This window comes from Pipistrellus kuhlii, unplaced genomic scaffold, assembly GCF_014108245.1.
Source record: "Pipistrellus kuhlii isolate mPipKuh1 unplaced genomic scaffold, mPipKuh1.p scaffold_m20_p_1, whole genome shotgun sequence".
Classification (NCBI taxonomy): domain Eukaryota; kingdom Metazoa; phylum Chordata; class Mammalia; order Chiroptera; family Vespertilionidae; genus Pipistrellus; species Pipistrellus kuhlii.
The window spans coordinates 88,498,466-88,567,865 of NW_023425404.1; the positions used below are offsets into that span (position 1 = coordinate 88,498,466).

General features: G+C 51.4%; 3 protein-coding genes, 1 long non-coding RNA gene and 1 pseudogene across 4 annotated transcripts; all 5 read right to left on the reverse strand.

Moving 5' to 3' along the window:
* Positions 1-6,589: 6,589 nt before the first annotated feature.
* Positions 6,590-11,065, reverse strand: CPLX3 (complexin 3). The gene is made up of 3 exons (XM_036455743.2): positions 10,527-11,065; positions 9,313-9,400; positions 6,590-7,637 (listed from the first exon to the last, which is right to left on the reverse strand). Exons 1-3 carry the CDS (start codon positions 10,688-10,690, stop codon positions 7,416-7,418), a joined length of 474 nt encoding a protein of 157 aa, XP_036311636.1. The 5' UTR covers positions 10,691-11,065; the 3' UTR covers positions 6,590-7,415.
* A 2,445-nt stretch (positions 11,066-13,510) lies between these two features.
* LMAN1L (lectin, mannose binding 1 like) lies at positions 13,511-23,244 on the reverse strand (the record flags this gene model as incomplete). The annotated part of the gene is given in 14 exon segments (XM_045586700.1): positions 13,511-14,148; positions 14,995-15,040; positions 15,042-15,108; positions 15,778-15,847; positions 16,952-16,989; positions 16,992-17,083; positions 17,360-17,566; positions 18,986-19,251; positions 19,308-19,371; positions 20,644-20,786; positions 20,788-20,808; positions 20,893-20,972; positions 20,975-21,041; positions 23,146-23,244. Coding segments are annotated over 14 exon segments (1,434 nt in total), but the record flags the coding sequence as incomplete, so codon positions are not given.
* A 516-nt stretch (positions 23,245-23,760) lies between these two features.
* Positions 23,761-26,180, reverse strand: LOC118728854. The gene is made up of 2 exons (XR_004991026.2): positions 24,056-26,180; positions 23,761-24,024 (listed from the first exon to the last, which is right to left on the reverse strand). It is a non-coding gene; the product is annotated as an uncharacterized LOC118728854 (long non-coding RNA).
* A 1,640-nt stretch (positions 26,181-27,820) lies between these two features.
* CSK (C-terminal Src kinase) lies at positions 27,821-45,878 on the reverse strand. The gene is made up of 13 exons (XM_036455575.2): positions 45,254-45,878; positions 32,947-33,023; positions 32,485-32,598; positions 32,251-32,363; positions 31,711-31,930; positions 30,419-30,512; positions 30,160-30,225; positions 29,979-30,078; positions 29,794-29,884; positions 29,284-29,357; positions 29,005-29,200; positions 28,812-28,898; positions 27,821-28,646 (listed from the first exon to the last, which is right to left on the reverse strand). The coding sequence occupies exons 2-13, from the start codon at positions 32,959-32,961 to the stop codon at positions 28,464-28,466; spliced, it is 1,353 nt and encodes a 450-aa protein (XP_036311468.1). The 5' UTR covers positions 32,962-33,023; positions 45,254-45,878; the 3' UTR covers positions 27,821-28,463.
* Positions 45,879-47,122: 1,244 nt separating this feature from the next.
* On the reverse strand, positions 47,123-50,462 carry LOC123652960 (annotated as a pseudogene).
* Positions 50,463-69,400: the final 18,938 nt, after the last annotated feature.

Here is a 69,400-nt window from a genome sequence, read left to right on the forward strand (position 1 = left end):
TTTGGGGATAGGCTGGTCAAAAAAAAAAAGCCTCAGTAAGTAAAAGGAGGGAATGGAAGGAGGGAATGAATGGAGCTGATTGTGGGGATGAACGGAAAAGATTCACTACCCACCGACAGGACACTGGACACTGGGACTGTCGGGGGGTTAGGCCCTCTCTGGGCAGAGTGTTTCAGTGCCTCCACGCTGGTCCTATGTTTCGGTCACCTGCCAAGGAGGGAACAGCCCCGCCAGAAAGCTAAGGTAGGGAGGAGGGGGACCACTCTCCAGGGCTCCCTTCGAATGGCAGAGACAGGAGGAATAAGCCAATCTGCTTTTTTTAAAAAAGTTTTTCTCTCTAGGGGCAGGAGTTGTTTCTACCTCTCATCTTTAATACTTTGAAAATGCCCAAAGCAGGACAGACATTTCCCCAGCATCAGGGTGCCATGTCCTCCCACCTCCACTCAGTCCCCCAAATCCAAAGCCAGTACTGGACCAAGCTGGGGGACCACCTGGGCCTGGGCCCCACTGTTTCCCATGGGACCAGCCCTGAGTACAGGGCAGCAGGTGGGCCTTGAGCAGATTGAGGGGCCCAGATCCCTGTGCCCAGCCTGGCCCTTTTCTTGGCTAACAGGAGATTCGGAAGGTCCTTGAACCGTGGTTCCTGTAAGTCATCTAAGAGGACTCATCCCCAAAGACCACGGAGGCTGGGCACGCATTCCTCAGAGTAACTCATACCCATACTTACCCACTTGAAATATCGTAGATATACGAACACTAACAGGTCACAGGCCTCAAGCACATACACACACCGAAAGCCACGTCCAAGCTCACAGATCCATGCAGATTCCATATAGACTCTATTCATGCTCACACACATAGGCACGTCCCTGCCGAGCAAGGCTAAGGCAGCCTCAATGCTGCTGCTCCCCCTGCCTCTGCTCTCTTAAAGCCTCACGTAGATTCTGGGAACAGCTATGCCTGGTGGGTACTGAACTAGAGGCAGGTAGCAGGCTTTGTGGCTTTTTTTCAGTCTCCTCACATGTGGTTCTCCACCCCAAGCAGCCTCAGGCGTCAGCTGGACCAATAGGCTTTGCCAGCAGCTCTGGCGTCACACACATTCCCCCAGATGTTCCCAGCTTGCTTGCTGGGAGCTTCCAGGATTTGAGGGGGGGACAATGGCCACTGGGGGAACGGGGGCCTCCCAACTCCAAACTCTCACCATCCTCCCCAAGTCCACCCTGGGGCCAACTGGCCTCTGGACGTCACTTGAGATCTGCACTCCTCTCCCTCTGGGAACCAGGCTGAGCTATCTGGATGGGTGGAAGGAGACCTGAGTGGAGCAGGTACCAGGGCTTGTCACCAATCCCCTGAAATCCCCCATGTCATGGGGCTAGAGAACCTAAGAGTGGGGATGAGGGGAGCAGACTGGCCATCTTTGCAGTCACTCTCTTCCGGAAAGAGTAGCGGTGTGGGGTGGCGGTGGAGGAACTGTCTCATCACCTTCCAACATTTCCTGCGTCTTCAGCTGTCTGCAAAGAAGGACAGTGAGAAGGATGAAAGAAAGAGAGAACATGCCGGGACCGGTTTGGCTCAGTGGATAGAGCGTCAGCCTGCTGAATGAAGGGTCCCAGGTTTGATTCCAGTCAAGGGCATGCACCTTGGCTGCGGGCACATCCCCAGTGTGGGGTGTGCGGGAGGCGGCTGGTCAATGTTTCTCTCTCATTGATGTTTCTGGCTCTCTGTCCCTCTTTCTCCCTTCCTCTCTGTAATAATATATATATGGAGGGAGGGAGGGAGGGAGGGAGGGAGGGAAGGAGGGAGGAGGGAGGGAAGGAGGGAGGCAGAGAGAGAGAGAGAACACGAACAGGAAAGAGAGGAGGAGAGGACCTGGGGAGGTAAATGCTTTGCTCTAAACTATTGGTGGGATTTTAATCACTGTGAAAAGGGAAGTTCTGGTAGCAGGTGGCTTTCTTTGTTGTCCTCATATAATATCAGATGGACTAGTCATGGAGCAAGTAATTATCTAAATAAATGGGAGTAGAAACAGCATGTGAAGAGGGCATCCTCAGTAGGCCCCTAGGGCTTGGAAATGAGGCAGGTGGGTGTAAGATGGGTATGAACCAGGAATGAGCAGAGGACAGGACATAGATGAGAGGGGCAGGGATTGTAGGAGAAGCCAGAGAGCAGGGGAAGGAAGGGAGAGGAGTGGTGGGGGGGGGGGCCAGCAGAGCTTGGGACCCCTCAGTCTGCTTTCCTTGCCCATTTCAGCCTGAGCAATGGAGCTGGTTCCTGCTACCTCAGAGCCTCTTCCCCCCAATTCCAGGAACATGCAGACAGGTCAGGGCTTCTTAAGGTTTCCAGCCTGTGAGGAGAAAACCAGTGTTGGGGTTCAGCCACCTCCCTGACTCCAGATTCCAGCCATTCTGTTGGGTGAGGGTTCAGTGAACACTAACCCTAGCCTCCTCACAACCATGATCCCCTGCCTCTTTCACCCTTGGTCCTGTAAACCAGTGTTTCCCAACCTTCTCTCATGATGAGAATCACCTGGTGGAGTTGTTAAAACACAGATTCCTGAATCCCAACTAAGAAGTGCTAAACTAGAATTTTTGGGAACATATAGGTAAAATTGCATACCTAACTTAGTGCTCTGTATATAAAATCTGTCTTAGAGCACTAGTTAAGTATACAATTTTACCTATATGTTCCCAAAAATTCTAGTTTAGCACTTCTTAGTTGGGATTCAGGAATCTGTGTTTTAACAACTCCACCAGGTGATTCTCATCATGAGAGAAGGTTGGGAAACACTGCTGTAAACCACTGGGGTTAAAGTGGTCTGCCCAACCCCATTGGGCAGAAGGCCCTTGGAAGGTGGAGTACTGACATGGGCCTTGCTGCATTTAAAGAATGAGTTCTCATTTATTGATATAGCCTATCATGTGCCCAGTGCCCATGTCTCCCCACACACACAGCCTGGGGCCCCAGATTGGGTCTCCTCCAGCTTCAGGAAGGTAAGGAGGGGTTTTTTGTTCAGTGATAACTTGGGAACAGCCTTGGGCCATGGTCGGCAAACTGTTGCTTGAGAGCCACATGCAGTTCTTTGGCCCCTTGAGTGTGGCTCTTCTACAAAATACCATGGCCTGTGCGAGTCTATTTTGAAGAAGTGGCATTAGAAGAAGTTTGAGTTTAGAGAGGATCCAAGATGGCTGCTCGGGTAGACATCTAACCGCAGCAGCACACAACAATTTCAATGGAATATAACTAAAATGTAGAGTGGACATCGCCCAGAGCTACAGGTAGTCGACTGACTGAAAATTCTACAAGAAGGAAAGAGAAAACCAGAAGGAAAATTAGAGGAGCTGTAAAAGCCTAAGGTACGGAGACATGCTGCGCGCCCACACGCACACGCGCGCGGAAAGGTCGCAGCCGGAGAGGAGGAGAGGGCTGGGTGCTGCCTGGCGTTCCCTAGCAGGAAGGAAATAAAACCCCCAGCATGGGCTGAACCCCCGAACCGGCAGCGCTGAGCCCCAGTTATGGGCCAGACCCTGGGGACCCAGGCTCCGGCAGGGGGAGACGGGGCTGTGAGGCGGAATCCCAGGGGAGCAGCGAAAAGCAGGGCCCCTGGAATCGTGCGCACATTGCGCGCAGAGGACTGAATGTTGACTCTGATGCTGGATTACACTAGCCGGAAGAAACAAAGCCTCCGGCGGCGCTGAGCCTCAGTCTGGACTGCTCTGAACCCCAGTTCTAGGCCAATCCCTGGGGACCCAAGCTCAAACAGAGGGAGATGGGGCTGTGAGGTGGAGTCCTGGGAGAGCGGCGAAAGGCCGAGCCCCTGGAGTCCTGCACATTGCTTGCAAGGGAAGGAATGTTGACTCTGATGCGGGATTGCCTGGAGGGAAGGAACAGGAGCCCCGGCCGTGTTGAGCCCCAGTTTCAACTGCTCTGAACCCCAGTCCTAGGCCAGACCCTGGGGACCCAGGCTCAGGCAGGGGGAGATGGGGTTGTGAGGCGGAATCCCAGGGGAGCGGCAAAAAGCGGAGCCCCCAGAGTCGCGCACACTGCGTGCAGAGGACAGTCTGTTGACTCTGATCCTAGACTCCCCTAGCGGGAAGGAGAAAAAAAGCTCCAGACTGGAGGAACGCGACGAGGAGCAGGAGCCCCTGCCGGACGCCGGCCAGCCGGGCGCCAGCAAGGAGCCAGGCGACGGGGTCCCCAGGGGGGGGGGTACCCCTGAACCTTTGACCGCTGAGCGCAGGCAACGGAGCCAAGGCCGGGGGCTGCTTCCTGGGCGGCGCCAACCCCAGCAACAGGCTGAAGCAGTGCAGGAGCCCGAGGAGAACAAAGGGGTGCCGCAGGCCAACCTGCTGAGCTTCCAGGACAAGGAGGAAAAAACCAAAGACATTCTCAATGTGAAGAAATCAAGTGAGAGCAAAAGATAGTAAAATTACTTAAGAAAGAATACAAAGAAGATCTTGAAAAATCAAAGACTAAGTCAGAACTCAACTCACCAGCCAACATTGCAACATAAATGCGTTTAAAAAAAAAAAAAAAAAAAAAAAAAAAAAAAAAAGGACAGAATGTTGGAACAGCGGCGGCCAGGCCTAGAGTGGCCAGGCACAAGGCAGTGGCAGCCGGGCCCGAAGCAGCAACGGCCAGGCCCTAGAGCAGCAGCAGCCAGAACCAGAGCATCAACAGCCAGCACTGAAGCAGCCAGACCTGGGGCAGTGGCAGCCAGGCCTGAGGTGGAGGTGACTAAGCCGAGGGTGGCCAGTCCAGGAACACCCAGACCTGGAGTGGCAGGGCCCGGAGAAGCCGGGCCCAGAGCAGCTGGGTTGGGAGCAGCCAGGCCCAGAACAGCAGTAGCCAAGCCCGAAGCATCCAGGCCGGGAGCGGCCAGACTCAGAGCGGCTGGGCCCGGGGCAGCCAGGTCTGATGTGGCCAGGCCCAGAGCAGCGGCTGCCAGGCTGGGAGCGGCCAGGCCTGGAGCAGCGGCTGCCAGGCTGGGAGCGGCCAGGCTCGGAGCAGCGGCTGCCAGGCTGGGAGCGGCCAGGCCCAGAGCGGCCGGGCCCGGAGCAGCCGGATCTGGTGTGGCCGGGCCCGGAGCAGCGGCTGCCAGGCTGGGAGTGGCCGGGCCCGGAGCAGCCGGGTGTGGTGCGGCCAGGCCCGGAGCAGCAGCTGCCAGGCTGGGAGCGGCTGGGCCTGGAGCAGTGGCTGCCAGGCTGGGAGCGGCCAGGCCCGGAGCGGCCGGGCCCGGAGCAACCGGGCCCAGAGCAGCCGGGTCGGGTGCGGCCAGGCCCGGAGCAGTGGCTGCCAGGCTGGGAGCGGCCAGGCTCGAAGCAGCAGCTGCCAGGCTGGGAGCGGCCGGGCCCGGAGCAGCTGGATCTGGTGCGGCCGGGCCCTGAGCAGCCGGGTCTGGTGCGGCCGGGCCCGGAGCAGCGGCCCAGAGCAGCAGTTGCCAGGCTGGGAGTGGCCAGGCCGGGAGCAGCCAGGCCTGGAACAGCTTGCTCCTCGCCTGCCCCTGCCCCACGGCTGTCTCTCAGACATGGCTGGAAAATTTTGTGGGAACTTGAGGGTCTGCTGAATCAAGTGATGAAGGCTTAGATCTGGATGTGTTGAGTTATTGTAGCGCTGGGGTGTTGATCTGTGAGTGCCTTGGGTGGGGCCTGGATGAGGCTGGTTGACCTATTTGGAAATGTCTTTTGTGTGAAGTGTATCATTGGGCATGTGGAAGTATTATTGATATGAGAAAATGCTAAGTAAGTCTTCTCCATGAGCTGGTGCCAGGGGTGGGATGGGGGAGGTGTTGATACCTCGTTCCTGTTCAGGCCCCTGGGATGGCCTGCTTGTGGAGCCTCCTGGTTGCTCCCTGGACACTGTATAGGGGTGCATGATGATATTTGGGCTCTTCAGTTATTTTAAAGAATGAATTATCATTTACTGATATGGCCTATCATGTGCCAAGTGCTTTACAAATGGTCACCCTTTGAAACATGTATTGTTATTTTTTTTTTTATGGGGGCTCTCCATTTCACAGGGGAGAAAACAGGCTCAGAGAGAGAAAGGGACCTATTCAAAGTCACACAGCAGTGCCAGGGCTGGAATGCAGTTGTCCTGCCTTCTTTCTGTCATACTTCCATCTCCAAGGTGAGGAGGGGTTATAGGCACAGATGCCAGAGATAGCTGTGGTTGACTTGTGGCCTCTCCTTTGGTTTCAGGTAACACCCAGAGGCCTTGCCCATCCAGCTGGCTGCCACATTCTCCTCAAAGCCCAGAGTCTGGACCTGGTGCTTGATAATGCAGGGAGACCCCTGTCCTTGCCCAGGGCCCTGAGAGGGTAGGGCTTGAATATTGTATAGGGGCTAGTGCCCCCTATGAGGCCGTGGTGAAGAGATAGAGGACACCACTCCAAGGAAGGATTGGGGGGGGGAGGGCTGTGAACTCAAAGACTCTTGGAGGTCAGTAAAAAGTGGGAAGAAAAGCAGGTCATGTGGAATTTTTATTTTTCACTGAGCTGTGTGAGGATATCCAGCTACGGAATCCAGAGAGAGAGAGAGAGAGAGAGAGAGAGAGAGAGAGAGAGAGAGAGAGAGAGAGAGAGAGAGAGAGAGAGTTCTACAGGAAAAAAAAACAGAAATAGGCCAGGCCCTGGGCTTGGCTCAGAGAAGGCCTGAAACTGCCTGGGCTACTGTTCGGTGCCAGCTTCGTCCTTGGCACTTGGTCCTTCCCATGGCATCACTCAGCTGCCAAAAGCCAGAGCCCACAGTGGCAACTGCTTGATGCTGTAACTGCAGCTGCTGCCCTGCCCAAGGAGAGGTGTAGGTTGCCTTCAAGGGGCCAGGGAGGCCAAGCTAGAAAGAACCTTAAAATCACCAAGTTCATCCTCATTTTATAGATGATGAAATGAGGCCCGGAAAGAACAGTGGATTTCAAGGAAAATGAATATCGAGACTCACACTCAACTGTTGTGTGCTTTATTTGTCTGCCGAAAGCCCTCTCTACGCATATATGAGTGTTGGTGCCTGCAGCACCAGGGGTTGGCTCATGTAGGTGTGTCTGTGTGCTCGTGTAGGATGCAGCTGTGGTGTCTGCTTCTGCACATGTCAAGGTCTCTGTGTCCCTCTTTGTGCACTTATGTGCAGGAATTTGGGGTTATGGCGAGAAAAGTCAGTTGAGCCTATTCCTACAATCTTGGGAGGTTTCCCAGGCTGAGTTGGGAGGGTGAGTCCTGAAGGGTAGGGGGAGAATGAGGACTTTGCTCCCAGAGGAGAGGGAGAGAAGGCAGGCTGGAGCAGGCAAGGGTCCTGGGACTAGCCTGGTGCAGTGGAGACGAAGACAAGGGGAGGGATATTGGTCCGTGGAAGTTGAGGCATGCTCTTAGCACTCAGGTGGGCCCAGTCCTCTGATCACCCCAGTGAGCAACCCAGGGGAAGTAGTCACATGATGTGGCACTTCTCAGCTGATTGCTTGAGGTTCCCCAGTGTGGCTTGGGCTTTGTCCTTGAGGGAGCCAAGGTCTAAGCCAGGAAGGCTGGCCAGCTGCCCGAGGACTGAGGCCCTCTCTTCCTCCTCCGTATCCTCCTCAATCATCTTGGCCAGCTCCCGGGGCAGCTCCACGTCTCCACCTGCCATCTGGATCTGGCTCTCATCGGTCTCATTCTGAAGAGAAGGGAGGGTTGGGCTGGAGTTGGAGATCTGTGGGACCCAAGCTGAGGGTAGAGGGAGGAGCCCGGACTGGGTTCCAGGCTCCTAGGTTCTTGAGCCACATGTTCCAGTGAGCTCATTCCCCACCCCCACTTCCCAGGATCAAGCTTTTGACATTTGTATTTTTATACCACATTACTTCACTCTGAGATACTGAAGGGGATACAAAATAAGAATACCTAGGAGTCAGATTGTTACAGTTAGTCATATATTGACTATTGTTAACTACAGTGAAGGACATTACCGATAATAGTGGTGGGTATCATTCATCAAACACTTTTTATATGGCTGATATTGAGCTGTGTGCTTTTAATTCTCACAATGACCCTGCAAGATAATTATTGTTTTCTCCATTTTACAAATAAGGAAATTGAGGCTCAGATAACTTAAATAAGTAACTTGCCCCTGATCATACAACTTGGAAGGGGGACAGGTACATTTAAACAGATGTCACTGATACCAACATCTGTGCTCTCTTTGCAAGGCACCTGCTAATGTCATTGCATTTCTCTATCCCTTTGGGGGCCCTGGGGCTTCCTACATTATGTCCTATTCAGTTACAGCCAAGTCTTTCCTCTTCTACTGGACTCAGAGTTCCCTAATGAAAGTTGTGTCTCTTATATGCTTAATGCAAGCATTTGAGGAATGACCCCATTCCTAGCTATGTTTAACTCAGTTACTTCCCAGAAAGGCAAACTTTCTGGACATGTTTTCCCTCTGAGATACTTCTAAAAGACTGGGGCCCTGTGGGGAGTCAGAGGTAGCCAGAGGCTCAGGAAATATTTGTTGAATGAGTGGATGTGATATTCACATGTATGATCTTCCAATTCAGTTGGAAGATCAAGGTCGGTATACTGAGCACTATTTCTGTTTTTCTTTAGAGTCTATCATAGTTCTGGGGACTTGGAGTAGTTTGTGCCTTAGTTCTCTCCTTAGGGAATAGGAGTAGAACACTTACAGCCCATCTGGTGCTGCAGTGCATAGAGGAGACATCCTGGCTGCTTGGCCAACCAAGGAGTTACTTTGCTCTCTGCAGACAGACCCATACTCTGGAAAGCAGCCAGGGGCCTGGAGAAGGCTCAGCATTCACAAGCTTGGGCACCATCACTCACTGATTGTATGATCTTAGCCAAGTCCTTTAATCTATCTGAGTCTCAGTTTCCTTATTTGTAGATGTGGGTGATTGCTACCTGGATGAATTACTAAGGGGTTAGGTAAGGGTGTGAAGGTAGCACAGATAGTGCTACCTTCTCTCTCCATCCCACCTTGCCCAGGTGTTCAGAAGCCTCAAGAGCCTCACCCCCATGGTAGTCTATTGCCTTCCAACTCTTCATCTGCTTGAGCCTGACTTGTATTGGGGGAGTTAGGTTGGAGGACAGAAGGGGCCTGAACTGGCTCCAGAAACACAAACCTATCAGTCTCTGGAGGACTGGACAATCCCTCCTTGCCAAATCCTAGGCTTAGGCGGGCTCCATTTAAGGAGTGAAGGAGTGAAAGAATAAATGATCCCACCAAGCTTTCCATGAGTGTTAGGAGCTGAAAGCCATGGCTCCCAGAGTGGGGCAAAGGAGTCCAGGGCCCAGGGCTCAGGGGCCTGGATATGCCTTGAAGCTCCATCTCCAAAGCTTACCTTGGGCAGCCGGTATTTGTCTCGGAAGTGGCTCCGAAGCATGGCCCGCACTGCCTTCCTCTGTGTGAACTGTGTGTCACGTTCCATCCTGCAGGGGTGCAGGGACAGAGTCATAGCCAGCACCAAAGAGATGGGCACCCGTGGGCCTGTATGTCAGAATGGTGCTTGGACCTGGCAACTGCCTGTTGCTCTTTATGGCCTAGCCCCCATCACAGGGCCCTTTCTAGTCTCCACACATGCCTCTGGACAGAGCTATGGGAGGGAGGTTGTTCTGGCTGCCTAATATATGTCCCTCTAAGCCTCGGACTCATTAAGTCTTTTCCCTTCCTGGCAGGTTACTTGGAGAGTGTGTGTGTGTGTGGGGGGGGAGAGTACTTGAATCAGACTTGGTTTCATATCTGGCTCTATTACCACTTTTGTTATGGATATGTCTTTGAGTAAGTCACTTACCTTCCTCTTATAAAATGAGGATAAGATTTTTCAATTCACAAAACTGCTATCAGATGAAATAATTATAGCTAACAGTTAATGATTTACCATGTTCTAGGTGCTGTGCTAAGCGGTTTACATTAAGTAACTTAATCCTAATAAAAATAAGGCATGCTTTATAATTATCATCCACACTTACAAAAGAGAAAACCAAGGGACAGAAAGGTTAAGTAAATTACCTAAAATCACTCAGCTATAAAGAAGCAAATCTAGGATCTGACACAATCAGTTCTGGAGTCTAGCCCTAACTCCACTCCAGCTGTCTCTCTGTTCCAGCATTGCCCAAACATCAGTGGACTCAATATCTACGAGTGCCCCCATTTCAGGATCTGTCTCCCTGACTCTGAGCCCCCCTCAGCTGCACTGCTTTTCTCAGACCTCAGGCTCAGAAGAGCTCCATTTGGAAGACCCAGACATTGGGACCAGATCGGATTAAAGGATTACTTGTTTCATCAGAAATACACGTGCCCCACCCGGTCCCAGACCCCTATCGCCCCTGCCCCCACTTCCTCTGCACCTAATGTGAGCTGGGGTGGGGTCCTGGGTTTGGAAGGCTGTGGCTGGGGGTGGCAGAGGGTAACCTAGAGGTGCACATCCCAGCCTCTGACTTATCTAGAAAAGTAGGGGAAGGGGTTGGGATCTGAGACTACCCTAGAGGTGGGCCGGACAGCTGGAGGATGGGGTGTGGGAGAGGGTACTTGGAGGTGGGAAGGGATCTCACTCACTTCTCTTCCACCAGTTGCTTCTGATACTCCTCATACTCCTCTTGGCTCATGCCCTGTGCTTGGGCGGCGGACTTGTCCCCGTCTCCCTTTTCTTCGCCGCCACTCAGGCTTCCAGTGAGGTTCTTCAGCTGGCTGCCCACCATGGTTTTTACCATGAATGTCATGGCCTTCGCTGGCCCGGCCACTGGGCACCAGGCACGTCTGCGCCTACTTCAGCACTAGGTCTCACGGACAGCTCCCGCTGCAGGCTAGCACCCCACTCTCTGAGCCGCCTGCTGCTCTCTCTCCATCCCCGGCCCCGCCCCCATCTCGCAAACCGCTCCTCACCGAGGGGTGGGGGACATGCACGGGGCTGAGGAGGCTGGACCACGTGCCTGCTCTGCACTCCCGCCTCTCCTACGTGCCTCCTTCAACTCCAAGCTCTGCCCCGCACTGCTGACAACGGGTCAGGGATCTTTGGGCAGAGGGTCGCTCCTTAGGGAAACGGGCTATGTGAGATGTGCCCCAGGAACCTGGGAGCCTGGAAGCCTGGCTCCCTACGACCCCAAGAGAGTTGCATCCAGGGGCAAAAATCCAGCCCTGGGCTCTATCCCTATTTCTCCCCAACCTGCTGCCCCAGCAGCCGCCTGAAGAGCTTCACACTGGGAAAGGGAGGGAGACAGAAAGTGAGGAGACCCAATTCTGGCTCCATGTGTTGCCTCACAGTTCTCCACCATGTGCCTGCTCCTGTGACCCCTGGGACTGAAGGGAATTGGGAGAGAGAGTTCACGGTGATGCTGGCTGGATTATCCGAATTTGTTCTGGTGAGTTTGGGGACAGATTTTTAAAAATATATATATTTTATTGATTTTTCACAGAGAGGAAGAGAGAGGGATAGAGAGTTAGAAACATCAATGAGAGAGAATCATTGATCAGCTGACTCTTGCACACCCCCAAGTGGGGATGTGCCCACAACCAAGGTACATGCCCTCGACTGGAATCGAACCCGGGACTTTTCAGTCCGCAGGCCAACGCTCTATCCACTGAGCCAAACCGGTCCCGGCTGGGGACAGAATTTTACACAGTTGTGCCTCCTCTCTCTCCACAGTCCAGGGTTCAAGATCTGTGTGGTATCCAGTCTTTTTGTATTCAAGCAAACTCTTGGCCTCTGGGCTGCTTGAAGCCCTCTCCCAGCTACATCTCTAGAAGAGACAGAAAAGAAAGCCTTCAGAGACATAAAGGCAAACCTGGAAGGTAAATGAGCATATCAGAGCTTAGAGAGAGGGAAGTCACCTTTAATAAGATTGGAGCTCCCCAAAAGCTGAAAGGGGAGGAGTTGGGCACCCAGAGGGAAGATACTGGCCCAGCTCTACGCCTCCTAGACACCATCCACTTCCCAGTGAAGAGAAGCGACTCTCCTTCGGACTTTGAGGTAGGTCACACAGGCAAGCATGCTGGGGGAAAAGGGGCTGCCTCCTCAGAGTTCCAGGACCCTAAGGGGGCATGTACAGGACTCAGGAGAAGGCTGCAGACTGTCCTACAAGCAATTGCTCAGCTCCTGCCTGCTGGCAGGGAGAGGAGAAGCTTACTTGAGCCTCTCCCTTCTAGGCTTTTGAGAGCAGGTTCCTTACACATATTACACTCACTGCAGCACAGTCTCCCCTGATCTGGGGACTTCTATGGCTCCTTTGGTCTGCTCTATCAGAACATACTGTCCCTCTGGCATCCAAGGCCTGCCTGTCCAAGGTTTCCAGCCTTATGGCCACCATTGCAGTCCTATGTAACATATAAGCCTGTCATCATTCCACCTCAAAATTCTATTGCTCTTCTGCTCACAGTAGATGGTCCCCTCTGCAACTCTGCTTCCCCCCCTCCCCTCACATGCTTTTATTTCTTAATGAGTGTTCCTCCTGTTAAGTATCTAGCAACCAATGAATGACGGGAATCAGATTTCCAGGTGGGTTGAAATCATTCCGATCCTGCACCGATTCATGTCACTTTCTCTTGTCCCGTAGCCTTTGAAGTGCTCCAGCTTGTCCTTCCTGCGGAGCCAGACGCGGGCTGCTTGACACTGCTGTAAAAGTTCGCGCCCACCTGGGTCAGGCATGACGAGGACTCCTGGGGTGGCTCTTGAGCCCCATCTGCTCGAAGCCCTCGTCGGGGGAGGCTGCGAAGCACTCGTGCTGCCGGATCTCCATCCTGACCATCAGCGGCAGGCGCGCAGGGGCTCGGGGAGCGGGAATGCGGGGAATGCCGAGGACGAGGGGCGGCGCGGGCGAAGTGGGGCGGGCAAGGTCAGGGAGGGAGTGGGGAGGAGGAGAAGAGAGGAGGGGCGAGGGCGAGAGGGAGTCGGGGAGGGAGGGGCGCCTGCTCTGAAAAGGCAGAAGTGCGGGTGAGAGCAGAGGCGCTGCGGTATCACCCGCCGCCGTGGTCCCGCGGTGCCGCCAGCAACTCTGCTTTTAAAGCTCAGCGCACTTCACTGCTCCTCCAGGACCACCTCCCCTACACTGATTCTTCTTGTCTTGTCATTCCACCAACAAAAGCTTTCAATCCCATTTCTGAGCTTTTTAGCACACCCTACATCTCTAAATGCTTCACTCATTCAACTACTACTCACCAAGCAGAAATAGTGACCTCCGCCAACCTTTGTGGCTTATTGATTACAGAGAAGGGAGATGGAGAGAGAAATAGCAATGTCAAGAGTCACTGATCAGCTGCCCCACACTGGGGATCAAGCCCACAAACCCTGACCAGGAATTGAACCATGACCTCCTGGTTCATAGGCTAGGCAACCTTTGTGATTCTATTTTTAAATTATTTTTTAATTTTTATTCACTTTTTACAGAGAGGAATAGAGAGTTAGAAGCATCTATCAGCTGCTTCCTGCATATCCCCTCTTGTGGACGTGCCCCTGGCTGGAACCAAACCCGGGACCTTTCAGCCCGAAGGCCGAAGCTCTATCCACTGAGCCAAACCGGTTTTGGTTTTGTGATTCTTTTTGCCCATTTTCACAAATTGGTCCAGCCTTTGCTATGATAGAACTGAACTTGCCACTTTTTCTCCAAAATATTGTGTCCTTTCATGCTTCCATGCCTTTTCTCATGCTGTTTCCTCTATAATGATGACTTTACTTATCAGGTTGGAAAACTAATTGCCTGATGACCCATATCAAAGATCCCTTCTAGGCCAATTCCCTGATCTCCCTAAGCTGAGTCAAATGTGTTTTTGTTGTTGTTGTTTTTTTTAACTGTCATATGGCCTCTGAGCTTTCTGCCATCATGGTACTGACCACATAGGGTGTGAGTATCAGGTACTTGTCAGTTTCTCACACTAGAGAGATTATTGTGAGGGCAGGATCTAGATGGGACCAGTGGCCGAGCACATGGTGAGTAGTGAATATTGAAACTATTGCCAGAGGGTAGAACAGGCAGGTGGGTCTTAATGCTCCCCTCAAATCAGATTATTATGCTCAGAACCAAGCCAAGTAGGTACGGAAAGTTCTGCCTACAGGGAGGCCCACTTGAAGTGCACATAGAAGAAGAAAAAGGAAGATGAGGAGGAAGAACAGGAAGATGCTGGGATGTAGGCACGAGAAGGCCCCTGGGGGCTGACCAGCTGGTCCGGGTTCCTAGGCTGCTGCTTTCTGAAAGGGGAAGTTCTAAGGTCCTGGATCAGCTTCTTATTCAGAAGGAGGGAGGAGACCTGGAATCTGGGCCATTGTGGGTTCTGCTTCTCTCTGTCGGGCTTGGGGTGCTATGGTTTTCATCCAGGGCACTTGGAGAGGGGGCAGAGTGCAAAGCTGCCTCCCCACAGCTTCCATGTCTCCATCTGTGGGAACAGCTGGGAAGGCCTGGGGCCTGAGATCATTAGGGGACCAATGGCTCTTGAAATGAGAGAGAGGGGGGGAGGGGGGAGAGAGACAGAGAGAGAGAAAGAGAGAGAGAGGAGACAGAGGGTGGGAGAGAGAGAGGGAGGGAGAGAGAGAGAGATGGAGGGAGAGAGAGAGAGAGCGAGAGAGAGCGAGAGAGAGAGAGAGAAGAGAGAGAGAGAGAGAGAGAGAGAAGAGAGAGAGAGCGCATGCGCACGAGGGCAAAAGACAGGGTGGATGGTAAAGGCAAGGGAAAGAGCCAGATGGGGCAGGGGTATGGGGAAGAGCAGGCTGGTCTGAATGATCTTGGGCATAGCCACTCCCATTTCTCTTCTAGTCATTGAGGGAGTTGGGCCAAGTGGTCTCAAGAGCCTTGTTGACACTGAGAGTCTGTGAGACTCTCCAGAAAGCAGACAGGTCAGAGAGAAGATGAGATGTGTCATGCGTGCATGTGTGCATTGCACACACAGATACAGACACAGGTTTGCCTTCCAGCGGTTCAAGGAGGCAAGGATTAAGACAAGACAGCCTGGGGCTCAGAATTATTGGAAAAAGGAGGTGAGCCTGGATCTCATGGATGGAACCCCCATGGTTCCCCTTCCTTCCCCCTTATTACTGGGCCCAAAAGTCATTCTGCAGGAGGCTCAGGATCTGAGCCAGCTCTAAGATGATGCTTGATGTCCACAGGCAGGTAGAAGACCTGGGATTTTGAAACCATGTGGTTTACTGCATCCCAGTGGGGAGTAGAAACCAAGGCAGAGGACTCATTACCCATTTTGGTACCATCCAAATTGCCTAACCATTTCTCATAATTCCCAGAAGCAGCAACTGGGTGTGGAACAGGCAACATCTATAGGGCCCTTCTTGTGGGCTGTTCTTACCCCAAACCTCCTTTCTGGTTCCCAAGACAGCTTTAGCTCAGTGAAGGATCTCCCTAAAGCTATCTGTCTCAACCCCAGGCTCCCTGGGCTCTGCCTTCCATCCCTAGCCCTCAGGAGATTTAGCTCTTTTTCCTGGTCCCTTCTTCCCACTCCCAGTCTAGACAGTGGAGGAGGGGGAGGAGAGACAGGGATCGGGCTGCATCCATAGCATCCAGCCTGAAGCCACCCTCCTCCCTGGTATCAAGGTAAATCCCTGTTCCCAGGGCTCTATGGGTAGCTCCAGAGACCTGTCCTAGAGTGGGACACTGAGATGGGAGGGGGCAAAAGGAAGCCAGGGGCCTCCTACCATCACTAGGCTTGATCTTGGTTGTGCTTTCTCCAAGAATCCCATCAAAATGTCCCCTCCTTCCAGGAGCTCAGATTTGCTCTCCCTCCCTAAGGTGAGAATATCCAGTGGGGTGTTGGTGGAATGGGGCTTCTTTTCTTCCACCCTCATGACCCCTCCTAGTCCTGTGCCCTTACCTCATCTCATACAGGTTTTGGAGGAGAGTCCACTACTGTCCACAAAACAGGGTGCTGACCCTGGCAGAGTCCTGCAGGAAAGCAAGCCTCTTTTCTAGGGGCCAGGACACAACCCCTCTGCTCTGAGAGTCCACCTTTCTGGGGCACTGCAGCCCTCTTGCTTCTAGAGGCCTTACCAGATTACCCGACCCCCTCATTATGGACACATTGAATTTATCTGACCCCTGTCTATCTCGGCTCTTGGATTCTCCATCCTCTCAAAACCCTCTCCCAGAGTGTGGTCCTACCCCACTTCCCCCAGACAGTGGTCACTTCCGGGGTTTGTCATAACCCTCCACTTTCTAGAAATGGTTCTGCCCCTGAAGGAGCAGAGGCCCAGTTCAGTCTTCTCCCCCCACTTCTCCTGGGACACAGTCCAAACTGTGGCCAGTGCCGGTCAACTCAAGCTCAATGCTTGAGCCCCTGTCTTGCCGAGTGACCTAGAGAGATTGCCTCTCTGGAGTGGATAGAATCTGGCAGGCAGGATCTTGGGCCTGGAAATAGGAATAGAGAAGCCTAGCCTTGGAATATGGTGTCACTCCAGTAGCCCAGCCTCAGATACTCTGGCCTGAGGATACAAGATTCAAACCTTGAGCTACCAGAGCCCAGCAAAACCTATGGGAAGCACTGGCCTCTTCTGCCCAGGATCTAACTCCTGGGCTGGTTCAACTCTCAGGTTTCAGGCTGGGCAGGCCATGGGGAGAAGCCAGGATGGCAGTGGAGGAGATGAAACGAGGACTGTGGTACTTCTGAGTACCAGAAGTCATATGTGAATCAAGTCACATATGGAACTATTATACAAGCAAATTAGAACCCAGTCTACTTTTGTTACTTGTCTAAGGACCTACATCCAAATACCTGGCTTCTCCTCTCTCCAGTCCCAGCTGCGTGGCTTCTTGGGCATTTGTTTGTGCTGTTACCCTCCTGCATAATCCCCTGTCTGGCGAGTCCTTCCCATCCTGGACCTGCCGCATTTCACCTTTGGCCTCCTTTCCCTCCAGACCTTGAAGGACAATAGTTCCCAGCTATAGTGCTTGCTCCTCTTTCAGGACACAGGGAGCCCCCTGGTGCCGTGGGCCCAGTGCCTAGGGAGCTCAGCTTCTTTAGCCTGCATGGGTGTTCCAGGGGCCACTCACCCAGCCGCCTTCAGGCCTGGCCTGACCTAGGGATCCAGCTGCTTCTTCCATTGCCTCTCAGCCTGGGCCAAGTGGTCAGAGAGACCCTGCAGGATCTTCTTGTGTGTGTTCAGTGTCTCCTCCAGGTCAATCCTCTGGGGATTGGTGCAGAGCTGGGACAGCCAGACAGCTGGGTGGGGCAACAGATCATATCTATAGGGGCTTTTTGGAGAGGGGGACAGAGGAATGGCTTCTGCCTCCAAAACTCCCCGGAAAGATGTGTCTGGGTGGTGGAGTGGGAATAGGGGAGAGCATCTAGGCCCCAGGGAGTGCTAGTTATAGCCTCTATCTCCCCATTAGTTTAGACTCCTGATTGGAAGGGGAGAGAATTCTATGATACTCAAATGGGCCCCTTCCCTACCTGCCTGCTTCCTGGGCCCCTCTTCCTGGGCTTTGGAATTCAGCTTTGGAATCTTATCTTCCCTGGTGCCCAGGGCCAGCCTTGCCTGCAGCCCTTCCGGCTGCACTGGCTGGTTAGGACCCCTTCTCTGTGCCCCCACAGCCTTCAGCCAGCCTGCAAAGTCCTTGAAAACAAGGCCTGGCTCTAGGTCACCTCTGATCCCAGCACTGCCCAGCCTGAGCAAAACTCAGAGAGCAGGAAGAGATAATGTTTGGAATGGCAGGTCTGTTAGCACCATGACATGAGCAGAAGCATCTAGGGAGGGAAGGAGTTCCTGAGCTGCCTCTCCCCCAGTCCTGCCCCCAATGTGGGCCCATGGCTGATATCACCTCTGGACCTTTCAGACTAAGGTCAGATAGGACAAGACGTCGTGGTCCTCTGGAAAAGGGGATAGAGAAGGAAGGGGAAGCCTTCTACCTCCAACAGCCTACTCACTCAGTCCCCACCTCCCGGGCTTCATTATATTTCAGGCTGGCAAAAGATCTGTGTGACCTTAGGCAGCTCTGACCCTTGCCTGGCTTATTTCATAAGAAAGGTAAGAGGGTCAGACATGCAGATGGGTGGTCTGTGAGGGTCGATGTCCCCCACCAGCCAGAGTTGGGCCCCCAGTGAGTAGGAAAATTAGAGCCAAGGAAGCAGATTGAACAACACACAAAGGCCCCAGGGAGCTACTGACAAAAGCAACCACATGGTGGCTACCTCCTCAACATGGCTCTGACTATGTCACTGTCCTCGGAGACCAGTGACTCCCCAATGCCCAGAGTCTAAAGACTGAAGTCTTGGCATTCACGAACTCCCACTGTCTGGTTGCACCAACTATGGGTCCCTCCATGGACTCTCCATTTTATCCTTTGCTCCATTTCCCTAAGTACTCCTCCTGCCTGTCCCTCTTCCACTTGTCCCACAGCTCCCAGCAAGGGGTACTTATGGGACCAACACTGGAATTAAAGCTTCTTGTGTTTTATTCTATTTGAGACTTTTAACAACTCTGCAAGGCCTTGTGATTTGCCCAGGTCACACAGTGAGGAAGTGGCTGGCAACACACCCAGTGCTCCTTTGAATGTGTGCTCAGGTGGCTCATAAGGACGCTCCTCTGTCTCACCTACAGGGTTCTGGTGGCTGCTGACACCCAAAGAAACTTCCAGGAGCCAACAGCAGGGGTCCCACATCAATGCAGAGCAAATCCAGGCCTCTGGGAGTGTTCAAGGACACCTGAGGGGCACGGAAGCAGTTGAGCACCTTACAGATGGGGCTTCCTCCTCTTGGCTCGTGACAGGAAAAAATATCCCCAAATCTGAGTGCCTGGGTCCCCTGGCCCTAAAGGGGGGCAGGCAGCCTCAGGGAGCGGTTTGCACACCTGGTCTCATGTTAGTCCTCACAGGTATGTGCTTTGGGCCAGTTAGGATTCTGTGTAGGGAGGAGGATCATATATGTATGTGCTGCTCATATGTTCCAGGGGCCCTGCATGGTGTCAGACAAAAATTAGTTGAGGCCACAACAACAGATTACACAGCATCTTTGTAGCTCTGAGCCCTGTAATCTGCACACCCTGCTTGTTTGTACGACCTGCAAAAGCAAAAGAAGCTGTGTGTGCTCACGGGCAGACTCTACTCCCATTGGCGAGCTGTGCTTTAAAGGGGCATGGTCGGTTCCGGAAGTCGTGGTAACGAGAGCCCAGCACCCAGCTGGCTCTTTCTCTGTGGGGACTTAGAGTCCAGCAGGGCCGTACAGGACCCAAGGACTGGACAGTGGGTTGGTTCTGGAGGCCATTCTTTCCAGGCCAGCAGTGCCACTTCCCCCCAGCTGGATGACCTGCTGGGACCTGTCCCTGTGGTCCAGCTTGAGTCTCCCTTGCTGTAGTCTAGTCCTTAGCCGAAGAGGGAGAGGCAGGAGGACAAGCCCTGCTTAGAAGGGTACAGGGACCTGGAACTTACGGAAGAGGTCTAAGTTCTTTCTGGGACTTTTTCCAGGGGCACAGAGGCTGGACCCAATGGGGAGTTTTGCCCTCAATCCTGCAGGCCCACCACCTCCTCCCACCTTTCCTCGCTCTTTTCTTTCCTTAAACCCTGAGCCCCCCTTCGCCTCTGGGTAGGGCCTCTCTTTCCTGTCCCTCTGCCAAGCTTGGACTGTAGCAGGACAGACTCAGGACAGACGACATGAGGCGTCTCCTAATGGACAAGGACAATACGACCAGCTTGCCTGTCCCGCAGGGCTGTGCAGCAGGCTCTGGGGAGTTAGGAAAGGGTGTGGAGCCTGAGAGGCCCTGAGTTTCTCTGGGCACACAGACCACAGGTGCTGCTCATAGCACAATCCTGTCATTGCCACCTTCAGAGGAAGGTGACACAGAGCGAAGCCAGCTCCAAGCAACCACCTGCATATGCCTCCTAGCTGTGACCATGAGCAAGTTACCTCACCTTTCCAAACTCCCACTCCTCACCTTTAAAATGAGAATAGTAATCAAAACTACCTCATAACGTTGTATGAGGGTTAACTAAGACAACGAATGGTGCTGTGCCTGGCATATAGTAAGCTCTGCTCCATAAACGTCAGCAATTATTCAAATTGTTACGAGCTAAGGGATGTTTGCTGAGAGACACTGGTGAACTGGCCCAGCTACTGAGGAGGCAGTGGGCTGGAGAGGGAGGGGAAGCCACATCATCTGGAGAAAGGGAAGGGCGGTGATAGGCAGCTGGCACAGGCAGAGGGTGTGGACCATCCATAGGCAATTCTGGCCTCAAATCTCAGGTCAGTACACAGCTATGTAACCTCAGGCAAGTCACTTCACCTCTCTGGGCCTCAATATATTCACCTGTAATTGGGGACTAACAATCCCCACTTCTCAAGTATGTTGTGTATCAGATGAGATGACATGAGAAAAAACAGCGCAGGCCTCACCTGATCATGTCACTACCCCCGCTGGTCTGGAGCTGCTGGGTTGAATGAACAGGGGATTCTCTGTGGTAGTTCCCAGGAGGAACAAGCAGACTCTGCTCCTGGGCCCAGAGGAGGCACAGCTGGGACTTGAGTGGGAGGGAGTCCCAGGGAGGCACTACCTTTGAGCTATCAGCTCAGATAGGCAAGGAAAACATAGCCCTAGGAGGGGTAGGCTCCTTGTCAGAGGCTGGGGCAGGGGCACGAGTGGGCAGTGTGGATGCAGCCCAGGAATGGGAGTAGGTGTCAGTCCAGACGAGCTTTCAGGGGATGTGCTCTTCACTGGTCAGCGCATGGATGACAGGGCTATCCATGCGCTGACCATGGACACAGGAGGAGGGTGTGGGTGTGCAGACAGAAGTCATTACTCACCTGGGTATCCTGGGATGAGGAGTCCAAGAGGATCCCAATGTCATTCCTCAAGGCAGGCTCCCCCAGGACAGAGCTGTCTTGGCCCTGCTCTTGGCCCCTGGGTGTACCACACAGTCTGTGGGTCCCCAGCTGCTCAACTTCTCAACCGAGGGCTCACCACCCACCTCCCTGACTCACCCTTTCTGCTGGGGCCACTCACCATGACCTGGGCCTGGTGCCCTGGCCCTGGCCCAGTCACCCTCATCTGCATGTCCACCTGCCAGCCAGATTAGAGGACAGGGCCCTGCTCTACACTGCTCCGCTTCAGCTCCACACGGATGGGGCCAGCGCACTTCCTCTGGATGTTATCTGTGCGCCAGGGCAAATCAGGGCCTGGGTCCCACTTCCCTTTCTCCCCGTTATTCTTTCTCATTGGCCAGGCTGGGCTCTGGGAGAAGGAAGCAGGTAACATCAAGGCTTGCCATTAAATACCAGGCTGGCTGGTCAGACACAGGAATCCACTGAAGAAGTGGGCATTGGAGCCTAGCACGGGGAAGGGCAACACATGCCAGACCATGTAGAGCACTTTGCCTGCCTTCTCACTGAGCTCACCACAAGTCTGTGCAGTCTGTCTTTAACAGATTTTACGGATGAGAAAACCGAGGCTCAGAAAAGTTAAGGAATTAAGTGGATTGGAACTTGGCTCCATCTAACTCCAAAATACTAGCCTTTTCCACCAGGAGAGAGCTTTGTGTCTAACCCTTTCTGTTACTCAGATGAGGAAACTAAGGCCCTGTGAGGGAAAGGGCATGGCTGTGACCATGGAACATATGAGAGCACTTTGAGAGAATTAGCCACGTGGGGGAGTCTAAGGGGGAGCAATAGAAGGTGAAAGAAAGATGAAAGCAAAGGTAGAATGAGCCTGCAAGATTGAGAAGGAAGGGGGAAGGATGGAGTGTATGTATGTGAGAATTATCACTGGTGGAGGTGAGGGGGATGAAGGAGCCCTATTTTGTAAAATGGAAGGGAGAGAAACAGACAGGATTGGCCAGAACCAGGGAAAGGGAGGTCAGAGACCCCACCCCAGCTGCCTCTCCACCCTTCCATCCTGCTAAACTAGAACCAGGCCCAGGTCCCAGTCTCAGCCAGGACTTTCTAGAGATGTTATTCCAGCCTCTTAGCTTGGCAAAGGCCCGGCTGGAGGCAGGGAAGCTCAGAGGCTGCAAGGCCAGAAATCCTGGGGGCCTTGGAAGCCACCACTGCTTCTGAAGTGACTTGCAGGAGGCAAGAGTTGACTCACTGTGACTACACTCATGCCTTGTGCCTTCTGTGGGTTGTTCATGGAACTGTGAACTCCTTGTATCTGATGCAGCCCTTTGTCTTGGAGCTGGGCACAGAGGGACATGGGGAGGGAGTCAATAAAAAGATCAATGAATGAATAAATGGACAATGTGCATACCCTGGGAAATTTGTTTCCCACGTGGTCTGTGACACCCCAAACTTAGCAAGGCCCACAGCGGTGAGTGTGTTATCGGCCCTGCTACCCTGGCCCTGAGGCAGTGCCTGGCTTGGTGCTGTGAGAAACAGCCACTCCTTTGTTTGCCTCTCGGTGCTTCTGTGAGCAGGAGCCAAGACTCTGAGATAGAAGCTGTCATCTTAAAGGGAATTTGTTCTGGTCTCAGGAACAGTGCCGTTTTTCAGAACTTACATCACATAGACAGAAATACACAATGGATCTTCTGTTTGCTTTGCCTGCTAGGAAGCGCTAAACCAGATTCATGGCCCAACTCTGAAGGGTATGCAGATCTTGGTATAACCTGGGCAGACCTATGTTTTGGTAACAAGCCATCTTCCTGAACTCATTTTATGTCTCAGCCCCAACCACAAGCCTCATTCTTCTTGCTCACTCCTAGTTAAAACTCCTGCCTATTGCATAGGTCCCTGTAAGTCCTCCAAAATCGTATTGAACATTAGGTAGAAGACATACTTTTTGTAGTTCTGGGTTTGGAGGTTCTGAACAGATTTGTGGGTAAGATGTTCTCATACTGGTGTCCCTCTGGCAAAACAGCCAGCCATGAAGAGCCCTCCTCCAGGCAGCCCCCTGGTTCTCCTGGATGGTCATAGGCCCAACAGCGTGGAGCTGAGTAGAGGTTTGTGCTGATCTAAGTTGCCGTGTGTGTGTGTGTGTGTGTGTGTGTGTGTGTGTGTGTGTGTGTGTTCATGGGTCTAAGAGGGAGGGTCCTCCAAAAAAAAGGCAGAAGGAGAGAGAAACCCTAGGGCAGAGAAGGAAAGAGGCAGAGAGGAGAAACTGAGGCTGGTGGATAGGGCTTTGATGTGGTGGGTAGAACAGGAGGCGAGTCTGGGAGGGGTCTTGGGTCCCTGGACCCATCTTGGGCAGAGGCTGGTATTGGCAGACCCACTCCTCACCAAGTCACAGCCACTCCTAGTGGTCAGCTGCTTCAGTCCCCATCACATCCCTCGCTCCATGATGGCTCCAGAATGGTATCCCAGATCCAGGCAATGCTAACCTTGGTCCTTGGAAGCTGAGATCATACTCAAACTTTCACTGAGGAGGATGGCACCCAGGAGGAAGAGAAGACAGAGCCAGGGGTCAGGGGCACTGATCTGGGCCCAGGGTGGATCCCTACCTGGGAGGCCAGGTGGGAAGAAACTGGGTACTGGCTTTTGGCTCTCCATTCTCCCTCCCGCCCCTCACAGACATTCTGTTCCTTCTGGGCTTGATCTCAGGTCTGCCCCTCCTCACTTGGCCAGCCTGAGCTCTGCCCCTGCTCCTAGGTTCAGGCCATCTTCCTACCTTCCCTCAGCTGCCCCACCTGAGGGACCTTAGAGATCACAGGGACAAGCCCACCTCTTAGTAGCCCTAGCCTCTCCCCTTGGCTCAGGAAGGGTTCCCACATGCTGCCTGCTGTCTCTGTCCCGCAAGTGGATGTCCTGTCTGTGTGGCCAGCATCCCCCATCCTTCCCTCTTCATTGCCATGCTCAGCTCTACCAGATTCCCAAAGACTCATGCCTCTAGGCATGAGTTTATTTATTCTCAACAAATAAATTACATGAAAATAGAGACAAATGCAGTATGTAAACCTTGTTCGAAGCCTAATTTTAACCAACTAACAAGGGCGTGGGGGGAGTGAGACAATTGGGGAGATTTGGACAATGGATACTGAATTAAAAAATTATTAATTTTTTGGAGTAATAAAAGTATTGTGGTTATATTTTTAAAAGTCTTCTTTTGGAGAAATGTATTAAAGCTTTCTGGAGGAATCGATATAGTGTCTAGGATCTGCTTTTAAATACCCCAGATGTGGGGTGTGTGGATGGCACAGCATTTGACCTTGGGGTATGTGGATGGCAGAGCATGTGACCTTGAATTGATAACTCTTCAGGTTGGATGGTGGGTTCATTATATTCTTCCCTTGACTTTTATGTTTGATAATTTCCATAATGAGCACATTTAAAAAAGTAAGTAATCCTGTAAGTCAAGTATTTTTATCCAGATAAACGTTGGTTTTCCAGAGTGGCTCTCTTTCTGAAAATTCTGGATAGCTGAGGTTTATGGTAGTAAGTTCTTGGTAGGATTCAGTTACTGAAGCTCTGTAGATTAATTAAAATCAAGGCTGTAAATGGGAAAATTTAGGACATGCTAAAAGCCACACTTCATTTCTCACACTGAATCCTCAGCTACCTTCACTCAGATTTCTCCTGCACCTCACAGTCAAGCTGTGGAAAGCTCGGGCCCACCCGGGTCCTGCTTCTTCACCTCCCATTGATCTTCCCAGCTGCTGCCCCTGTCACCCATTGGGTAAAAACTGCTCCAGCAGGCCTGTTCTCTGTGCTTAGTGGATACTCCTTAACCTAGTCTCTGCAGTGAAATGTTATGGGTATCCATCGCCCATGCCCAGCCCTGCCCAAGGCTCTCTGCTCCCCCCCTCCCTCCCGCCCCCAGATTCCTGGCTGCCCTGGTGCTCCTTTGCCACTGCTTTGCCTCATCAGCCCTTCCACCGGGCATCTCTCCTCACTCATCACATGCTCCCTGGCGAGCTTGTCCATGCCTATGGCTTCAAGCACTACAGCTGTGCCATGATCCTCAAATCTCCACTTTCAGCTCATCTTCTCCAGGAGTCTCAAACCCGAATAAATGTCCAACTCTGCAGGGAACAACTCTGCTTGGATGGCCCCAGGCGACATGTCCAAACCAAATTCCTCTTCCCCACCCCTCAGCCATCCTCTTCTGTGGCTGGGGTCTCATGGGTGGCACTCTGACCTTATGGAGCCAGAGACTGGAACCCCCAGATCCCTTGTTTCCTCCTCTCTCACCCATCAGCAAGCTCTTCCCCTCTCCCACTCCTTACTTGTAAAATGAAGGTAATAATAGTATCTCCAAGAGTTGTTTGGAGGTTACATGAGGGTCACACCTACCTATTGTGCTTAGAACAGGGCCTGGCAGACAGCGAATGCTCAGGTGAGTGAAACATCAGCTGTGTTCCTCTTCCTCTCCACCTCCTGCTGACTCCCCCAGCCCAGGACACCACCAATCACCTGCCTGGCTGACTGCAACCTCCCCACTTGTCTCCCCAAGGCCAGATGGTAGTCAGAAGGATGTTTCTAAACTAAGATCTGACCATGTCATTCCTCTGTCCTAAATCCTGCATTGGTCCTGGTCATCTCTGCATAAAGCTAAACTCCTGTGGGGCCTGCAAAACCAGGTGCTCCCAAACCGCACCCGGGGCACCTTTGCCCAAGACACACCTGAGCACCTCCCCACCTTTGCTAGGCCATGCACTGTCTTTACCAGACACTCTTGCTCTCGGTCCCTGCTTGTCCTCGAAGTGTCGGAGAAGCTACTCCCCGCCTACCCGCTCCTCTGTCTCACGGGCTTGTTGTGGGCTGTTGGAAACCCCTACCAGATTCTGGGCACAAAACTGAGTCTTGAGTGAGGTCCCTACCAGTCCATAAGATCCTGGAGGGAGAGAAGTATGTCTTGCTCATCTATGATGAGCCAATGGCCAGCACAGAGCAGAAAAGAATGAGAGAAAAGAAAGGAGGAAAAAAAACCTATAAAGGAAGTGAGGGGAAGAGGAGAATAAAGGAAGCTCACATGCCAACAGGTAGAAAGAACAGGAACATCTGGCTACCTGAGCCTGCATCCCCTCAGGGCCCATCAGCTGGACCCTTTCTCTTACTCCCAATTGTGTTAGGGTGCCTGCCTGGCCCCTCTTATGACTAGCACCATTTCATTTCTGAACCAAGCTGGGTTGGAGCAGCTAGTCAAAGCCCATTGTCAAAATCCCCTAGATCATGATAGCAACCGCTATAATCAGAGCTCCCCACCCACTCTTGCCCCCGCTTCGTGACTCCCTCTCCAGGACAGTCCCTCCCCTGGCGGGCCCATTGCACTCAGCCCTTCCATCACTATTTGTTTCTTTCATAGCACTCATCAGTTTTGTAATTTAACTTTGTTTTTGCTGTTAATCCTCATCTGAGGATACTTTTCCCATTGATTTTTAGAGAGTGTAAGGGAGAAGGTAGAAAATATAGAGAAATAAACATCAATGTGAGAAACACATTGACTGGTCGGTGCCTGCACACACCCTGACCAGGCCAGGATCGAACCTATAAACCAGGTGCATGCCCTTCAACCCTTTGGCATATGGGCTGATGCTCTAACCACTAAGCCCACTGGCCAGAACGGTATCTGTCTGTGGCTGTTTTCCTAACTGAACTCCACAGGGTCTTAGCTCACTGCTGAACTCCAGCTCTAACACACAACAGGCTTTCAAATATTTGTGGTTGAATGGTCTAGTTTTAGAAAAATGAGAGGATAGCTGAAACCTGTCTGGCTCTGTGGATAGAGCGTCGGCCTGCAGACTGAAAGGTCCCAGGTTCGATTCCGGTCAAGGGCATGTACCTTGGTTAAGGGCACATCCCTGGTAGGGGGTGTGCAAGAGGCGGCTGATTGATGTTTCTCTCTCATCGACATTTCTGGCTTTCTAACCCTCTCACTTCCTCTCTGTAAAAAAAAAAAGAAATCAATAAAATATATTAAAAAAAATAAATAAAATAAAAATGAGATAGACTGGTGGAGGCAAGGAGGCTGCTGTGCTGGGCCGGGGCGGGAGATGACGCTGGCTGGGTGGCAGTGCAGGCACAGGCACATTGCAGTCACCTGCCCGGAGCTCTGGCAGGCGTTGCTCAGTGGTTAGAGGTAGTAACTACCCTGCACTAGAAGGCGTCAGCTTCCATTCCCGTCAGAGGTTTTAGGTTTGGGCTGTGGTCAGGGCCCTTACGAGAGGCAGCTGACTGATGTTTCTCTCTCCCTCTGATGTTTCTTTCTCTGTCCCTCTTCCCTCTCTAAAATAAACTTTAGAAAAAGAAAAAAAGAACAGCCTGGTGTCAGGCCCTGGTGACTGGAACAGGAAGGGTCAGAAACCCAATTGGACAAGGACACCCCCTGCCTGTGTCAGTGGGTGAAGTGAGCCGGCCCTGTCCCTCAGAGGTTCTGTACTATTGCTCTGGGAACCTGAGAGGAAGACCATGTCCTGGCTGGTCCTCATTCCCCACCTGTGTCCCCTACAGGCGCTCACATTCGCATACTCAGGCCTGGGGCTGGGCAGTGCTTACATCTCAGGTGAACCGGAAGAACCACCAGCAGCTCAGAGCCTCCCTCCCCTCCCCCTCCAGGGTCAACAGCTCCTCTGATTTTCTTTGCCTCCCACCAGGGAGACCCCATCTGTAGCTGGTCAGGCTCGCACCACCCACCCCCACCCCCACCCCCATGCTTGGCTCCAGCCTTCTGTGTGCTGATGGCTTGAACACAGCAGGAGAGACAGCCAGTACACCAGGCATTACTCTGAGGACAGGGCCCCAGAGCCCAGATGGTCCCAGGGCCCAGCCTGGGGCTATAGCAGAATGGGGGGGAGGGCAGTGGTGAGAGCTCCCACGGCAGACACAGGACACTCACGGGTGCAGCTTACACAAAGCGGCGGCCACTGCTTCCGGCCGTGCTCCCCACCCCTCCACTCACAGGGCAAGCACAGCCCCACTCACAGAGACAGAGGGATGGACGAGATGGCATGGGGATAGGAGATGGGGGCAGGCAGGCTCAGGGAGGAAGCGCCGAGGCTGGGCAGTGGTGTCCTCATGGAGTGGTTTATTACAATTCTATCTCACAAGGCAGGCGGCAGCAGCACACACGAACTCCAAGCCCCTGACAGACGTCCGCCTCGGGCGCATGCAAACAGTGCAACATGGTCAAGCGCAAACACAGGGCGACCGAGGCGACACAGAACGGGAACAAGGCTGGGGCGATGGGTCCCTGGAGAGAGGGGCCTGTTTTCCCAACCCTAGGCAGGACAGGAAAAATAAGATTCGTACTTCTTGTAAAATGCCCATTTCCTGGGTACTTTCTTTCTCCTTATTGTGAAAAATAATAAAAAATAAGCACATGGAAAAGAACCTCAAAAAAGTAAAGGAATAAAACTCTAGGACAGTGAGAGGTGGGAGGCCAGGGAAGCTTGACCACGGTGGGCATCTGCCTCCTGCTCCTCACCCTCCTCTTCTTGGCCGTCAGCGGAATCCCCCAAATCCCACAGTGGGTCCATGAGAGGTGCCGGGCCTAGGCAAGGTCCCTGAGGGGGACAGGGGGGCACAGGCTGGGACAGAGGAAAGAGGTCCACTTGGGCTCAGTTCAGGCTCAGGCCCAGCAAGTAGGGGCACGAGGTCCAGTCCCCAGGTTGAGTCCCCAGAGGCCCATGACCTGTGCGAGCCCAGATGTCACAGGTGCAGCTCATGGGTTTTGATGCGCTCGAGCTGCTCTCGGAGCTGCAGGAAGGAGGGCCGTGTGGCGGCGTCCAGCTGCCAGCAGTTCTTCATCACCTCGTAGACTGCCGCCGGGCAGCCGTCAGGGGCATCCATCTTGTAGCCCTTCTCCACCCGAGGGACGACGTCCTTCAGGGGCTGAGGGCAGACGGGTGGCATGAATCTGTGAAGGGCCTAACCCTTGGAGGGGATCCCTACTCAGCACCCCTCTCCAGGGGTCCCCTTTTGCTCTGCCCACACCCAGGCCCAGGGAGGCCCCACACCTTGTACCCCAGCCTGTCCCACCCCAGTGCCCACACTCACAATTCTTGGATAAGGCACTCGCCCAAAGGAGTAGATTTCCCAGAGAAGAATTCCGAAACTCCACACATCAGACTTGGTGGAGAATTTCTGCCACGTGGATGGGAAAAGCTGTGTCAGGTCCTGGGAATTTGGGGGTAGGGTGACCCAGGATCCCTGTCCTCACTGCTCAGGATACAGGGGGAGGCCCACCCACCTTCTCTCGCAGGGCTTCAGGGGCTGTCCACTTGACTGGCAGCTTGCCGGTGTCCTGGGTGCTGGAGGCCTCCTTGGTGAGGCCGAAGTCACTGACCTTGGCCACGTTGTCCTCAGACACCAGCACATTTCGGGCGGCCAGGTCCCGGTGCACAAAGTTGTTGCCTTCCAGGTATTCCATAGCCTCACACACGTCTCTAGGGGCGAGGCAGCCACGTGTCCCCTCAGATAGGCCTCCCCCAGCAGGGTGGGCCCCTCCCCCAGGGGCTGCTTCACTCACAGTGAGAACTTGAGGAGACAGTCTCCGCCCAGCACCGACCGACCCCGTGACCGAAGATAGTCCACCAAGCTCCCCTGGGACAGGAGAGACAGACCATGGCCCCATGGGTTAGACTTGCCTCTAGCTCTGGGAACAGTGAGCCTGAGGCTGGGTGAAAGGTGACACCAAGGGAGGTGTTAGGAGAGGAACATGGGAGGAGGTGACTTGAATATTAGGTTCTACAGCTGGACACTGCTCAGCATTCTCTTTTAATTCTCATCACTGTGAGGTGAACTTAGTATCTCCGTTTCACAGATGAGGAAACAGAGGCTTAGAGGCGATACAATTTGTCCAACGTTGAAGTGAATAAAATGATGAGCCAGGACAAAAGCTGAGCTGTGGGGGCTTCAAAGCTCAGTTGGAAGGAGGGGACTGAGAGCAGAGCCCCATGGTACAGAGAGGGGCTTGCGGCAGTTGGAAAGGCCAAGTATTCAGCTCCAGCACAGGGTGACTCTTGGGGCTGGTGCACACCTTGGCCATGTACTCGGTGACGATGTAGAGTCCGCCCTTCTCTTCCACAATCACGCCCAGAAGCTGTACCAGGTTGCTATGCCGAAGTTGCCTGGGGCAGGATGAAGTGATCAGAGCCTGCCAAGCCATCTCACCCCCACCTCTCACCGTGAGGGACAGCCTCCCATACACCCTACCCAACTCACGTCATGACCGAGGCTTCAGCCAGGAAGGCCTGGGCAGTGGCATCGTTCTTAATGCATTTGACAGCAACTTTGTTCCCTCGGTAATCGCCCAGCATCACGTCTGTGTGGAGTGTTTGGGGTTATTCCCGGACTCCCCTCAGTCCCTTGGCCCCTCGAAGGGCTCCCAGCTCCTCCTGCTCACCTCCAAACTCCCCCTTCCCAATGGTCTGCAGCAGCTTTAGGTCCTTCATATTCAGCGCCCAGCCACCTGATAGAAGGAAAGGGGTCCAGTGAGGGGTGTTGAGGCTCGAAGAGAGTTCACAGCAGGAGAGACAGAGGCCGACTATAGTGTGTGGGGTTCCCTGGAAGTCCCCAGAGCACCTGGGATGGGAAGTGCCAAGAAGCCTGGGTAGCAGGAGGCGAGTAGGCAAGTGAGGACTGGGGATGGGGGTGGCACTCACTGCGGAAGAACTCATCCTGGGCTGCCACTGTGCCCTCCATGACCTTTGGCTTGATGAGCCGAGTGCAGAGTCCATCTGCATCTGAGGTATAGTGCTGCAGGGTACAGGACAGGCCATCATCAGCTGCTCACACACACTGCCCAGATCTGACCACCAGAGGGCGGCAGAGGCTCATACCAACCAGCCCCAAGTTGCTTTGGTTGGGGAGGGCTCCCTATTTTTGGCAGCGCTTGTATTAGGGAGGCCCCAGACTGACACATGACCCACTGCCCATGCCACCTCACACCCAGTTGCTGGACAGATCCCTCATTGTTGCTACAACTCTGGTCCTTCCCAGCATTCCCTGACTCAGTCCAAAAACCAGTTTGTAGCCAGGCATGCCCAGGACTCTTCCCTGCCAGAGGCCAAACCAGATAGGCAGGGGGAAAGAAGCCGAGAGTGAATTCAGGAGGCACCTGGGAGGCTGTCTAGAGTGACAGGGACACGTGGGCACATCCTTGAAGGCGCATGAGACCAGGGGATCCTGGCCATTAATGCGTAGCTCATGAGGTCATGCTATATACACACACTTGGCCATGTAGTTCTGTAAGTGGCTGGAAGGAAGCTAGGTCTAGGATTCAAATCCTGGCACCTCCAATTTATAGTTATGTGACCTCAGGCAAGTATCTTAACTGCTCGGAACCTGGCCGATGAAATGGGGATAGTGCCCTGGCTGATGCCATAGCCCAGTTGGCTGGGCGTCATCCCATGCACCAAAAGGTTGCTGGTTTGATTCCTGGTCAGGGCACATTCTCAGATTGTGGCTCGATCCTCGTTAAGGGGTGTGTAGGAGGCAGCCGATCGGTACTCTGTTCTCACAGTGATGCTTCTCTTTCTCTCTCCTTCTCCCTTCCTCTCTCTCCAGAAATAAATAAAAATATTCTTAAAAACACAAAACTAGTACTTGAGAAAACAGAAACGAGGTTCTGGCCAATTTTTCTCAGTGGTTGGAGTATCAGCCCGAGGACGGAAGATCTCAGGTTTGATTCCTGGCCAAGTGCACATACCTCGGCTGCAGGTGCAATTCCTGGCCCAATTCCTGGAGTACATGTGGCAGGCAACCAGTCGATGTCTCTCTCTCACATCAATGTTTCTCTCTCTCCCCCTTCTCCTCCCTGTGGTGGCAATGTGGGATCACAGATCCACCCTGCCACACAGTAAGTGCCACTCAGTCTGCATGACAATCCCAGGGTCACAAAGCCAGAGTGGTGGGACTAGAGGCCACATCCAGGCCTGTGGGTGCTGCAGCTCACCTCCACCAGCTGCATGAGGTTCTCGAAGTACACCTCCTCATCGATGCTGAGCTTGCTGGCGTGGTACATGATACGGTAGTGCTCCACCTTGCCATCGCAACTCACGCACAGCGTGTAGTCACCAGGGTAGTTGGTGCTCTCCCGCACGAGGAACAGGCCTGTCTCTGGTGGGCAGAGAAGCCGTTCTGCCTGCTCCCGTGTGATCTTGCCATGGAACCAACTGGGGGACGGCAGGCCAGGGGTCATGGTGGCCCACGGGTAAGGAGCCTGGTGCCCCTGCCAGCCTCCTCCTGCATCTGCCAGGCTCTACTTTCTGAAGGCCCTCCCTCTGCCCCCACCCCCCCCCTTCTATCTTCAGGCCTAGACCCATTCTCCCCCTTTGTGGTCCAGCACCCATGCCCTTCCCTCATCTTGAGAAGCCCTCAGGACATTTCAGCCTTTCCTCTGGTCTCCAGTTTTCCTGACTCTTTCCTGGGGGAATCAGGGTTCCTCCTCCTCCCTCCTCCCCAGGCTGGGAGAGGACCCCCCTCAGGTACTCACGGCATGAGGCTAAGTTTGGTGCCGACCTTCACGCCCTCCCGCTTTTGGACATAGTTGGCTGGAATGATGCCTTCACGGCCCACCTTGTTCTTGGCTTTGTACCAGTTGGGGTCCTAGGGGAAGGGCAGCCCACACACACTCTCAGGCCCACCCTCCTCTGCAGGGAACCAGGACCCAGAGGGAATGCCCAGAGGTGGGAGAGGGTGGGGGTAGTCATGTGAGGTCCCTGATTACCTTGGTGACGGCCACAATGGTGAGCACATCTCCCTTGCAGAAGGGAAGGTCCTGCTCAGCAGTGCCATGGAAGTTGTACTTGGCAATACATTCTGTACCAGATGGCCAGGCGGCCTGCAGGACAGGCAACGAATGGGCAGGTGCAGCCTGGGGCCCCTCTGCACCCACCTACCACAAACCCTCGAGGTCATAACTCTTGGCTGGCATCTGTGGGCCAGGTGAGGTGCTACCTCCCACAAGAACTTTGGGTTCCTTCCAGTTGACCTTCTCCATTGACTGAGACCTGTGCTCCCAGCTTGAGGGCCCTGTGACAGTGGGCCCTGGAATTCTACTTTGTTGAAGGCCAGGGTTAAGACAGAGGGCTGGGAGAAAGGGAAATGAATTGATCTGAAACCCTTTTTCTGCTCAGCATCCCATGGGGGATGGGGATGCTCAACTGCCCAGACCCCGCCTCCACGGTACCTGTATTGCTGACATCTTCTCAGATCTGGCGTCCCCGTGTCACAGGAAGGCCAGCCTGTCACTTGGTACCATGAGAGCTGTGGGGAGAAAGGGAAGATGGAAAATATGAGAATATGCCTCCACCTCCTGCAAGTTACTGAGATCCCACTCCTTCCCCATAGCAATATAAACAGGTGCCAAAGGCAGCCAGAGCTGGGGCTGGGAGTGAGGGGGCCACCAACCCCAGGCCAATAGGGGGCTTACAGACTGACAAATAGCCAACAGAGGCAAAAGAGGTTCGGGGCTGAGTAGCACCAGTGCAACCTGCCCCATCCGCCCCAAGCCTGATGCTAGCTAACTGGTCTGCAGGGGAAGAGAGCCTAGGGAAGTTCTGTGAACTGGGGGGGAAGGTGCTATGTGACTTGGGAAAGTCACCTGTCCTTTGTGGACCTCCTAGTTTCTTTGTCTATAAAATCTTGCCCAGGCAGTATCTTTAAGCCAAGGCTCACCGACCCTATAACCTGGTAATCCCACTTCAGGGCGCACACTCAATAGAAAACAGGGCAGGTGTCCACTGAGTCAGGCACAGGGCACTCACTGCAGCATGATTTGTAATAAGCCTCAAAATGGACAGCTGCCCAGATGCCTCCGAAAAGTCAGATGGTATACCCACGGAACACTGGTAACACTGTGCTGTGACGAACATCAATAAGCTACAGCTATGAAACATGGATAAACCTTGAAACATAGTGTTAACCAAGAAATCAGACCTAGACTGGGCACATGCCATGTGATTCCATCATAAATGTTCGAAACTGGCCTAACCTATGGTGCAGGATGGGCCTGCATGGGCAGGAGGCAGACAGGAAGGGGCTTCTGGATGCTGGTTGTGTGATTGCCTGAGCCCAGATGGGATGGGTTCACTCTGGCAATTCGCTGAATTGGACCTGGCATAACCTTATAGGGTGTGGGGGCTTCAAATGGCAATGCGAGGAACCAGGGTTTACTTTTGGGGGTCACGGGGCCTCAGCAGCACAGCATGTGATCTGAGACCAGAAGGAGCCAGGGAGGTAGAACCGGGAGAACCACCCACTTCCAGGCCTCACTCCTGGTTCTAGAGTCAGGCAGACCTGGCACTGTCAAGTGTGCAACCTGGGTGAATGACTCACCCCTCTGAGCCTCAGATCCCTCATCCTGAAAAGTAGGGACTGGGAGCCCCTGCAAGCAGGCTGTGGGGGCAATAGAATGAGGCCCTAGGCTTGGAAGTGTCTGGCATAACCCCTCACCTCTCTTCTCTTCCCCAAAGGTCAGCCTACCAATCTTCATGTCTGACAGGAAGACTGAGGCCCAAGGAAGATGACCCATGACCCCCCCACCCCCCAATACAACTGAGCTGCCTGGGGCACAGAAACCACCCCTGAGCTCTTGTGGTCCGCATATTGTGGGAACTGTGAGCTCCTCACCCCCATTTTATGGAAGCAGAAACAAAGGCTCACACGGTTGAAAACAACTTGTTGGAAGTCACACAGCCCAGACCTTGAATTGGAGCCCCCAACCTCAGGCCCTTTTAAATAGGCACTCTGCTTACTCTCCACATCCCACACCTCCCTCTCCCCCCAAAACAGGCCACTGCAGGAGGGCTTTGAGGCTGTGGCATCATTAGTCACCTCTCAGCTGTCAGTTTGCAAACACTCTTTTCCCAGCCTGCAGCTGCTGCCGCCTCCCCACTGACTTGATGCTGATAATAAAAATAATAGCAGGCCCTGTTTTCTGAGCACTTATTCTGTGCCAGACCCTGTCTTTGGCACGTTACAGCTTGTCAAGTCCTCTAACAACTGAAAAAAAGGGTACACCATTTTATAGGAGACCCCGAGTGAGACCAAGAGGCAAGGTGGTCACCCTCTCTCCCCCCTGACACCTGAGGGCTCAGATGTCACCCACCTCTGTGCCTCCATGCCTCCCCTGCCCACCATGCCAGGACCACACTGGTCTAGGAGAATGTAAGGGAGGAGTAGCGAGTGATGCTCAGAGAAGGGACAAGCCCAGGAAGCAGTAATCTGGGTGGCCTTCCTTGAGGGGCCAGACTTGGAGAGGGAGGAGCCAGGCTTGGGGAGGGAGGAGCCAGGCTTGGGGAGGGAGGAGCCAAGTTCTCCCCTTTGCTCTACTGGTTGCAACTTGACCACCCAGTGCTCCCATCAGTACAAAGGGTTGGCGATAATCCCATAGCTCCAGCGCTGCTCTGGGACTTGCCAGCTCTCCAGTGCCTCAGTTATGCCTGTTTTCTACCTGCTGTTACCATGTCCTGCCTTGGCATTGTCTTTCCACTCCCTCCCCTGCTCTATCCAAGGAAATTCCACTCAACTTTCAGGGAGCAGAGGAAATGCTTTGGTTGGATGTGTGCCTAAAAAATGTAGTGTGACAGTCCACACAGTACTGTTTGTAGTAGCAAGAGATTGGGAGACATCTTTTTATGTCCATTAATAAGGGCCAAGTAAATAAATGACCAGGTATCCCTAAAAAGGGAACAACATATTTCAGCTAATGGGGCCAGAACAGATCTGTAGCTGCTGATACACAACACTCTTCATGACAGAGTAAATGGCAAAAGCCAACCCAAGTCATTAAAGGAAAAGCTGCTGGACAGTTTCCAAATACCAGCCCACCGATTGATCAGAAGATGAAAAAGCACCTTCACAACAGAGATCTGGCAGACGTCTTGCTAACCAAATGGTCAAATTAAGGATCACCAACAATAAGAGAAGCAACGAGTGCCTCCTGCTATGATGCTGAGGACAGATTCTGATGTGGTATCTGCAGAGCTGTTGAACCTGACTCACTCAGGAGGATGCTATCAGGTGGAACCTAAATAATTGGCCTGGATTTTTTTTCTTAAATGTATTTTTATTGATTTCAGAAAGGAGAGAAGGAGGGGGAGAGAAACATCAATAGTGAGAGAGAATCATTAATCAGCTGGCTCCTGCATGCCCCCTACAGGAGATCGGGCCGCAACCTGGCTATGTGTCCTGACTGGGAATCGAACCCTGACTTTCTGGTTCATGAACACTCAACCATTGAGCCACATTGGTCAGGGTTGGCCTGGACTCTTAAAGCCAATGTCATAAAAGACAAAACAAACAAAGGCTGGGGAATGTTTTAGATTAAATATGACAGGAAAGAAACAGGATAAAACAAAAAAATGATAATTATGTGAGGTGAAGGGTGTGTTAACTAACCATATTTTGGTAACTTTTTGCAATATATATAAATATCCAATCATTACATTGTACACCTTAAACTTTCAATGTTATATGTCAATAAAGCTGGGGAGTAAAGAAAGGGGACAATATTCAATGAGTTATTCTAAATGAGATTCTGAGATAGAGGGAAAAAATAGCTATAGGAATCATTACAGGACAATTGGAAAAATGGAAATGTTCAACAACATAAGTGTGACCATGGTACTGAGATTATTATGTTAGAGATCCACACTGAAATGCTTCAGAGTAAGCCCTGGCTGGGAAGCTCAGTTGGTTAGTGTTGTCCCAAAATGCCAAGGTTGGCAGTTTGATCCTTGGTTGGGGCACATACAAGAATCAACCAATGAGCTCTGGCTGGTATAGCTTAGTTGGTTGGAGCGTAGTCCTATACACCAGAGGGTGGTGGGTTTGATCCTGGTCAGGGCACTTACCTACGTTTCGGGTTTGACCCTTGTTGGGGCACATACAGGAGGCAACTGATTGATGTTTCTCTTACATCGATATTTCTCTTTCCCTTCCTTTCTCTAAGTTTCAATAAAAAATTTAAAATATCAACCAATGAATGCATAAATAAGTGGAACAACAAATGGACATCTCTCTAAAAATCAAATAAGCCCTGGCTGGTATGGCTCAGTAGCTGGAATGTTAGCTTGTGCACTGAAGGGTCACAGGTTTGATTCCGGTCAAGGGCACATCCAATCTCCACCTCAGGTCCGGGCACCTGTGGGAGGCAACCAACTGATGTTCACATCATGTTTCTCTCTCTCCCCACCACTCTAAGAATCAATGGGAAAAAATATCCTCACTCCTTGGATGAGGATTAAAATAATAATGATGATGATGATAATGATAATAAAATAAAAACAGAATACTTTGGAGTAAAGGGTATGATGCCTGCAACTAACACTAAATATGTCAGCAAAAAAATACATATGTACACGTGTCTATGTATATAAAAGAGGCAAAGCAAATGTGGCAAAATGTTTAGAACTGGTGAATCTGGGTAAAGAATATATGGGTTTTCATTATACTATTATTTCAGCTTTTTGGTAGATTTGAAATATTCAAAAGGTTATATAGAAGAACAAGGTGCAGAATGTCATCCAAGGTATGTTACAAGTTGTTTTTCAAAGTGACATACAATTCCTCCCTAAATTCATATGCACAGATTATCTTTGAAAGATAGAGGAAACTGATAAGCAATGTTGCCTCTGAGATGGGAAGGGGGAGCATTAAGTTCAAGGGAAACTACTTTTCACTGTATATTTGCTATTTTATCCTTGACTTTTTTTTTTTTTTTTTAAACATGCATATATTACCTTCTCCCTAAAAATAAGACTGAAAATAAATAACTTTTTGAAAGCCACCTCTGTCAGTAGCTTTCTGTGATCCCCAGCTGTGCTGGCTGCTCTAAGCCTCCATCCACAGCCTCTCACACATTCCAATGCTCCAGTAAGAACCTCACTGGTCCTGGCCTGGGACTCTTAGAGGAAAAGGGGGAGGGGGGACTGACTCACGTCCCCAGCATGGGCTGGGCCCAGAATGCTGAATGAATGAACCAACAAAAGAAAGGGGAAGCTAGGATGGCTGTACCACACTGAGGTCCCATAACCAGCAGGACTATATTTAACCCTGAAGGACAGCAGCTGTCACCCCACCACCATAGGACTTGGGGACAGGGAACTTTGTAACTTTGTTAAGTCAATGCTTCACTCTGACTTCCTGCCCCAAACTCTGCTCCTAGCAGTCCTTGTGCTGGGGTCCTGGGAACAGACTGGGCTTTGTGCCCAAGTACTGAGGTCAGTGGCCACAGCCTCAGGCAGGCCTTTCTTGGGAGCCCAGGCTGGTGGGGGCAGGAGCCCAGAAATTCCTGGGCTGCCATTTTGTTGCCCTGGAGACAGTTTTAGACCCCCACAGCCAGGCACATGCTGAGAGCCCTGGGAGGTCAAGGGGCTCCTGCCCTGCCCCCTCACCAAAACGCCACTGCCTAATGAGGTATGGGCGCCTTCAGAAACTGTTTATACCCAGCTAAAAATACCCACTGAAAGGGGAAGTGCACAAGAGACCTAGGGGAACTCGGGGCCATGCCCCCAGAGACTCTGATCTGCCACAGGACCCAGCTAGAGTCTGGGTGTGGAGCATGGGCAGCCACTAGAGGCAACAGGCAGGTCCACCTTAAGTCAGTTTTTCATTCTTTGAGTCAGTTTTTGAGTCACATTTTCAAGAGCCTCCTTATGCACCCAGCACTATCCTTGGTGGGCCAGGTTGGGCAGGAGGAGGAAAGGGCCCAGGAGGTCCTGCCCTTAGGGCTCCAAGAACTCCACTCAATGTCCTCCAAACAGCAAACCAGTCCGGTGTCCTCAGTGCATCAACAGACAGGATAGACCTGGGCAACCTGGGAAGACTCTCAGGAGGAAGGGGAAGGGAGCTGCAACTGGGAGGATTTTAGGTGGAAGCAACTTGAAGGGGTGTGTGCTAGATCAGGCCAGACTTAAGATTCCAAACCGTGGTACAGAGAAAGTTAAGGCTGAAGAAGGCTCAGGGTAGGGCACACAAAGACTGTGAAGCCAGCGCAGAAGTTTCTGACAGGTCACAGGACAAAAACAAGCAGATTTCTGATTTGGGCATGTCCCTCCGGAAGGGCAATGCACCTGAGAAGGGTGGGGCACTGGCAGCAGTTTGGCTGGTTTGGCAGTAAAAACAGCCCCACCTCTGCAAAGGACACCCAGGCTTTGGGCACTGGGGCGCCCCTGGCCATGCACCAGACTATGAGGGTGAAAGGTTCTGGCTGACCCAAGCAGGTGGTCCCAGAGCACTCAGCACCCCCACTGCGGATGTCTCTGGTTAGGCAGCAGAACTGGGCACCAGACCCTTGGAATGCCTAGACTTCTCTGGGGACCAGGGAAGGCCTGAAAGGATGCTCTACTTTGGCTCAGTGTATGTTGCCCAAACCCCATCCCCAGTGCTCCCACAGCCTTCAGCACCCCTTCCTTAAGGGGAGAAGCCAGTTTAATGGCTGAAAATGTTAAAAAACGAAATTACAGCAACTCACTGGCTTTTTTTCTGACCCTAATGGCTGGCTCAGTGGGAAGGGTAGTACCATCTAGTTCTAGTGGTTTGGGAAGTGAGAGGATGCCAACGGGAATTTCATTCCCTAGGCTGCCTGCAGCTGGAGGCTGAGACTCCTGGCCCAGAAAGGTTCCTAATTTCCACTCAGGGCCTAATTATCTGCATGCACTGACTGGGCCTCCCCAGGATCCTCCTCAGTCCTGAGCTTAGGCTGTATAGTTTGCATCTTCATTTGCCTATATTTACATACAACCTCTCAGCACTGATCTCCAAAGAGCCCTTAGAAATCATAGAGCGTACATGTTCCTCACCCAAAGTCTCCTAGCCAAGTTACAGTTGGGGGGACTGAGGCCCAGAAGCCCATGAGCTGTCTAGAACTTTGGCCTAGAATCCTGGTCTTCCAATCTCAGAAAGGGATCCACAGAACATACCACTCAGAAGGAAAAACAATGAGGGTCCAACACAGGACATACAGCCTTGCTGCCTCCCCAGCAGGATGGATTATAAAAATGAAAGCATAGAAGGAGAAACTACTGACCCACCGAAAGCTAATTACTTACTAATCCTCCAAAAACTCTGAGATTTTACTGCTGATCTATTTGTCAGAGGAGGAAGTAGGCTCTGAGCAGTGTCACCCAGCTTCCATGAGGCAGAGCAGGGAGTTGAGCTCAGCTCTGTCTGAATTTGATCAGGGGAAAAACCTTCAACTTTTCCTTGGGCAGAACAGATGACACCCTGAAATGGACAGATGACACCCTGAAATGGACAGACCTCATGTGAGGTTTGCCCAGAGCTTGGCCTCCTGTTCAGGAAAGCACAAGTTACATCTGTGCCCACTCTGAGTGTGCCACACCCTGCTTCGCACAGAGGCAAGAGCTTGTCCAGGGCCGTGGTTGGCAAACTGCAGCTCACGAGCCACATGCGGCTCTTTGGCCCCTTGTATGTGGCTCTTCTACAAGATACCACAGCCTGGGTGCATCTACTTTGAAGAAGTGGCGTTAGAAGAAGTTTGTTTAAAAAATTTGGCTCTCAAAAGAAATTTCAATCGCTGTACTATTGATATTTGGTTCTGTTGACTAATAAGTTTGCTGACCACTGGTCTAGGGCCACACTGCAACGAGAGAAGCCAGCAACCCTAGGGAGGGTAGAAGCTCCAAGCAAGAAACTCTGCCCCAACCCTGCCTCTTCTGCAAATGCTTCTTGATTTTCACGGCCCTTCCCCTCCAGGAAGCCCTCCACTGTTACAGCCTACGCAGATCCTCAGCTCTGCCAGGAAGTCGTAACCACAGGCCTCCCCTAATTGACTCCTCTCCCCATCTGGTCTCTCCAACAGCAGGCCAGTAGGGGAGCTCCCAGGGTTCCTTCTTCATCCTCCCCCTCCCAGTCTCCCTGAAGTGTGGACAACACAGACCACAGATGCCTGAGTCTTAGTGAGGACCAGGTACTAGGCAGGACTGAAGAGCAACAGCTAGGGTGAACAGGCGTCAGAATGACACCCAGACTTTCACCCACCCACAGGCTTCCAACTGTGTGGAGAGCAGGATGGGCAGAGGGGGCATCAGGCAGCCTCTCTTCTGCTTGCTCCTACAACTCTGGGTCCCGACCACAGAAGGGTGGGGGTGGGGGAGGGAAGTGGAGGGAAGCTGCGGTTGGAGGCCCAGCCCCACGGAGGCGTACAGAGCTGGTGTGCGATGAGAAACTACTCTTATCATAGTACCTCAAAACCAGGAAGAGAAACTGAGCAGGCAGAAAGGGTGAGCTGGGCTGCATGTGGCCCTCAGGTCCCTGGGGCCTGCCACGGGTAGCTTCAGGAAAGTCACGGACCACTTCTCCCTTCTGGGCCTCAGTTTCCCCAAGGAAAGAATGGGATTCCCTCCCTGGCCCAGCCAGTCTGCCCGACTGGGGCAGGCTGCATCCCGCTGGTTAAGAGATTCCACAATTGGTTGGCGCAGTCCTGATACCCCAGCGGGCTGTGGCCTCTCCCAGGAAGCAGGGCCTTGACCTTTCGAAGCTAGCCCCGCCCTGCTCACTTCTCCCCTCAGCCATGCAGGGAGCACACGAGCTCTCCCTTCACCAGCTCTTTATTTTTAGCTTTGAATTTGACTTTAATCATTACTTAGCAGATTCTATTTCCAGCCCTTGAATAAAGGGACCCAGAGGAGAGGAGGAATGGAAGGAGGGCTCCCTGCCTGGTATGGGGGGTGGCCTGCTGCTCCGCCCATCCCGTCCAACCAAGTGGGGACCGAGAAACATCCAAAGGGCTTACCCAAGCCGGACCAGCATCTTGGAGAGGACCCCACCCTGTGACCTCATCCCAAGCCATGGGACAGGAGGGCAGCTGTAATACCTACTTCCCCTGAACCAAGACCAGGGAGCAAGGAGACACTTCACAGGCAGAAGATTGGCAGCCAGAGTCCAAGGTCACATGCATGGGGGACCTCTGCATTGAATGGGCCATTTTGGGGAGGATCCTCTGCCTAGGTTAGTCCTGAGCCATCTGGGACAATGGCTTCCTAGCCTGGGAATGACAAGCTGAGACTGGTTTCCTCCTGCTGTCCATGAGGTGGCTCCAGGAGGGCGCTCCCAATTCTGTAGTTTCCACAGAAGCAGAACAAGAGGAAGCAAGCAGTGTCACAGCAGTACACACTCAGGTTAGACCCGGGCAATACCTGCCACAGAGGAGGGCGCTCACACACAAGACTTCCCCAGGAATTTGTGGACCATTGATGCTTTCTTTAAACTCCCCGCCGGAGACTCTAAAAGCCCTGCCTCCCATAGTTTTCTTCCCCCCCTGGCCATCTGGGAGGATGAGGTTGGCACGGCTGTACCAGGTCGGGGCTCAGAACGCCTGGGTTCCTTGCCCAGGTCTGTTTTCCCAGGGAAAGCAGGCCTTTATCTCCAGCGGGGAAATGCAGGGCTTCCCAAAATGGCCTAGGAAGTAGCTGAAGCTCACAGAGGCCTCATCCACTCAGTTCTGATGCTGGGCAAAGAGAGTGGATATGATCAGGTTCCAGAAACCAACCAATATCCTATCTTCTTAGAGCCAGGCCCATGAACTTGGCTGGCAAATCACAAGGTGATGGGGAGGGGGAAGGCAGGGAGGCCATAGTAGTCCAGAGCCTAAGGGACATAAAGAGGGTTTCATAAGCCGCTCCTCCCCGCCCCCCCTCCCCCCCCCCCGCCCCCAGCAGAGACCAGCCCTTGGCTGCGTGAGCCATCAGCTAAGCCTGCCCCAGGTGTCTTCCCCATATGTTGAGGCAGCCTGTGGTGGGCACTCCACATTTGTCAGGAGTGCCAACCCCTCCTGACAAAATGCCTACAGAAGCCAGGGGCTGTGCCAGCACTTTCTAGCACCTTGGTTAGTTTACACTATCCACTTCCCCGTCCTCCAAAGAGGTATCACCATCCCAGGTGTATATACAATACAAAGGAACTCTGGCTCAGAGGGTGAACTCTTCAAGGCCCCTCCACCAGGCCTAAATGGCATGGCTGGGCCTAGAACCTACATTGATTGGGAGCCAAGCTGACCACTCCCAACACTCCTGGCTGTAGTAACAACCACCACAACAACAGATGGGCAACAGGTGCACATGCTCACAGTAAGGAGGTCTGAGTGAGGTTGCTGTGGCAGCTATTTGGAAAATTCTATAATTTTTTAGAGGCAAAGTTACACAGACCATGTAGCAATATGATAAAATGCCCATAGACACATATTAAACAAAAAAAGGTGTCATTGCCTGCACATTCAAATGACAATAGTGATGAAGAAACAATCAGAAAAGACTGGCAAGGAATTCCAAAATGCTATAATTTGTAAAGAAATAGTGGGTGATTTTTGTTGTTTTCTAAATCACCTGTATTCTGTTTTGTCTTTCTTAATTAAAAAATAATACATATAGTTTTCTCACAATGACTCAGATTTGCTTTCCTGAGCTCCAACTGCTCCCCAGCTCTGGTTCTTGTGTCTGGAAAATCTTTTGCCATGGGACACCCTTCTGTTACACTAGAGGCAGCCCCTCCGATACATCAGGATCTCTTCCTACCATGTCTTTCCCAGGCCAAACACCTCTCTTTTGGGGCACTATGTGTCAAGGCTTTGAAATTCCTCAAAAGATGAAATTCAGAACTAGATTCAGGCTATCCTGCCGATCAGGCCACCTGGAGGCTTGTTAGGGAAGCCTCATCTCACTGTGGATCGTTAGTCTCAGTCCCTGCCTGGTCTCAGATGCTTCATAGGGCTCAACCTCTTGGGGTCTGGTGTCCCTTGCAGTGATGCTGGGGACCATTTTCTGTCCTTTCTTGCTCCCAACCCAACACAGAGAGAAAAGGAATCACTTCTGAGAAGGAAGGTGGTACCAAGCTTGCCAGATAAAATACATATCCCTGCACACACGCTAGCCTGAAGCCAGACCCTTTTCTATAAACGTCTCAGGACCCAGCTACACCAGTACAGGTCATAGTTGGTTGGTATAAAAGCACCTAACAATGTCAGGCCTCAGCTCCAGCCCCTCAGGCTGGAAAGAAAATTACCGCTAGGTGAGGGGAGCCCTCACAGGCCAACCACATCTGGTTCCCCTCCACTTTGCATGTCAGGATGACCAGAAAAAAAATTCAAAATCAAGGGTAGAGGCTCAGACATGGCTCAAGATCCTCCGGGAACCTCCCACTCTTTTCAGGAGCAAGAGGATCCTGCACACTCCCAATCTCCTTCTTGCTGCCTTTGCCATTCCTGCTGAGGTCCCCCCTAAAGACACTGGAACCCCCATGGTGTGAGATGCTTGGAACAGGCCCCTGGTGCCTGTACATACTCCTGAAAGTGCTCCTATGCCAAGGCTGTAGGGTGCTCCCTTTGGGAACAGGGCTCTCATCTTCCTCATCTGGCTCTCATTCACATCCTGACCCTGGCTGTCCCTATGCTAGCTAGGACCACGGTGTGGGAAAGGCTGGGTTGGAACTGACCATCAAGCTGTTTCACACCAGATGGGTGTTCTCACATACATTGGTGGGATCCAGCCTCAGGCACTAGCAGGGAAATCCCATGGCAGAGCAGATGCTGTCTGAGCTTTACCCAGCAGAGCTGAGGCCGGAAGTTCCCTCCCCTCCAGCCCTCTGTGGGGCATATGCCCACTTCATAGGGTCCCTTGGGCCAGGCTGGGAGCCTGTGTCCCTGATCCGCAAAGGTGCCTGTCTGGTTGCCATCCAACCTCCAGAAGCCCTCCACCTGCAGCGTGGGGGATGTAAGCACAGAAGGCAAAACTACCAGAGTCCTGGGGGAGTAACATCCCCCTTTGAGCCTCAGTTCTCTGGTGCTCAAACGGGAGAGGAGCTGTACCCCTAGTGAAGCTTCAAGAATCTGGTAGCTGGACACGCCCCTTCCTAACACCTGGCCTTGGCCCTGAGACATCTAGGAGAGCAGGCTGACCGGACTGTTAGGTGGTGGGACATGGTCCTAACACCCAGTGCTACCTCCACCTAAGACAAAAGCCCTGCCCAGTGTCCCCACCCAAGGCCAGAGATCCCTTGGCTTAGGCTGGTCTGGGATGTCAGGGTGACAAGTTCAATCTCTGGGCCCTGGGCACCCTGGAGCTGGCAGAGCCTCAGCTGAGGGAGGAAAAGAGGGAGGGAGGGGTCAGAAGCAGCAGACAGGCCAGGGAACCTGCGGGGGGCCCAAGACAGGGAACAGCACACTGCCCTTTCCCAGGCTCCCTCCCTCCAGGCTCCAGCCAGCCTCTCCTGGGGAAAGAGGGGGGACACTCAGCGCGGCTGGAGACCAGTCTGTGGGACTCAGAGGGCAGCAGCTCCCTCCTGCGCTCCCCTCCCAGTCGGGCTGACAGGGACTCCCGGGAGAATCCGAACCCAGGAAGGAGGGGCAAGGGAAGTGGGGGATGGGAGTGGACGCGACGGCAGCTCCACCCGAAGCCAAAGAAGCGGAATGGGAGACCTTTCCCCTCTCCCCCGGGAAGCACTCCCACGTCCGCCCTCCAGGCCTGCCAGGCACTCACCTCTCCTGGGAAACTGCGGTCCGAGCCACCTCGCTGCGGGCAGCATCAGCGGCCTGCGGGACGGCCCACGCGGCCAGGGCGAGGGGAGGGGAGCAGGGGTCCGGGCGCGCGGAGCGGAGGTGCGGGTGCGAAGAGGTGAAGGAAGGAGGGACGGCCAGACGGAGGCCAGGGGCCGACCGCGCGGCTGGGGTCGGGGAGGGAAGAAAGGCGGGGGAAGGGGGCGGGCGGGAACGGGGGAGGAAACAATGTAGCCGGCGCGGCCCCGGCAGAGTTCCGCTTCCGAACGCCACCAACAAGGGTCGATTTCGGAGCGTCGCGGCAGGGCCGTCCGACGCTGGGTCGGGGCCGCGGGGCTCCCCGCGCTCTCGCCGCGGAGGCTCCGGCGACCTCGGGCTGGCTGGGGCGGAGGAACCCCTGGCCGGTGGCCGGCCCGACGGCGGCGCGGCCGGGAGGACGCCCCGCTGGGACCCCGCCCCAGCAGGACCCCGGACAGGGTGCGGGGTGGGGCGGAGCGGAGGGCGGCGGCGGGCTCGGCGGCGGGGCCGAACTCGGCTCGCCCGGGGCTCCGCAGGGAGGAAGCGCAAAGGCCCGGCCGGAGGAAGCGCGGCCGGATCCTCCGCCCGCGGCAGCGCGCCTGCGCGAGGGAGCCCGCCGGACGTGCGGCGGGGCGTGGGCCGGCGGAGCGGGAGCCGGCGGGCGGCGCCCCCTGCCGGGCGCCGGGGGCACGGCGGGAGGTGTGTCCCCCACGCCCAGCCGCCACCTGCCAGCCGTGAGAGCTGGCGGAGGACCCCGCTGGGGCGCCCGGGAGCCGCCTCCAGCTTCTCGGGGCGCAGCTCCGCCGCTGAAGACGCGATTGAGGCCGGGCCTGGAGCCCTCTCTTCTGACCTGCTGGTGGAGAGTGGGCCTCACTCGCAGCAGAAGCATTTATTCATTCATTTCCAGACACTTAATGGCAGGCCCGGTTCTGGAATCTACTTGTGGGACTCCTTCATGACTGCCATTGAGTTCTCAGTAGTAAAACTGATGGGCCAACAGACAATCTCAAAGAAGTAATTGGTAGAAGTGGAGAGGTGATGTACCAGGCCCACGGGAAACGGAGAAGAGGGGAGGGCTAATGGGGAGACTTCTTAGAGCGGGAACTCGAGGCTAGGAAATGGCACGGACAGAGGCTGGGAGGGGTGAGAGAGCTTGACGTCTTTGGGAACTGTAAGTAGCTCAGCATGGTGGTGTGGGTCCAGGAAAGTGGTGGGAGACGGGGGTCGCTGGAAGCCACAGGGTCTAGAGAGATCCAAAGAGCCTTGTGGGACTTTCTTAGACTTTGTTTTCAGCCTAGAACTAGTAAAGAAGTTGTCAATAGCTGTGTGACTTTGGGAAAGTTACTTAACTTTTCTATGCTTTAAACCCCCACTTGGTAAAATGGGGGAAATAGCCCCATAGTTTTAAGATTATGTGAGATAGGAAATGAGTAAATACATTTAAAATGCTTTGTGTGCTGTGGCTGGCACATGGTCAGCTCTCAATAGTGCCTGTTATTATATATCATTATTAACAAGGGACAGGGAGGTGATCTGCTTTGAATTACAGGAGCAGGGTCTGTGTGGGGGCACAGAGTGGGGGTGGACAGATCAGAGACTCCAATGTAGGTAGGAGGTGTTAAGGCACTTCATAGGGACTGGGTTGGGTGGGCAGAGTGTAGGGGCATTCTCAAGTGGGGGAAATGAGTTGTACTGACAAAATCTTGAAATTCAAAATTAGGGAGGGGCTGAGGGAGAGAAGTGAACAGTAAAGGGCCCTGTGGGAGAGTGTGGCTGCAGATTGTAGAGTCTTACATTGCTAGGAACAGGAGTTGGGTATGCCTCCGAGACAAACCACAGGTTGGCCCTTTGACCCAATGCACCCCTGGGCCACCTTCCCAGGAAGAGGCCAGCCCTTCAAGGAGGGAAGTAGTTACACCCCTGCCCTTTGAGGAGAGATCCAGTGAATCTGAGAGAGAGCTATGACTGGTATAGCGGAGAAAAGCATGAATTTGGGATTCAGTTTTTCTTGTGTGTGTAGCAGAATTTTATGATTTTATTAACACAAGTACATTGTGCACACAATCTGTCTATTCACTTTGCTGAGCAGCCTGGCATCGGGATTGGCGGCTGATGGCCAGCGGGGCTGCTCTTTCCACAATGGCTTCCGGGTTCTTGAGGAGGCGCTGTGAGCAATCTCAGCGCAGGGAGATGTGTTGCACATCAGCAGCTCTTGACATTGTGGACCCGAAACTTTCGAAAGCCACTGGGCAGCATGTGCTCTGTTTTCTTGTTGCTCCCATAACCAAAGCTGGGCATCAGGATCTTGTCCTTGAATCTCTGGGACTCTATTGTCAGTGCCTCTGGGTTTCCGCCAGTTCCGCTTAATTTTGACATATCGGTCTGACTGGTGCCGGATGAACTTCTTGGTCCTCTTTTTGGCAATCTTGGGCTCTGAGGGCAGCCATGGTGCCGAGTAGGAGATGGCTGCCACCTCTGTAGGGAGCGCCAAGGAAGAGCTGGGATTCAAATCTTAAATCTCAGCTGAACCATTTACCAGCTGTGTGACCTTGGGTTAGTTACTTAAGTTCTCTGAGCTTAGTTTCCTCTTCTGTAAGACCCTGCTCAAAGTACACCTCTCATGAGAGATGGTGCAGATTCAGCAAGATAACTGCCTAGGGGTGAGAGGGATGTGAAGATGCTCAGCCCCTTTGGTTCCCCTTTTTCTCCTCTGAGGTCAAGATGGAATGATAAAGTGGGGGCCGATGGGGCCATCGCTCAGCCTAAAAGAAAGCATTTCAAGCAGCTCTGCAAAGGCTTCTAGGAGGGAGAAGTTGACAGCTCTCCTACCTTGCCTGAATCAGCTAGCAAAATAGGAAAGGACTGCGGGGATTTGGAGAAAATGCTCTAACCCCTGTCCCAATTTTGTTACCATCTTTGCTTAAACTTAAATGCATTTGACTCCCCCAGCCTCTCCCTCTGGGTTTATGTGGCCAGAGCATGAACTTTAGAGTCAAATAGACTTGCATTTGAATCTTGGCTCCACCTCTTCACAGTAGAGCAAAATAAAATTTAACCCCCCCGAACCCCAGGCACAGGGGACAAATCAATAAAGGGCTCTGTGCCCCAGAACTGGACTCCAGGGCGGTGTTTCCCAAGCTTTGGACACATGTCCAAACTTCTATAACACTGAGTACCCCTCGTACTCATGAGAACGTAGAATTAGGCGCAGCTAAGCACGGTGCAGTGCATATCCCCACCAAACTCCGGTACAACACGTGCCCCCACCAAACTCTTCCCGAACCCCTGGGGGTACGCGTACCACACTTTGGGAAACACTGCTCTAGGGCAGTGGTCCATGGACCAATGGTGATGCATGAGGTCCAAAAGGCTGGCGACTGCTGCTCTAGTGAAGAGCTAATTAACTCCCAACCGTCCCATTCATTTGCTCATTCAGTAAATACTGAGCACCTGCTAAGTGCTAGGCACTGTGCTGGATGCTGGAAATGGAGAAGTGAGCAAAGAGTGAGCATGGGTTTTGCTTGAGAGGCTAATTCAATAAACAGGGAAATTAGATACTGTGGTAGGAAGGCAGGGTTGCATTTTTATTAGATGGCACAACTGCGCTAGCTTGATGCTAAATTGGGTTGGTTGTTGATGGCCAGAGGTCCTGAGCTTAAGCACCATTTGGCTGGGCAGTGCTCTGCTCCTAGGGTCTCCTGGAAAGGGAAGGGCCTATCTTCCCTGCTTCATTACTCCTCCCCACCCCCAGCATCTACTTTGAGATGACAGTTTAAAGAAGCTGGTGTGAAATAGTTTGAAACTCAGTCCTGTCTGGGCGTCCCCAGGGGCAGAAAACAGGAAGCCAAGATTAAAGGCAGGTTTCCAGCAAAGTCCCCTCGACTTCCTGCAGAGCAGGTGCCCAGGCTGAGCTGACTGTGAGCAGCTTTCCTTGCTGACAGCACCTGGGGCACCCAGCACGGCTGGCCCTCCTGTTCAGGGAGCTGTTCTGTGGCCCTGTCATCACCTTTCCCATTGGGGATCTCTGCCTGGGGAACAACCTCCTCCCCAAAAGACTGTGGGAGGTGGAAGGAGCAGTCACTGGGAAAGAGGCCTGGTGCTGAGGGCACGAGGTTTGGGGGAGGGGCGGCAGGTTGGGCAGGGAGACCAAGCAGAAAGGGCATGGGCTCTGAGGTCACTCAGACCTGGTGTGAATGCCAATCCCCTGCTGCTGGGGTGCACTGACCTGTGGAGGTGGGTCAAGGGGCACAGCATCAGAAAAGGGGCAGGGGGCAGGGGGCTTAAGGCAGGTGGCCAGGGAGACTGGACCAGTGCCCAGGGCTGAGCGTCCCTAGGGAAGGCCAGAAAGCAGGAGACAGTAAGTGGTCACAGTGGTTCCTGCCATCTGTCAAGGGCTCCATGGCTGGATGAGCAAACCGATATCCACAGCTGCTAAAGGCTCAGGGAATCAATGGGGTAAGGTGGGGTGGGGTGGGTTGGAGGGAGAGACAGCCCTGTTCTCCCCTGTGGCCTCTTCCCCTTCCCGATCTGCAGGAGAACAGGCTTTCATGAGCTTCACCTAGTCAAGAAACTGAGCCTGCTCATACTGAGGCATCATTCTCACCCAGTTTATCTTAATAGCTTCCGGGTCAGAGCCCTGGTCTCTTCGGTGCCCTTAAGCAGAAGTCACTTAACTGCTCTGAGCCTCAGCTACCTCATCTTTAAAACGGGGAGGCCCGCCTCACAGGGAACTTACAATGCTAAACTGAGATGAGCTAGTGAATCGCTGGCACAGAGCTTTGGCTAAAGCACACTTTCACTCACTGGCAGTTAGAAGAATATTTTTTCTTTGATTCCAGAAACAGGCTGTGTAGTCTCATCTCTCCCCTGCTGTCTTCTAAGCATTCAAGCCTAGTTCCCTGAGGCCTTTGTTCAATGGAAGCCCTCTGTCATCCATTCACCCAATATGAGGGCGTGTTCACTCCTTTCTGGGACCTAAGCCGCTAGAATTAGGCAGGTCCAGACGCTTCCTTGGTTCTTAACTGAAGTCCCGGGCTTTCAATACTTCTTACAGGTGAGGCTTCCCTCTCAGAGCTTCTCAGAGACCGTCACCTGCCAGGTGTCATCTCTGAGCTGGACCAACCCACCCAGAAGTCCCCAAGCTCTGCCAGTTGGTGCTGTTTTGGCTTCTTCATGGGAGCTGTTTGGGGGAAAGCAAGAAAAGCATCCAGGGGTTCTCTATGGACAGAAACTGGGCCCAGGATGGGAGGAATGTGCTGTAGGAGCAGGTTTGCCTGGCTTGAGCCTCAGGCCAACCTTTTGCAAATCATATGCAAATCCTCCTTGCCAGGTGTTGTATCTGTGAATAAGCCTGGTGCCAACATTTGTCCCTGTCAAAGATTAGGGCAGCTTTCAAAGGTCCCCTCCCTTGGTTGGGAGTGGGGTGGAGCTGGATAGGAAGGGAACATTCCCTGAGCCAGAGGCGGTTTTAGAGGCCACATGTGGTCAGAGAAGGGGCCTGGAGGGCCCTTCCTCAGTGGGCTCGGGAGATGGGGTGTGTTTCTCCCCTTTGGTTGTATAGCGCCTCAGAGTTTATTCTAGACAATGTGCTGGGGGAGGGGGGGGCGGGAGGTGGTGGGTGGAGGAAGCTCTCTGAGATTAGGGACTGGTTCCTTTTCCTGTGTCTTCATGGTGGCACTGAGCCTGTAGTAGTATCTTGAATGTGTGAGTGAGTGACTGGATTCTCCTTGGGATCTCTGCCATCATTCCTGCAACAGGTCCCAGGGCTCCCATAACAAGGGGAGACCTTTGCCTGCTACCCATTGTCCTTCCCCACAGCCTATCTTCTTGGACGCCTTCTCTTCTCCTTTGGGTCTCCAGGGGCACTGTCCTGACGTCAGGTAGTAGCTTCCTAGAGGTCCGTGTCACCTCTTTCTGTAGCCAGGGCCAATTCTGATTGGAGAGGTGGCCCTCTTAACCCTCAGTTATAACCTGCAGCTATAATTCCTCAGCTGTAGTAGTGCCAGCAGCCCTCTGCCACCCCTCCCCCCAGCTACACCATGTGGCCAGTCCGCTGTCAGCAGCCTTAGAGGGAAGGCAGGTATGTTGAGTCTGGGAACCAGGACTGAAGTTGGGGTAACAGGATCAAAGCTTGGAAGAAGGTTTTTGCTTCTCTGAGTTTGTGGTGCAGAAGAAGCATAAGGTTTCACGTCTGTTAGGATGAGGGTTTGTGACAGAGAGAAGCGGTGACATAAAACAGTAGGGACACTTGGAGATTATTTTCAGTGGCAGCTGAAGGCTAAGAAGCCAGGCGCAGCATCCTGTTCAAACCGCACAGGAGGCCCAATCTTAGCTGTCTTCCTTGAGTACTGTCTTTTCTGCCACTTTTGTGAGCAGTGCATTTTTTTAGTTTTTTGCTTATGTTAGCTGAAGGTCGGTTTCTATTGTTCGTGAGTTAGAATACTGCCTCTCAACCCCTAGCACACCCCCATTGTGGTGGTGGGGGGGGGGTGAGGTAAAGTCCTGCATGGGAAGTTCCAGATTCATAGCAGCGATTAGTCAAAGGCCATTGTCCTCCCTTTGCACTCCCTGCGGTGACTTGCCTTCCTCCCTCTTTTTGTAGTAGAGACCTGTGAGCTCATCAGGTCTGAGGGGGAGCAGTGCCTCCTGTGGCCAGAGTGCAGATCCCAAGGAGAAGGGAAAAACTGGTCCTGCAGCTGGAGCAAAGTCACAAGGCCCTGGCCAGCAGCTCCAGGGTCAGGCCAGAAGAGCAGGCATTTGTCTGTCCTGGAAAAGGATGGCTGCTAGGAACCTAGGGAAGACCCTGTCCCAGGCTCAGTTAGGGCCAAAGGCAGAGCTGACCATCTCCAACTGGGGCCAAAGAGCCACATATGGCTCGTGAGCTGCAGTTTGCTGACCATGGCCTTAGACCTCCAATTGATGCCCCCTCCCCTGGGAGCGTCAGAGGGCTTGCTGGGGTAGATGAGGACAGGGAAACAGGGCTGCTAGAAGGAGAGGAGATAAAGCCACTTCCTGAAAGCATGCGGATTGGTTATTCCTTCGCAGAGGCAATAACCAGCCTTTCTGGAAACCCCAGTACCCAGGTCTAGCTCCGTGTGGCCTTTTCCAGGTGGGGTGCTGGTAGGAGACAGCCAGATCGGCACTTGGCTGCCAGGACTCCCCAGGGCGCCCACCTTGGGTTGCTCTAGGTTTCCAAGGCCCCCACCACACTGGCCTCTAAGTATCTGGCCTACCCTCAGCATTGACACCCTGAGATTGTCCCGAGTGCCAAGAGCAAGTTGAGGGTGAGAAGGAAGGCATACTCTTCTCTCTCTCTCTGTCTCTCTCTCTGTCTCTCTCTCTCTCTCTCTGTCTCTCTCTGTCTCTCTCTGTCTCTCTCTCATATTTTAATATGTTCTTATTGATTTTAGAGAGAAAGGAAAGGAGAGGGAGAGAGATAGAAATATCAATGAGAGAGAAATCTTGATTGGCTGTCTCCTGCATGCCCCCCACTGGGGATTGAGCCCGAAACCTGGACATGTGCCCTGACAGGGAATCGAACTGTGACACTCAACTATTGAGCCATGCTGGCCAGGCAGGCACACTCTCTTGAACTGTGTGCTGGGTGTTTTTATATTTGATCTCATTTGGTCATTATTCTTCAAGAACACAGTAGCATCTAGATCTCATCTGTATGGCAAGGAGGCCCACAGAGGATGATTTGCAGCACCACCCCAGAGCCTGAGCTGTCTCTTTTGCCCCATGATGGGGCTCTCAGACAGCAGTTCCAGAGGTCCCAGGCCCCAGGTCCTGAGTTTGTTTGGCAGTAAAGGGACTGTGAGCTGGGGGAGAGGTTTCCATCTTGGCACAGAGGAGCTGCTGGTACAGAGCAGGAGGGTCTGGATGGAATGGTCCTGAGCCTCTAGGTGGTAGGCAGGACTGGGAGGGAGGGGTGTGAGGGGTAAGCTGGGGACACACTTCTTGCTTCACAGTCTTCTCTGAACCTTCTCGGCAGGCCTGGCTTGGGCCCAGGTGTCATGTGTGGGTACAAGGAATTCTGAGCTTCAAAAGCCATCCAGCAAGCCTGAGGTCAGGCTCAACTCTGAAGAGTCCTAGCAGGGTCTTCCCAGGCAAGTGACTTCCCCTCTGCATCCCTGTCCCCATCTGCCTGGTGAGCATGAGCACACTGCCTCACAGAGTGTCGTGAGGACCAACAGGGCGAAACACCACAAGTGGCCAGTGCTCATGGAATGAGGCTGATTCTCAAGCAGAATCAAGGGCCAGCTGAGTTCCAGACATCCCCACGATTCTAGAACTTCATTCCTTTGAATATAAGAGCCCGGTATATGCATGTAGAACTGACTACTGCACCTCTGTCTGTTGGTGAACTTACAGCTCTTGTTTGCTCACCTCTTGCTCCAGGTAAGTGGGTAATGTGAGAGTCCCAGTGCTTCTCATGCCCCAGCATAGAAAGGTGATGGGTTAATGTTGGGGGTAGTGAGCTCTCTGCTCCTGGAAGTAGGAGAAATAAGTTGGACTTTGGCAGGGAATTGGACTAGATTTCTATTCAGGTGTGTTATAATGACCAAGTCAGGGAACGAGGGAGAGGGAGTAGGAAGAGTCCTCTGGCCATTTTTATTGAATTCTCCAGAATTTCTGAGTAGGAATGACTGAGACTTGTCTTAAAGCTGCATTTGCAAAGTCAGGGCTGCAGCAATGGTCAGCAATGATGGAAAACATGTACTTCTCTGAGTGGCCATTAGGGAGCAGCCCAGACTGTATTCTCATGGCTCCAGCTCTAAGCAGTAGGGTGTGGCAGATCTCGGCCAGAGAACTGAGAACGTGGCTGCTGCAGGAAGAGGGGTGCCAAATTGGACTGCTGCAGGGGTTGGAGTAGGAAGTGACACTCTCATCCCTGCAGGCCACAGCACAGGGACCTGGCCCCTGTACCCCAAGCAGCCTGACGTTTTCCTTTAGAGAGGGGCAAGGTGGCAAGGTTTCCTTTGAACAATGAGTCCTGCTATAGGAAAAAATGTGCAGACTTTGAAGACTACAATTGTAGTGAGTGTTGGGTCTGATCAAATAATTGAATTGATGCCCCCTCCCCTGAAAACTGATCTTTAGACCAGTTCACAATGGACATTCCCTTTCACTTACACCACATTTTACTTGCTAAGACCATTATCTCTCCCCTCCGGACTTTCCCCAGCCAGCCAGTTCCTTGCCAAAAAAAGCCCCCTCCCCTTCCCCAAGTCCTTTAAAACCTCTGACTCCTCTTTCCTGGGTGCTGGCGCCATTTTGGGGTTCAGCCCGTCTAGTCTGCAGATGACCTAATAAATTTATAATCCCTTACCACCTTTAGCCTCATGTGTTCTTCCTTTGGTGAACCTAACATTTGGTGCCGAAGCCTGGAGGGTTCCACAGGGAAGGGGAACCATCATCCCACCTTTGGTCATCCCAAGTTTGCTACTCAGAGAATGGTGGGCAGTAGCAGCTCATCCTTGGCTTACCTCCAAATCCTATTCAGGTGACTCAATCCCGGTTCAATCCCTGGCCTCAATTAAGCCTCCCTCAGTTACCCCCCACCTCCCCAATCCCATTCAGCCAAAAAGGATGTCAGATCAGGAACCTCTCCTCCATTGCTGACCCTCCATCCCACATCAGCCAATCTTCTCTAGGTGATTGACATTCCACAATTTCCCTGGTCTCACTGACTTCTGGAAAGTCCTAGTGCTAGGCCAGACGACTCCTCTGCTGTTTAGCCTCTGGTCTTTCTGGACTGGAGACACCCAGTCTGGAGGGTTGGCCCTCATTTCTCATGGTGGTTTGTTTAGTGGTGGGACACCTCTAAGTAATCACCTTTAGACTTGTCACTCACCCTTACCCTCGTGGGCCTCACTTATTCTTCTTATCATGGGGTATACTCCCTCCACACCCTCTAAAACAACCTCTCTTGGCTGTCTCTTAAAAAAAAAAAAATCTTGACTGCCTTAGACTCATGGGGCGGGGTGGGGGGGGGCGGGGGATGAGATTTTCCATATGTCTTCTTCTTGCAAAGCCCCTATATAACACAGGGAAGGGACCCCTCACTGAAACTTTAGATCCCAAAGCTAGCATTCTTACCCTGTGAAACATATGCAAATTGACTGCTTGCTCCTCCAATGCTCTGAAAACTGCTCTCACCTCAATGCCTTCTCACCTCCTCCCCAAAGAACAACTTTAAAAATATATTTTTTATTGATTTCAGAGAGGAAGGGAGAGAGAGAGAGAGAGAGAGAGAGAGAGAGAGAGAGAGAGAGAGAGAGAAATAGAAACATCAGTGATGAGAGATAATCATTGGTCAGCTGTCTCCTGCACACCCCACACTGGGGTTTGAGCCCACAACCAGGCATGTGCCCTGACTGGGAATCGACTCATGACCTCCTGGTTCATAGGTCAACACTCAACCACTGAGCAATGCTGACTGGGTAAGAACAACTTTCTTTTTTTATTTTATTTTATTTTATTTTATTTATTTATTTTTTAAATATATTTTATTAATTTTTTACAGAGAGGAAGGGAGAGGGATAGAGAGTTAGAAACATCAATGAGAGAGAATCATCGATCAGCTGCCTCTTGCACACCCCCTACTGGGGATGTGCCCGCAACCAAGGTACATGCCCTTGACCGGAATCGAACCTGGGACCTTTCAGTCCGCAGGCTGACGCTCTATCCACTGAGCCAAACTGGTCCTGGCGAGAACAACTTTCTTTACAGCAAAACTGCACGCACTTACTATCAGTCCAGTTACTATCAGAAGCTGAACTTATTATCACCCAAATCTTCGCATGTTATCTCTAAGGAACAATGTGGCAGTTTTAAATCTAAGCGGCTAGAAACTTCAGTCCTAGAACAGGCTGTGAGACCTTCTCTCTCTTCTCCCTGCCTTTTCTCCAATGTGATTTTCCAAAATCTTTGGTAACTTAAAAGCTTTGGAGCATTGCTGGGTTAAATGATAAACATCTAAATATTTTTTAAAAAATATATTTTATTGATTTTATACAGAGAGGAAGGGAGAGAGATAGAGAGTTAGAAACATCAATGAGAGAGAGTCATCGATCAGCTGCCTCTTGCACACCCCCTATTGGGGATATGCCCGCAACCAAGGTACATGCCCTTGACTGGAATCGAACCCGGGACCCTTCAGTCCCCAAGCCGACGCTCTATCCACTGAGCCACACCGGTCCCGTAAATATTTTTAAATAACGTAAAATACTAAAACATTAATTGATAGATAAATTTTAAAAACTGAAGATACATTTTCTTGAAAGTAAGAGTGTGTTTAGAGTGTGCTCATAATTGTAAATCTAAAAATTGTTGGTTATATACTTTTTGGCTAAAGCTGGTTATTTGTGAACTAGAGGCTTGGTGCACAGATTTGTGCACTGGTGGTGTCCCTTGGCCTGGCCTTCGGGGATTGGGTGGATACCAGCTTTCTGACATCTCCTAAGGGGTTCCAGATTGCAGAGGGTGCAGGCCAGACCAAGGGACTCCACCAGTGCATGATCGGGGCCAGGGAGGGTTTGGAAGAGGGATCCAGGGTGTGTCCAGCCAGTCTCATCCAGTCCCTATTGGCCAGACCCTAGGAGCAAGCTCACATACTGGTTGGAGCATCTTCCCCTGGTATCAGTGCACATCATTGCAACTGGCTGAATGGTCAGACACTTAGCATATTAGGCTTTTATTATATAGGTTGAGTAGAAAGGTTTATGAAAGTTGTAAAAAAAAAAATTAAAAAAAAGTGTGTCCAGCAAGTGAGGAGCTGATCACCTCTAACTTCTGAAGGAACCCCTTCTTTCCTAGAAAGCTAAAGTAAGCCCACCCAGGCTCTCTCCTGTTGCTTATGTCCCTAGATCAGAGTCTAGACTAGGGGTGTCGAACTCAATCAGAGAAGGGGCCAAAATCTAAAATCCAGCCTAAATCACGGGCCGAATGGTTTACTGAACAGTCATAAACTGTCATTGTGATGGAAACACAGCGGAGTGCAGTGATGACAGCGCGGTGCGGGCCACATTGCAAGGCCTGGCGGGACGGATTTGGCCCGCGGGCCTTGTGTTTGACACATGTGGTCTAGACTTTCATTTCCACTGCTCATTCACAGTCCTTGACACTATCACTGAAAGGCACAACAGGTCTTCCTGCTTGTTATTTAGGACCTTCTCTCCCCTTTTCTAGCTGTCTTAAAAGTCATACACTGCAAAGGACACCAAGTCAGGAATGATCCCATAACACAGGGAGATGACCAAGCAGGCCAGAAGGCCAAGGCAGCAGCTCAGAGGAAGCTTCCATCACCCCAGCTCTTAGCTCTACCCATCTAACACCCAAATACACTCCAGAAGAACTTCAGTTATTAACTCCTGGGACCACTCAGGAAGATCCCTGGTTAAAATTTCAGCAAAAATATGTCCTCCCCCAGGGACTGGCCCATGATATCTTATGAGCTATTCACAATTCCATACATATAGGATACAGACCACTTTTACAACTCCTAAAAACCCTCATCACGTGTCCTAGCCTAGCCCCCTCTACAGCAAGATACATCAAAACCTATTCTACTTGTTACTCAGTATCTCCTCACAGGTTAGACCTTCTTTCCCCACTCATCAAGCTAGGGGCCAAATCCCTGGACAAGACTGGCAAATTGACTTCACTCACATGCCCCCTATTAAAAGAACCAAATATCTCTTAACCCTAGTAGATGCCTTCTCAGGCTGGAAAGAAGCATTCCCCACTACCTCTGAAAAGTTCTCTGAGGTCACTCAAGCTCTCATTCAGCATTCCCAGATTCTGCCTATCCACCTCATTGCAGTCAGATAATGGACCTGCTTTCATATCTCAAATAACTCAACAGGTTATATCTCCTCCACTCTGGACATCCAGTGGATCTTATGTACCCCTATCAGCCTCAATCTTCAGGCAAGGTAGAAAAGGTGAATTCCTTAATTAACTCTCACCTAACTAAATTAACTCTCCAAAACTAAAGTTTGGAGTACTCTCCTACCTCTAGCCCTTATGCGTGTCAGGGCAACATCCTGTGCACCCTCCTTTCTTAGTCCCTTTGAACTCATGTATGGAAAGCCCTTCTTATTAGGAAACTTCCCTTCCACAGAGACCCCTCTAGGAGACTATGTCCCTATTTTAAATCTCATCCGACAGTTACTGAGAGAACATGCTGACCAGGTCCTCCCTCATCCTTTTACTGGGGACATCCTCCCCTGCTCCTCTACAGCCAGGGACCGGGGTCCTCCTAAAGGAAACCCATTTGTCAAACAATTTACATGGCAAGGCCCTTATCAGGTACTCCTAGCTACCCGACTGCAGCTAAACTATCAGGCATGCCCCATGGTCCCACCTTTCCAGACTAAAACCCATCCCAGGAACACCACCATCACATGAGCTAGAGTCCCCTCAGTGTCACAGCCACCAGATCAGGCCCACCAGACCCCACCTTCCTACACCCCAGAAGAGGAGGACACATGAGTGAGCAGCCCTGCCCGTGCCCCTGTGCACCGACCCCAATACCCTGACCTCCCTGCCCGTGCCCCTGTGCACCGACCCCAATACCCTGACCTCCTTGCCCGTGCCCCTGTGCACCGACCCCAATACCCTGACCTCCCTGCCTGTGCCCCTGTGTACTGACCCCAATACCCTGACCTCCCTGAAAGCCCACCTCCTCTCCCAATGCAAACCCTCCAGGTCCTACTACTGCCCCCTCTCACTTTGCACCAGGATCTCACCTTTCTATGGGACTCCCTTCTACCAGGGGGCTTCGATTACCCATGGGATGAGGTTTCCTCTTTCTAGATCCCAAACGTACCCTTCCCCCACCTGGAAAAGATCCCAACTTTGGAAGCGGGATTAGCTCTCCTTCCCATCCTATCCCAGCCCTCCTCTCCTACTCCTATAAAGAACTTTCTCACCTCCACTCATCTAGAACAAACACTTAACCTTACCCATTCCTCCTAAACCAGACCAATCCAGCCTTAGCCAGGGATTGCTGGCTCTGCCTTTCCCTCTCCTCTTCAGTGTATACCACCATCCCTATACCAATCAAGAGATGAGACCATGCAAAAATCACTCTAGCTTATAAAAAGGAAAAGGGAACTATATGTCTCAAAAGGCAGACACCCTTCTAGGTAATTATCCTACAGACCAGGTAAATCAAGCCTCCCTTCTTTTCTGTACTTACATTCAATCTCTTACTAAGGCAGTTCCTTCCTTCATCCTAGTCACAGGTCCTATCACCCTTTATGATTTAGAAGGACACAGGGCAATATATCAATAGACCATTTTCCATCATTAGTTTGCAACACCACAGTTAATCTAAAACTACTGAATGGTCATTGGTTCCAATAGGTTGACTACCAGGTCTCCCCAGAAGCCAATGGTTATTTCCTACAGGCAGTCCATTTTACTGCTTATCCAACCATCCTTTCCTTCCCTTTGGCTTTTCCCTTGCATAACAGCCCATTCTAGCATTCCCGCCCACTTTTGCTGCAATAGAATCTCAACCACTTATCTGTCACCTCTTATTGGTAGCACCATGGCAACTCCCTCTTGGTTTGGAGCATGGAACTAGGAAAAGGAACCCTTTGTCCATCTCTTCTCTCTATGCCTTTCCACTTGCCTCCATAATCAGGGATTCTTCTTCCTATGTGGGGAAAGCACATACATCTACCTCCCGACCAACTGGACAGGATCATGTATTCTTGTCTATCTCTCTCCCAAAGTAGATGTAGCTGTCCCTATAACCCACATCTCTGACACAAAAGGGCAATCCAGAATATCCCTCTTCTAATAATTTTTGACATCACAGCAGTGAGTGGCATAGGGGCTTAACCACTGCTCTGTCAAATTTCAAAATCCTATTTCAGGACCTACAAGAAAGCCTAGATGACAAGGTCAAAATTTTTGCTCAAATTCAGGATCAATAGTAGCTGTCACACTTCAAAATTGGAGAGGACCAGATCTCCTAACTATAGAGAAAGGGGGTCTATTCCTTTTTGGAGAAGAATGTTTTTATGTCAATCTGTCTAGCCTAATCAGGGATACCACCCTAAAATTAACATAAAGGGGCACAAAGATTAGAGAACATCAATCAAATTCATGGGCCTACTGGCTAAAGAATAAAAATTGGTATACTTGGCTACTTCCCTTCATAGGACCATTAACATTTCTATTTCTCATCCTCGTTTTTGGCCCATTTTTTCAGTGCTTTTTTTCATCTTTCTTTCAGGATCACTTTTGAGCCTTCACCAACCAATTTCTTATGGAAATCATATTGTTGAAACCTGTCACTCCAACCATGAGGAATCTATACAGGGTTCCAGCTGGCTACAAAGTCTACCCCCCTATGATCTCGACGTTCCCTTCAGCAGAAAGTAACTGCGGAAGATATGACTTCATTCCTATTCCATAAAACAAAAAGGCTGGAATGTTAGGTCTGATCAAATAATTAAATCAATGTCCTCTCCCCTGGGAACTGACCTGTAGGCCACTTCACAATGGACATTCCCTTTCACTTAGACCACATTCCACTTGCTAAGACCAGTATCTTTCCCCTCTAGACTTCCCAGGATCTGGACCCGACCAGAGAGTTCCCTGCCAAAGAGGCAAAAAAGCCCACCTACAGTCCTTTAAAACCCCTGACTCCTCCTCTCTGGGTGCTGGTGCCATTTTGTGGCTCAGCGCTACTGGTCTCCAGATGACCTAATAAATTTATAATCCCACCTTAGCCTCATGTGTTCTTCCTTCAGCAACCCTACAGTGAAGTGCCTAGGAAGCCTTCAAGATTGTCATTTAGGGACATTTCTCCCTCCTCTGGGGCAAGGAGAATGTGAGAGTATGGCTGCTGTTGGAAAGGGCCTAGTATACAGAAGAACTCTCCCACTCCTGCTCCCCAGGCCCTGCCTCTTCATGGCGGTGACATGCCTGGTGGGAAACATGAAGAAGGAGGGACTTCAGGCACAGGGATGAGTCTTCCTGGAGTCGTCATCATCTCCTGGGTGTGCAGACCATGGTGCTGGCTTTCCGGTAACCTGGGCTTGCACAGCCCTCCAGGGAAACGGATGTTGCAGAGACGTGAGACTAACGGGGCACTGGAGTCTATTTGTTCATTTTTATTGGAGTTTTTTGAAGGCGCTCTTTACATATTAAGAGCATGGAGGGCAGGCCTGTATGTAGGATGTGCTCACTTCCTAGCTCAGGCTCTGCACTGGCCTAGCACAGGCCCCATTGCAGGAAAGTAGGCTCAAGGACTTCCACCCTTCTGGAGTAACTTAGGTAGAAGGCAGTCCCTTGTCAGATTTCTCAGGCACATCCCAGGTATGAGGACAAAGGTCAGAGTGTTTACCAGACCCCAGGATGGCAAAAGAGATTCTGCTCAGTCCCACCTATTGTTTGCCTGCCAGGCTGTGTGGGAGCTTGGCAGAAATGAGACAGGATTCTGCAGCCTTAAGGTGGTGGTGGTGGCTGGGAGGGGATCTGGCCAGGCAGAATGATGGCTGGGTTTTTAGCCTTGCCCATTTACCAGCTTCCTAGGTGCCTTTCTAGATCTCAGTTTTCCCATCTGTGCCATGGTTTTATTTATGCACTTATTTGTTGCACATTTATCTAGTGCTCAGCGAATGTCTTTGAGTCCTTCCTCTTCCACTTACTTGCTGAGCAATGTGTGTGATGTCTCTGGGCCTCGGTTTACTTATCTGTAAAAAAGGGTAAATAATAGCATGCACTCCATAGGGTTCTTGTGAGGATTAAATTAACAGGATGCAATAAGGAAACTAGGAACTGGCTGCTATATTCAGGGAGTGCTCAGTGTAAACACACTGAAAATGCTGTACACATGAACTTGCAGGTATACAAGGACACACATACTGGCATGCACTGATATTTGTATACAAAAGAAGCAGCATTTTAGGAGAGATACATTTCAAAGGCTGGGGGAAAGTAGTGGGGTCTGGTTCTAGGGCCAAGGTGACCATGGTAAGTTAGCAGCTCAGCTGTCTGGGCTGTGTCAGTGCTCATGGCATGTGTGTACATGCTTGCACATGCACAAAGTCTAATTATTTTCCTCACTCGATCCCTGAGCTGGAAGGGAAGGGAGGGCAGAACCAGGGCAGTGGCCAACTTCTCCCCACTTAACCTCCTGCAAGAGGTAGGTCCTCAAATACACAGCTGAAATAGCTCTGAATTCATGGACTAAAAAGATATAAATGACAGTTTTGGCTCATCCGCCTTCCTTGGAAAGCCACTCTCCTTTCTGTGCCTCTTTCTCTCCATCTCTAAAATGGGGTTATTTCACAGGGGAGTCTGTCTTTCCTGAGAGGTAATTTACCCATGGACACACAGTAAGCCCTTTTCTGCCTCCAGACCTTTACACATTGGTTTCTCTGACTAGAACTCTTTTTTTCTCTGCTCTTTCTATTTAATTCTACTTCTGAAGCTTGCCTTGATCAACACATCTAAAGTCATCATCCCTATTTGTCTCTTCATAGCACCCTTTAAAATTTGTAACTGGTTATTTATTTGTATGTTTACTTTCTGTCTGCCCTCCTCTTCCCTGGACCATATGCTCCCTGAGAGCAGAAGATAAACAAGTTTTAACACTGTTCACTGCCATATCTCTAGCACCTAGTGAATGGTAGATGTTCAATCAATATCACATAAACTTTTATTTTGAAATAGGAATCTATACCTGTGGTGTAAAATCCAAAAGTTACAAAAGGATAAAATCTCCCTCAAAGACATCTATTGCCTTCTCTGGAGAAGAAACTTGCTTTTCCTTGTACATTCTTGCAGGATAGTCTCTGCATATATTAGCATACTGAAGTTAAAAACATAAATGGAAACAAAAGTAGTTACCCTGATTGATCTTCCATATCAAGAATATTATCGAGGAAAACCAAGATGGTGGCGTAAATAAACAACTGGTCTACCGCTTGCACAACAATTTAAAAAATTAAAACTAATACAAAGGATTCTATCATCCAAAACCACGGGAAGGCTGGCTGGAAGAGAAAGGAGTGCAAGCGCTAAAAAGCTGAGGAGCCTAGGTACGGAGGCACGAGAATTGGGCTGGTGGCGAATTGGGCTGGTGGTGGGCGACTGGGCGTGGAGAGGCTTTTCTTTTCAACCGGAAGGGAAACAAGCTCCCTATCACTTTGAAATCCAGTTTCTGGGGTCACATGAGGGACCCAGACGCCTACTGGGAGAAGCTGGTCTGTTGGCCATTGGTCTGAAGTGAGGGCGTCTCTTGCAGAGGTGTGCATAGCAATCATTGTTTACTGCGCTGGATTGCAGGGAAGCAGGGACTTGGAAGGGCTGGGACAGCTGACGGCAGACAACGCTGTTAGCCACACCCCACCCAGCCTAGTGACATCCTGAGACCCCGCCCCACCCTGAGGCCCCGCCCACACATTCTACAGACCTGCCCTGGCACCACACAGCTACTTTTACATATGAATGGCCTGTATTGACACAGCTTAACCAGATATAAACTGCAGCTCCAGCAACAAAACCTCCAAATCCCAAGCAAACAGGAGAAAACTGTAGTTCTCGCTGTAGCTCCTGCAGGGTGGCTTCAGACAGTAACTGAACTAAATCCCATTGGAGACCCAGAAGCCAGTGTTCCTAGTGGTCAATTTCAACCCCTCACACCCATAAGTGACACATTTGGGAGATGGACTCAGTGAGCACCAAAGCCCTTCTGAAACAAACTGTGTCTCCAGTGCAGCAGTTCTTCCTTTATAGACAGAGCTGGTCCTCACAGACAATTGGCCTGGAGATCAATTCCTCCCGGAGTACCAACAGCAATCAAGGCTTAATTACACCAAGACTTTGTACTCATCTCACAAAGAGATATACCAAAAGCGACTGCCCCAGGTGATTGGGGAAGCTGATAGGTCGCCTACCACACAAAGCCACCCCATCAACACAGGGAGGAGACACAGAAATATGTCACAAATGGGAGAGATGGAGGAAAGTAAACTACTGGTCGACACAGAGTTCAGAATCACATTTATAAGATTACTCAACAATCTTCTAAAAACCTTTGAGAAACTTGATGAGACCTCCAAGAAGCTTGGTGAGACCTTCAAGGACCTTAAAGAGAATACAAAAAAAAAAAAAAAAAAAAAAAAAAAAAAAAAAAAAAAAAAAAAAAAAAAAAAAAAAGGAAAAGGACCAGTCAGAAGTTAAGCATACATTGTCTGAAATAAAGAATATACAGAAACTCAACTATAGATCAACATACCCCAAGAATCAAACCAAAGATCTGGAATATAAGGAAGAAAAAATCACCCAACCAGAGAGGCAGAAAGAAAGAAGAATTCAAAAGTGTGAGGATAGTGTAAGGAGCCTCCGGGACTGCTTAAAACATACCAACATCTGGATTTTTGGGGTACCAGAGGAGAGTGAGCAGGAGATTGAAGGCCTATTGAAAGAAATAATGATAAAAAACTTTCCCTACCTGGTAAAAGAAATAGACATACAAGTTCAGGAAGCATACAGAACCCCAAACAAGAGGAATCCAAAGAGGAACACACCAAGACACATCATAATTAAAATGCCAAGGGCAAAAGTCAAAGAGAGAATCTTACAAGCAGCAAGAGAAAAACAGCTAGTTACCTACAAGGGGGTACCCATACGACTGTCAGCTGATTTCTCAACAGAAACTATGCAGGCCAGAAGGGAGTGGCAAGAAATATTCAAGATGATGAACAATAAGAACCTACAACCAAGATTACTCTACCCAGCAAAGCTATCATTCAGAATTGAAGGTCAGATAAAGAGCTTCACAGACAAGAAAAAGTTAAAGGAGTTCGTCAACACCAAACCAGGATTACATGAAATGCTGAAGGGTATTTTTTTAAATTATATTTTTTATTGATTTTTTACAGAGAGGAAGCGAGAGGGATAGAGAGTTAGAAACATCGATGAGAGAGAATCATCAACCAACTGCCTCTTGCACACTGAGGAGTGAAAAATTACTGACCTTGCCTGGAGGGTAGAAAGTTGCTACTCACCCCTCCCAGACCTGAAGGCCAAGTCAACAGTCTGGGTTAGTCAAGGCTGAAGGCCAAATCAGCAGTCTGGGATAGTCAAGGCTAAGATAGCAGAACAAACCAAGGAGGGAGATTAGGCCATCTGGCTGATGCATGCATGCAATCACAAGGTTAAGACCCCCCCCCCCCCTTGTTTGGAATGTGCTTGTTTGAAGAATGCTTAAAAAGAGAGAGACCGCTTTGTAACCGCTGCTGCTTCTGGCCGCGCCATTGCCACGGCGGCAGCCCAGATTCGAATCTGCAATAAAATTTGTAATTAGACTCTGCAATTGGCTAGTTGGAGTTATTTCCCGGGTAGGGGTCTCTGCCTCTTGGGTGGTCTCATCTCCATTCAACACACACCTCCTACTGGGGATGTGCCCACAACCAATGTACATGCCCTTGACTGGAATTGAACCCAGGACCTTTCAGTCCGCAGGCCGACGCTCTATCCACTGAGCCAAACTGATTTCAGCTGAAGGGTATTCTTTAAGGAGAGGAAGAAGAAGAAGAAAAGTAAAGGTAAAAATTATGAGCAACAAAAAGACATAAAATACATACCTACCAACAAGTGAATCTAAAAATCAAGTGAACAAAAAATCTGAAGAACAAAATGGACTGGTGAACATAATAGAATCAGGGACATAGAAAGGGATTGAACTAACTATTCTCAGGGGGAAAGGAGTCTGAGGGGTGAGGGAAGAGATTGGCCAAAAATCTTACACCTATGGATGAAGACAGGGGCTGGGGTAAGGGCATGGGCTAGAGTTGGGAATCAGGTGGAGGGGAGCTATGGGGGAAGAGGAGGGAATGAGGAACACCTGTAATAATCTGAACAATGAAGATTTATTATAAAATACAAAAGAATATTATCACGAATCTGTCATAATTTATTTAGTCATTTCTCCCCGGATCTCGCAGCTGCTCCCTCCAGTGGCATCCTTCAGGCAGCTGACTATCACTCAAACTCTACCTATTCCTTGGCTACATACCTATAAATATCCCTGTATTAAACCTTCTTCAAATTAAACTGATTTGATCATGCCATTGGTTTCCTGCTGGGATCCTGCATGATACACAGATAAAAAGTAAATTTCCTTAATATACAAAGAGCTCCTTCAAAAAAAATCCAATAAAAATGGATTTTTTGTCATTATTGAAATTAATAGAATGCTGCAACAAAGATCCTTGAATGTGTTGTCATTTGTGTTAGCTTAACTGAAAGATAAGTTTCTAGAAGTGGAATTGCTGGTTCAAAGGGTATGTACTTTAAAAATTTTGACAAATATTGCAGAAACCGGTTTGGCTCAGTAGATAGAGTACTGAAAGGTCCCAGGTTTGATTCTGGTCAAGGGCATGTACCTTGGTTGCGGGCACATCCCCGGTGTGGGGTGTGCGGGAGGAGGCTGATCGATGATTCTCTCTCATCGATGTTTCTCTCTATCCCTCTCTCTTCCTCTCTGTAAAAAATCAATAAAATATATATTAAATTTTTTTTTACAAATATTGTCAAATTCACCTTTTAGAGGTCATAATGAATATGACCTCTAAAAAGTGCATATAAGTTTATATATGGATATAAATCTTATTATACATGAGGCCAAGTATCTCTTTATAATTTAAAACTCATTTGTATTTTCCCCCTTCTGTTAACAGTTCATTTTATTTGTCCATTTTTATTGGATTTTTTTTGAAGGAGCTCTTTACATATTAAGGAAATTTACTTTTTATCTGTGTATCATGCAGGATCCCAGCAGGAAACCAATGACATGCTCAAATCAGTTTAATTTGAGGAAGGTTTAATACAGGGATATTTATAGGTATGTAGACAGGGAATAGGTGGAGTTTGAGTGATAGTCAGCTGCCTGAGGGTGCCACTGGAGGGAGCAGCTGCCTGAGGTCCAGGGAGAAAGCTGTGTGGAGAGCCATGCCTGAGAGGATACATCGCCTGTTGTTGGAGCTTCCATCCCATGAATCCAATCAGAAACCAGAAGGCCAGGGAGCCTGTGGATGAGCCCCTGTGTGGCAGCTGCCCATTATGGAGAACAGGGGGAGAGGGAATCTGGAGAAGCAAAGGGAAGAAATCCAGCACACATCCATCGTATGTCTTTGGAGTTGATTTATGCTTCTTTTAAATTGTTTTTATTTAGTAGAAGCAATAATTTCTTTTTATAGCTTTTGGACTTGTGTGAAATTTAGAAAGGACTTTTTCATTATCAGATAATTAAAAATATAAATTCCATGTTTACTTCTGACCTTCTATGGTTTTATTACTAACATTAAAATTTTAGTCCATTTGAATTAATTTTGATGTTAGGAGGAAGATAGGCATCCAATTTTCAGCATTGTTTACTCAATGATATGTATTTCCCCCAATGATCTGAAGTGTTACTGATGAACAAAAGCTTGTATGAATGAATGAATGAATTGGTAGCATTGCCGGGAACAAAAGCCCACTGCTATACCATCAGCTCCACAGCACTAGACCTCATTGTTACCCCTGGGCCCTACCTGGATTTCATCCCCACAGCCCTTCCATACCCAGAGTGTCCTTGAATCTCCGTAGTGGAGGTGGTTTGGGATCGACAAGATAATATAGTTCCTGGGATGGTACGAACAAGCTGGCGGAGAGTGGGGGTAGGAATGGGCATGCCTAGCAAATGCTAGTCCTGGGCGTGTGTGGATAAAGCTGCAGAACTGGGGACACCACTCTCTGGGTGCATGCACACGGGCAAGTGTTGGCCTGAGTCAAGTGTATACATGTGCGTGACTTTGCTAGATGTTATGTTCAGGTGGATCAGCACATCAGCCAGGTATGTGCGTGCTTGCAGTCAGGTGTGTGTTTACAGGTGTGCCTGCTACGTCCTGTCCCTTAGTGCCAAGGGAGCCACTCACTTCCCAGCCTGAGAGTCAAGAAATCTCAGTTCCTGGGTAGGAGGTGGGGTAGATATAATCAGGCAGGTTTACAAAACCTGTTTCTGCTCTGGCTCACCAGCAGTGGTCATAGCTGAGAACTTGGAATCTGGGCACAGTAATGCCACATCCCTGGATGGGGGAGCAGAGACTATGCTCAGAGCCTTGGAGGGCCATTGTGTGGAAAATGAGTAGCTGGTTAAGATCCAGGCAGAACTCAGCTTCCCTATGTACATTAAACAAGGCAGTTCTTAGGGCTAGAGTGTCCGCCTCATCCCAGGCCAGGTGGGCCCAGCTGCAGAAAAGGTCTCATTTAGTTCACTCCCCACACACAGGTTCTAGGTTAGGAAACATGCCCAGAAGGAATCCTAGAGTCTCTGGTCAGCAGCCAACCTGGTGAACCCTTCGAGTTGAATATGGACAAGCATAGTGGAAGAGCAGCTCTCCACTGCCACTTCCTTTGATGCTTCCCCTGACGGTGAAGGCACTGGGCTCCCTAGAGGTAGGATGATTTTGTGTGTGTGTGTGTGTGTGTGTGTGTGTGTGTGTGTGTGAGAGAGAGAGAGAGAGAGAGAGAGAGAGAGAGAGAGAGAGAGAGAGAGAGAGAGAGAGAGAGAGTAGAGATCTAGGCTGCTACACAAATGAAACCCTAAATGCTGGAAGGACTTTTCAGGGACAGCACCCTCGGCCCCCCAGCCGTGTGCCCTGTGCTCACTGGAGGGATTTCTGAGGCCCTGAGCTCATCCCTGTCTGCAGTTGTGGAGTTTTGGCTGAGCCTCCAGATGGTTCCTTCTCTCTCATCTTTCCTGGCTCAGCCCCTGAGCCCCTGAATATCTCCTGACTGGCTTCCTGCACTCAGCCCCTCAGTCAGTTGGTCAATACTCATAAGTCTGCTTAGTTTGGCCACATCCTGGGGCACAGCTGAAACAGGACCCTGGACTCTTTTCAGGGGAACTCAGCCCTAGACCCTGGGGAAGAGGCCCTGAAAATGGGGGTAGGGAAGGCCAGACCAGGTGGTAGGGACAGAATGTACTAAGAGTGAGAAGCTCTCCTCTTGAGGAGCATGGGGTGGAGTAGGGGGCTCCAGGCTTCCCTGGGTCAGGTGTCAGGGGGGAGGTGGCCTGTTCCACTGGGAGTTAAGT

What these genes read in the sequence shown, in the direction of transcription:
- CPLX3 (XM_036455743.2), bottom strand. Translation starts at nt 10,690, where the DNA reads ATGACATTCATGGTAAAAACCATGGTGGGCAGCCAGCTGAAGAACCTC. An exon ending in AAGCAACTGGTGGAAGAGAA is followed by an intron (nt 9,401 to 10,526) that starts GTGAGTGAGATC and finishes GCACCCCTGCAG; the next exon opens with GATGGAACGTGACACACAGT. An exon ending in ACAAATACCGGCTGCCCAAG is followed by an intron (nt 7,638 to 9,312) that starts GTAAGCTTTGGA and finishes CCTTCTCTTCAG; the next exon opens with AATGAGACCGATGAGAGCCA.
- CSK (XM_036455575.2), bottom strand. An exon ending in CCATTGTGGCCGTCACCAAG is followed by an intron (nt 32,364 to 32,484) that starts GTAATCAGGGAC and finishes CCCTTCCCCTAG; the next exon opens with GACCCCAACTGGTACAAAGC. An exon ending in TGGGAAGGGGGAGTTTGGAG is followed by an intron (nt 30,079 to 30,159) that starts GTGAGCAGGAGG and finishes CACTCCACACAG; the next exon opens with ACGTGATGCTGGGCGATTAC.